Source organism: Gorilla gorilla, chromosome 1 (genome assembly GCF_029281585.2).
Source record: "Gorilla gorilla gorilla isolate KB3781 chromosome 1, NHGRI_mGorGor1-v2.1_pri, whole genome shotgun sequence".
Lineage (NCBI taxonomy): Eukaryota > Metazoa > Chordata > Mammalia > Primates > Hominidae > Gorilla > Gorilla gorilla.
In genome coordinates this window covers 116,445,341-116,517,429 of record NC_073224.2, presented here as the reverse complement: position 1 = coordinate 116,517,429, position 72,089 = coordinate 116,445,341, and the positions used below count along the sequence as shown (strand labels likewise).

The window sequence follows — 72,089 nt, the reverse complement described above, 5'->3', positions numbered from 1 at the left end:
ACTTGTCAAATGGTAGTTTGCAAATATTTTCTACCACTCTGTGGGTTACCTGTTCATTCTGTTGATGTTTCTTTGGCTGTGGATAAGCTTTTTGGCTTGGTATAATCTTATTTGTCCATTTTAGCTTTGGTTGTCTGTGTTTTTGATGACTTATTCAAGAAATGCTCAGACCAATGTCCTGAAGTGTTTCCTGAATGTTTTCTCTAGTAGTTTCATAGTTTCAGGTCTATGATTAAAGTCTTTAATCCATTTCAAGTTGATTTTGCTATATGGTAAGGGGAGTCTAGTTTCATTCTTCTATATATGGATATCCAGTCCTCCCAGCACTATTTATTGAAGAGACTTTTCTTTCCCCAATGTATGGTCTTGGTACCTGTGTTACAAATGAGTTCATTGGAAATGCACTGATTTATTTCTGGGTTCTCTATTCTCTTCCATTGGTCTGTCTGTTTTTAATTATCGTTTTTTAATTTCAATAGTTTTAGGGATACAGATGATTTTTGGTCACATGGGTGAGTTCTCTAATGGTGAATTGTGAGATATTCATGCACCCATCACTCGAGCAGTGTACACTGTACCTAATATGTATAGTATTTTATCCTTCATCCCCTTCCCAACCTTCCCCACTAAGTCCCCAAAGTTCATTACCTCACTCCATATGTCTTTGCATCCTCATTGCTTAACTCCCACTTATAAGTGAGAACATATAGTATTTGGTTTTCCATTACTAAGTTACTTCATTTAGAATAATAGCCTCTAGCTCCATTCAAGTTGTTGCAAAAGACATTATTTAATTCCTTTTTATGACTGACCAGTATTCCGTGGTGTATATATACTGCATTTTCTTTATTCACTCTTCAGTCAATGGGCACTTAGGTTGGTTCCATAGTTTTGCAATTACAAATTGTGCTGCTATAAACATGCTGTATGTGTGTCTTTTTCATATAATGACTTGTTTTCCTTTGGGTAGATATTCAGTAGTGGGATTGCTGGTTCAAATGATAGATCTACCTTTAGTTCTTTAAGGAATCTGCATACTGTTTTCCATAGTGGTTGTGCTAATTTACATTCCCACCAGCAGTGTAAAAATGTACCCTTTTCACCACATCCACAACAACATCTATTGTTTTTTAACTTTTAAATTATGACCATTCTGGCAAGAGTAGTTTTAATTTGCATTTCCTTGATGATTAGCGATGTTGAGCATTTTTTCACGTTTGTTGGCTGTTTGTATATCTTCTTTTCAAAAATTTCTATTCATGTCCTTTGTCTTCTTTTTGATGGGATTATTTGTTTTTCTTTTGCTAATTTGTTTGAGTTTCTTGTAAATTCTGGATACTAAATTTTTTGTCAGATGCATGGTTTGTAAATATTTTCTCCCATGCTTTAGGTTTTCTGTTTACTCTGCTGATTGTTTCTTTTGCTGTGCGGAAGCTTTACAGTTTAATTAGGTCCTATTTATTTATTTATTTTTACATTTGCTTTTGGGGTCTTAGTCATGAATTATTTGCCTAGGCCACTGTCTAGAAGTATTTTTCCAACGTTATCCTCGAGCATTTTTATGGTTTCAGGTCTTAGATTTAAGTCTTTTGCCGATCTTGAGTGAGATGGGCATCTAGTTTCATTCTTCTACATGGCTTGCCTGCTTTAAAGAGAACTTTTACCTCCTTGGTTAAGTATATTCCTAGGTATTTTATTATTTTTGCAACTGTTGTAAAAGTGATTGAGTTCTTGATTTCTCAGTTTGTTGTTGGTGTATCGCATTGCAATAATTTGTGTTGCTGATTTTGTAACCTGGGACTTTACTGAATTTGTTTATCAGATATAGGAGCTTTTTGGATGAGTCTTTAGGGTTTTCTAGATGTGCAAACATATCACTGGTTAATAGCAACAGTCTGACTTCCTCCTTTACAATGTGGATGCCCTTCATTTCTTTCTCTTGCCTAATTGCTCTGGCCAGGACTTTCAGTACTATGTTGAATAGCAGTGGTAGAATGGACATTTTTATCTTGCTCCAGTTCTCAGGGGGAATGTTTCAACTTTTCCCAATTTAATATCATGTTGGCTGTGGGTTTGTCATACATGGCTTTTATTATCTTGAGGTAAGTCCCTTCTATGCCTAGTTTGTTGAGTGTTTTTATCCTAAAGTGCTGCTGAATTTTATTAAATGCTTTTTCTGCATCTATTGAGATGATCATCTGGTTTTTGTTTTTAATTCTGCTTATGTGATCTATCATATTTATTGACTTGCATATGTTAAACCATCCCTGCATCATGGGATGAAACCCACTTGATCACTATATATTATCTTTTTGATGTGCTGTTGGATTCAGTTACTCAGTATTTTGTTGAGGATTTTTCTATCTAGGTTTATCAGGGATGTTGGTCTGTAGTTTTCTTTTTTCTTTTTTTTGTTATGTCCTTTCCTGGTTTTGGTGTTAGGGTGATATTCACTTCATAGAATGATTTAGGGAGAAATTCCTCTTTATCTTTTGGAATAGTTTCAGTAGGATTTGTACCAATTCTTTTTTGGATGTCTTGTAGAATTCACCTATGAATCCATCTGGTATTGAACTTTTGTGTTGGCAATTTTTTTTTTATTACTGATTTCAGTCTTGCTGCTTGTTATTGGTCTGCTTAGGGTTTTTACTGCTTCCTGATCTAATCTAGAGTGTTATATGCTTCCAGGAATTTATTATTTTATCTTTTTTCTCTAGATTTTCTAGTTTGTGCATGTAAAGATGTTCATAGAAATCTTGAATGATCATTTACATTTCTGTGGTATCAGTTGAAATATCTCCAGTTTTATTTTTGGATCTTCTCTCTTCTTTTTTTGGTTAATCTTGTTAATGGTGTATCAATTTTGTTTATCTTTTCAAAGAACCAGCTTTTTGCTTCATTCACCTTTTGTATTTTTTTGTTTCAATTTCATTTAGTTCTGCTCTGACTTTCATTATTTCCTTTCTTCTGCTGGCTTTGGGATTAGTTTGATCCTGTTTCTCTAGTTCCTTAGGTGTGACATTAGGTTGTCACTTGTGCTCTTTCAGATTTTTTATGTAGACATTTAACATTATAAGCTTTTCTCTTAACACTGCTTTTGCTGTATCCCAGAGGTTTTAATAAGTTGTGTCACTATTATCATTCACTTCAAAGAATTTTCAAATTTCCATCTTGATTTCATTGTTAACTAAAAAATCATTCAAGAGCAGATTATATAATTTCCTTGTAATTCTATAGTTTTGAGGGTTACTTTTCGAGTTGATGTCCAGTTTTATTTCACCGTTGTCTAAGAATATACTTGATATAATTTCAATTTTTTAAATTTATTGAGACTTGTTTTATGGCCATATGATAATACGGCCTATCTTGGAAAATGTTCCATGTGCAGGTGAGGAGAATGTATATTCTGCAGTTGTTGGAAATAATGTTCTGTAAATATCTGTTAAGTCCATTTGTTTTAAAGTATAGCTTAAGTCCACTGTTCCTCTGTTGAATTTCTATCTTAATGATCTATCTAGTGCTGTCAGTGGAGTATTGAAGTTCTCCCACTATTATTGTGTTGCTATCTCAGATCTTAGGTCTAGTAGTAATTGTGTTATAAATCTGGGATCTACAGTATTTGTCACCAAGTTAGTTGTTACCTACATTATATGGTTTTATAATTGTATTGTTGTTTTATAGGCCCTATGAGTTTTATGCTTCCAGAAGGATTTTTTTTTTTTTTTTTTTTTGGTGAATATCAAGCTTTTGTTTCAAGATTTAGAACTCTTTTTTAGCATTTTTTGTAGTGCTGGTTTGATAGTGACAAATTCCCTCGTCATTTGTTTGTCTGAAAAATTCTCTCTTTCATTTATAAAGCTTAGTTTTACTGAATACAAAATTCTTGGCTGACAATTATTCTGTTTAAGGAGGCTACAGATAGTTCCCCAAGTCATTCTAGCTTGTAAGGATTCTTCTGAGAAGTCTGCTGTTAGTCTGATAGGTTTTTCTTTATAGGTTACCTAATGCTTTTGTCTCACATCTTTTATAATTCTTTCTTTTGTGTCAACTTTAGATAGCCTGCTAACTATGTGCTTTGGTGGTAATTTTTTTTGTTATATATTTTTCAGATATCAGTTTTCAAACATTTAGCATTTTCTTCTCTCTCAGGAACATCAATTATTCTTAGGTTTGGACATTTTACATAATCCCATATTTCTTGTAGACTTTGTTCATTTCTTTTGATTCTTTTTTCCTTATCTTTGTCTGATTTGGTTAATTCAAAAGCCTTGTCTTTGAGCTCCAAAATTCATCTTCTACTTGTTGTAGTCTATTATTGAAACTTTCTACTGCATTTTGTATTTTCCTATGCATGTCTTTCATTTCCAGAAGTTCTGATTGGTTTTCTTTATGCTGTTCGCCTCTCTGAAAATTGTTTCATTTATATCCTGCATTGTTTTTTAAATTTCTTTATGTTTGTTTTCACCTATCTCTAGTATTTCCTTCAGTAGCTTAATAATCAGCTTTCTGAATTCATTTTCTGGTATTTCAAATATTTCATCTTAGTTTGGACCAATTGCTACGGAGGTAGTGTAACCTTCTGGGTTGTTATAGAACCCTATTTTGTCATATTACCAGAATTACTTTTCTTGTTTCTTCTCATCTGTGTAGACTTTCTTCAAATTGTTCTTGAATTGATTTTTTATTTGTCTATGGTTTTTTACATTTCTTTTTTTCCCTCTTAAGCATGTGATTTTAATGTTTATAGTTTATTATAGACTAATTTGGTTCTTGGTGCATTTAGGGGTAAAGATGCTGTATGAGCTCCTTGGTTATAAAGAGTCTTTGTGTACTGGCTTTCTGAAATGCTGCTTGTAGTAGTTATGTATTTGGAGTGTGGGAAAGATCACTGTCTCATATAGGGTAGGAATGACAAGAATCTCTTGAAGTTTATTTCATTCCCCTGTGGTGTACACTTTTGCATTTATTTAATTTTTCCCTGGTATTGTATTTACTGCATTAATGGTTCAGGCTTCGGGCCAGTGGAGGTACTCCTCGGGGGAAGCTTGTTGTAGCTAAAGCAGGTAAGTAGATGCAATACCCAATGGTGGGAAGAGGTCCCAGCCTTGATGGAAGTGGCTGGGGGAGCTCTTCTTAGATGCAATGAGGTTTTACCAGGGTGAATGTTATGGGAAGTCAGGGACTCCGAACAGAGGGACCAGCTGGAGCCACAGCAGAGGAACATAAACTGTGAAGATTTCATCTTAATATGGACATTCATCAGTTCCCAAATAATACTTTTATAATTTCTTATGCCTGTCTTTACTTTAATCTCTTAATCCTGTTATCTTCGTAAGCTGAGAATGTACATCACTTCAGGACCGCTGTGATAATTGTGTTAGCTGTACAAATTAATTGTAAAACGTGTTTGAACAATATGAAATCAGTGCACCTTGGAAAAGAACAGAATAACAGCGATTTTTATGGAACAAGGGAAGACAACCATAAGGTCTGACTCCCTGCAGGGTCAGGCAAAAAGAGCCATATTTTTCTTCTTGCAGAGAGCCTATAAATGGACTTGCAAGTAGGAAAGATATCGCTAAATTCTTTTCCTAGCAAGGAATATTAATATTAATACCCTGGGAAAGGAATGCATTCCTGGGGGGAGGTCTATAAACGGCCACTCTGGGAATGTCTGTCTTGTGCATTTGAGATAAGGACAGAGATAAGCCGTGGTCTCTGGCAGAACCCTCAGGCTTACTAGGGTTGGGAAAACCCCGCCCTGGTGAATCTGTGGTGAGACCGGTTCTCTGCTCTCAAACCCTGTTTTCTGTTGTTTAAGATGTTTATCAAGACAATATGTGCACCGCTGAACATAGACCCTTATCAGTGGTTCTGCTTTTGCCGTTTGTCCTATGATCTTTGTTGGACCCTTATCAGTGGTTCTGCTAAGTGCCAGCAGGAATCCTATGCACCTCCCATCCTCACTCCTGTTCCAGTGTTCCAGCTATTCAGATCAAACAGGCACCTATTTTTATCTGTAGAAATTTTGATGTTCCTAGTAGGGAGAAATTGTGATTCTGTCTCTTGTGCAATCCTGAACCTGGGAGTACTCCTCCTCTGGGGATGCAATCACCCTGAATTATTCCAGAACAGCTGCCTATAGTTACATCCATGCTGAGTTTCAGTGGGAGTATCCCCAGCTGTGTCTGCAGTGGTAGATAAAGGGTGAATAAGAACCCATTCTCAAAGACCCATTATGTGCATGAAGTTGGCCTGACTGTTGGAGTAGAGGTGCAGACTTTTCCTGCTGTATCCAACACTAATTGTGTCTTTGCTGAAAGAAACTTGCCACCAGCAGAAAGATCTGGGACTCAAGGCCTTCCATCTGGATTCTTTTGTCCCATGAGGGTGTTCCCTTGATATGGTGTTCTCCCACTTCCCCTAGGAGTAAGAGTTTCTGAGAGCCAGCCTACAGTGGTTGTTATTCCTCTTCTAGGTCTAGCCCTCCAATGGGGCTGCCATAGTCTGGGCTGGTGCTGGGGAATGTCTGTAAGAGATCCATTGATGTGACCTGTCTTCATGTTTCCCAGCAATGGGTACCCGCACAAGGTCTTCTGGGGGTGCTAGGGGAGTGACAGTCTCTGTGAGATTCCTTGGTGGTAGATAGGCTTAGCGTGCTGGCTTTCCCAAGTGCTGGTTATGATAGTAGCAAACTTGTCATGTGGATAGACTCAGGATCTCTGGTTAGTCAGGGTATTGCAGCTAGTGGTGATAGCCTGCCGTTTCTCCTTTCTAGGTGCCATTTTATTGTAACTAGAGATGGTGTAATAGACTGTGTTAGTTGGCCTCCAGCCAGGACATGACACTTGTAAAAGAGCACCAGGAGCAGTAGTAGTAGTGGGATTTGAGTTTGCCCCACTTTGCCCAGTGGAAGTATTCTGTTTTCTCAGATGATTACTGGGGCTATAAAGCTCCCAAAAGTTTATGCCCTTTGTGTTAAACTACCAGGGAGGGTGGAGGGGCACAACCAGGTGGGGGCAGTGTTAGTTGGGTCTGCACTCTGACTTTCCATGAGAGGGGCAAGCTGCAGCTGTTGTGAGGGTTGATGGGTGGTTCTCAGGTAACTGGGGTCATGTTCCAGAGGGATGTATAACTGCCTCTGTTGAACAGAAGAGTTCACAAAGGGAGTGGGAAGTAGTAGGTGGCAGTAAGTATTACCCAGCTGTCAGGTGGTTGGCAAGGCAGATCTCTCTCCTGCAGTGCTCCACTTACATCACTGGGTTAAGATCCAGGCAACCTGCACACAGAACTCAGACCTGCCACAGGCCATTAGCTTCCCCACAGAGATAGCAACTGCAGCTTTTAGGTCACATCCCCTCCTTGTCTGCCCACAAGGTTGGGCACCCAGCTCCTGTGCTTGTGTCTGCAGTATACTTCCTGCTCACCTCCTGGGTCCTGGTCAAGTAACATCATTCCCACTCGACATTATTTCACAAAATTCGGTTGGGAACTGTCACCTTGCAACTCCTTTCTGAGCTAGTTGACTGACTTCCCTCGTGTCCCCTTTCAGGTATAATTAGAAATAGCTTCCATCAGTCCATGCTAGAAATTTACAATGCCTAGAAGACACTTCCTGCCATTTCTTCTACTTTTATATTTCATGCCACTCCCTAAGTCAGTTCCAGCTCTGGGTAGAATTAAAGCCTTCTCTTGTGGCCTGAAGTTTTAGATTATCTGGCAGGGATGTGTATCCTGGAGGCAGTCTCTTTCTCTCTCACACTCTAGGGACTTAACAATTTATCACCTGTCTCACAGAATAGTCTGCTGCCTGTCACTTCTTTGAAAGGGTCTGGATTCTTTTGGTTCCTGTTAAGTTTCTGCATTTTTTTCTTGGAACAATGTTCACAGTGTGAATCTATATACACTATTCTGTCCTTCCAAGTGGGAGAGGCACCCTAACAGTGCCTCCCATCTGTCATGTTGGAGGAAAAAAAATCTATATGTCAGTTTTTATGCCAATAGCATACTTTTTTAGTTACTATAGCTTTATACTATAATTTGAAATCAAGCAATGTAATGTGTCTTGCTTTCTTCTTTTTTGTTCAGGATTGCTTTGGCTATTCTGGGTGTTTTTCAGTTCCATATACATTTTAGGATTTTTTTCTGTTTCTGTGAAGAATGTCATTGGCATTTTGATAGAAATCACATCAAATTTGTAGATTGCTTGTGTAGAATAGACATTTTAACAATATTAATTCTTTCAATCTATGAACATGGAATATTAATTTTCTTGAATCCTCTTCAGTTTCTTTTATTAATGTGTTATGGTTTTCATTGTAGATATCTTTTACTCCTTTGTTTAAGTTTATTCCTAAGTATTTTATTTTATTTGCAGCTGTTGTATATGAGATTGCTTTCTTGTTTTCTTTTTCAGAGTATTCACTGCTTTCTACAGAAATGCTATTGAGTTTTATAAGTTGACTGTGTGTCTTGAAACTTTACTGAATTTGTTCATTAGTTCTATAAAATTTTTTTTGGTAGAGCCTTTAGGGTTTTTAAAATAGAAGATTATATTATCTGTGTACATGAATAAGTTGACTTCTTCCCATTTGGAAGCTCTTTATTTCTTTCTCTGATGTAATTTCTCTGGCTAGGACTTCCAGTACTATGTTGAAAAAAGTGGTGAATGTCGTGATAAGATTTGACTCTGTGTCCATATGAAAATCTCGTGGTGAATGTGATACCAAGTGTTGAGGTGGGGCCTGGTAGGAAGTGATTGAATCATGGAGTTGGATACTAATGTTTAGTACCATCCTTCTACCGCTTTGTCATGATAGAGTTCTCACAAGATCTGGTTGTTTAAAAGTGTATAGCACTTCCCCCTTCATTCTCTCTTCCTCCTGCTCCTACCATGTAAGATGTTCTTGCTTCCCCTTTGCCTTCTGCCATGATTGTAAGTTTTCTGAGCCCTCCTTAGTCATGCTTCCTATACAGCCTGCAGAACCTGCGCTAATTAAATCTCTTTATAAAATACCCAGTCTCAGGTAGTTCTTTATGGAAATATGAGAATGGACTAATACAGAAAATTGGTACCAGAAAAGTGGGGCATTGCTGTAAAAATACCTGAAAATGTGTAAGTGACTTTGAAACTGGGTAACAGGCAGAGGTTGGAACAGTTTTGAGGCCTCATAAAAAGACAAAGAAAATGGAAAGTTTGAAACTTCCTGGAGACTTGTTGAATGGTAGTGACAAGTTATTATTTATATTTCTTTGTTGAATTTCTCTGGTAGAATTTCAAATTCCTTTTCCATGTTACCTTGCAATTCATTCAGTTCCCTTAAGATAGCTATTTTGAATTTCCTGTCTGAAAGGTCACATATCTCTGTCACTCCAGGATTGGTCACCAGTTCCTTATTTTGACTGATTTCATGTTTTCCTGGGTGTTCTTGGTGCTGGTAGATGTTTGTCAATGTCTAGGCATTAAAGGGTTAAGCATTTATTACAATCTTTGCAGTCTGGCCTTGTTGGTACCTGTACTTCTTGAGAGGCCTTTCCGTGAATTCAGAGGATGGAATTTCATGACCTAAGCATACCACCACTGCCACTGTTTAAGACTAGAAAAAGGAATGCTGTGAATCTTTCAGACTCCTAGATACATACCCTTGGTAGACTTGGGTAAGATAAAGGAAAATTTTCTGGGCAATCAGGCAAAGTCTCTTGCTCTCTTCCCTCTTTTTTCCAATGAAAAGGAGTTTCTCTCCATGCTAGGCTTCTTGAAGTTTGAGTACATGTTATGTGAGCACTCATGTAGCCACCACAGCTGACACTGTACAAGGTTGCTCTCGAAGTCTTACAGACCAGCATAATCCTATGGATTACCCAAGATCTGTAGCCAGTACTGCCAGGCTGCCAGTGCCATTTATTCAAGGCCCAAGAGTCCTTTAATCAGTAGGTGGCAAATTCTGCCACAACTGGATCTGTCCCATTAGGGCTACAAATTCCCATCTAGCCTAGGTTGGGTCTAGAAATGCCATCCCTAGGAGCAAAAGCCTACAAATTGGAACTTCAGGATTCTGATAGGTGCTTTTTTTTTTTTTTACTGTGGCTGAGCTGATATCCAAGTTGAAGAACAAAGTGTTCTGTACACTTCCCTCTCCTTCCCCCAAGCAGGAGTCTCTCCTGGAGTTGCACTGCTTGGAATTGGGAGAAGTGTGACATAGGCACTTTTTTGGCCACTATAGCTGATGTTGCACTGGGTTGTGTGCACCCCAAGTGCACTGCTTTTGAGTCCTGCACAATACCAGGGCTTGCCTAAGGACTGCATTTACTATGGTCTGACTGCCACTCAAATGTATTCTGGGCCTCAGGCAACTTAGCCAGTAGTGAAGCCAGCTGGGACTCAGGTTCCTCCCACTGGGGCAAGGAATTTTCCTCTGACCCAGGGCTTTATCTAAATGCTCTCTCTGTGCATATCAGTAGAATTCTTCCCTATGTTGTGTTCTGCTGTGAAAGGACAGCACTGAATTCTAATTCAGAATCCCATATTCACATTTATTTCTCTCCCCAAGGCACACAGATTCTGTCTCTATACAGTGCTACCTGGAATTAAGGGAGTGGTGGTAGCCAATGCAAGACTGTCTTTCCCACTCTCTTCAGTGCCTTCTTTCTTGATATTATGTTCAAATCAGGTACTGTGATTACTCATTGGACTTTTTGGTTCTTATGAAGGTGCTTTCTTGCACGTATGGTTGGTTAATTTGGTGTGCCTGTGGATGGGGGACAATCGCTGGAGGATTCTATTCAGCCATCTTGCTCTACTTCCCCACTAGAACTGGTAATTTTTACATTTGCCAAAAAGAAAATCCCAGCCCAGATGACTTCACTAGCATATTGTATCAAATATTTAAAGAAAAAATAATGCCAAGCTTACATAAAATATTTTAGAAAATATAGGAGTAGGAATACTTTCTAAATCATGCTATGAAACCATTCTTACTCTGTGTGATAAACCATATTCTAAAGATAGTCCCTCCCCACAAATTCACTAATTTGTTAGTTCCATTTATAATTTAGGTATTTCTACAAAGGGATTTTACAGATGTAATTTATGGTCCAAATCAGTTAACCTTAAAATACTCAGAAAACTCCCAAAAGAAATCATAGAAGAAAATCTTTGTGACATTGAATTAGGGAAATATTTTAAATCTATGATTCTAAAAGCAATATCTATTAAAAATCATAAATTTGACATCATGAAAATTTTAAATGTTTACTTGTCAAAAGACAAAAAGAAAAAAATCCAGGTAGGCTGAATCTAATCACACAAACTTTTTGAAAATAACAATATCTGCAACTCCTACCATAAGAATTCAAGAGATGGCTTCTATTGGCCTTGAGGAAGAATGTAAACCACTATGTTGTTAACTGCAGATGAAAAGAAACAGCCATTTAGATGTTCAAAGTTACCCTCAGCTAAAAGCCAGCAAGAAAATGGGGAGCCTAGTAGTATAACAGCAAGAAAGTAAAGTCTACCAATAACCTGAGAGCTGAGAAGTGGACCCAGGTTTCAAATGAGAACCTCGGCATCAGCAGACATCTCGATTTCAGCTTGTGAGATCTCAAGAGAGGATTTAGCTAACTGCACCCTTGATGCATGGAACTGGGATAATAAATTTGTGTTGTATCAAGTCACAAATTTGTAGTCACTTGTTATGGCAACAGTAGCAAACTAAAACATTGTGATAGCAGAGCTAAAGATAAATAGAGAAGAAACCAATATCCTTCATGAACATAGGCACTATAATTCTTAACTAAATATTATTAAATCAATGCAACAGCATAGAAAAAGGTTATACACTGTATTATTCAATTTTCACACTGCTGATAAAGACATACCTGAGACTGGGAAGAAAAAGAGGTTTAATAGACTTACAATTCTATATGGATGGGGAGGCTTCACAATCATGGCGGAAGGCAAAGAGGAGCAAGTCACATCTTAAGTGGATGGTGGTAGGCAAAGAGAGAGAACTTGTGCAGGGCAACTTTTTTTAATAAAACCATCAGATCCCATGAGACTTATTCACTATCACGAGAACAGCATGAGAAATACCTGCCCTCATGATTCAGTTACCTCCCACTGGGTCCCTCCCATGACACATGGGAATTGTGAGAGTTACCATTCAAGATGACATTTCGGTGGGGACACAGAACCAAACCATATCATTTTGCCCCTGGCCCCTCCCAAATCTCATATCCTTACATTTCAAAACCAATCATGCCTTCCCAACAGACCCCCAAAGTCTTCATTCATTTCAGCATTAACTCAAAAGTCCACAGTGCAAAGTCTCATCTGAGAGAAGGCAAGTCCCTTCTGCCTACGAGCTTGTAAAATCAAAAGCAAGCTAGTTACTTCCTAGATACAGGGTGGTATAGGCATTGGGTAAATACAGCAGTTCCAAATGGGAGAAATTGGCCAAACAGAGGGGCTATGGACCCATTACAAGTCCAAAATCCAGCAAGGCAGTCAAATCTTAAAGTTCCCAAATGATCTCCTTTGACTCCCTGTCTCACATCTGGGTCATGCTGATGCAAGAGGTGGGTTCCCATGGTCTTGGGCAGCTCTGATCCTGTGGCTTTGCAAGGTACAGCCTCCCCCCAGCTGCTTTCATGGACTGGCATTGAGTGTCCATGGCTTTTCCAGGTGGATGGTGCAGGCTGTTGGTGAATCTACCATTCTGGGGTCTGGAGGACTGTGGCCCTCTTCTCACAACCCACTAGGTGGTGCCCCAGTAGGGACTCTGTGTGGGGACTTCAACCCCACATCTCCCTTCTGCACTACCCTAGCAGAGGTTCTCCATGAGGGCCCTGCCCCTGCAGCAAACTGCCTGGGTATCCAGGCATTTCCATACAGCTTCTGAAATCTAGACAGAGGTTCCCAAACCTCAATTCTTGACTTCTGCACACCTGCAGGCTCAACAAAACATGGAATCTGGCAAGGTTTGGGCTTCTCCCCTCTGAAGCCACAGCCCAAGCTGTATGTTGGCTCCTTTCAGCCATGGCTGGAGCAGCTGGGACATAGGGTAGCAAGTCCATAGTCTGCACACAGCATGGGGACCCTAGGCCTGGACCATGAAACCACTTTTTCCTCCTGGGCCTCCAGGCCTGTGATGGGAGTGCCTGCTGTGAAGACCTCTGAAATCTCCTGGAGGCATTTTCCCCGTTGTTTTGGGGATTAATATTCGGCTCCTTGTAACATGCAAGTTTCTGCAGCCAGCTTTAATTTCACCTCAGAAAATGAGATTTTCTTTTCTATTGCATTGCCAGGCTGCAAAGTTTCCAAACTTTTGTGATCTGCTTCCCTTATAAAACTGAATGCCTTTAACAGCACCCAAGTTGCCTCTTAAATGCTTTGCTGCTTAGAAGTTTTATTCTCCAGATACCCTAAATCATCTCTCTCAAGTTAAAAGTTCCACAGATCTCTAGGGCAGGGGCAAAATGCTACCAGTCTCTTTGCTAAAACATAACAAGAGTCATCTTTACTCCAGTTCCCAACAAGTTCTTAATCTCTATCTGAGACATCTCAACACAGACTTTATTGTCCATATTGCTATCAGCATTTTGAGGAAAGCCATTCAACAAGTCTGTAGGGAGTTCCAAACTTTCCCACATTTTCCTGTCTTCTGAGCCCTCCAAACTGTTCAAACCTCTGCCTGTTACCCAGTTCCAAAGTCACTTCCACATTTTCAAGTATCTTTTAAGCAGTGCCTCACTCTACTGGTACCAATTTACTGTATTAGTTCATTTTCACACTGCTGATAAAGACATACCTGAGATTGGGAAGAAAAAGAGGTTTATTAGGCTTACAGTTCCACATGGATGGGGAGGCCTCACAATCATGGTGGAAGGCAAGGAGAAGCAAGTCACATCTTACATGGATGGTGGCAGGCAAAGAGAGAGGGCTTGTGCAGGGGAACTTCTCTTTATAAAACCATAAGATCTCATGCAACTTAATCACCATTGTGAGAACAGCACAAGAAAGACCTGCCCCCATGATTCAATTACCTCCCACTGGGTCCCTCCCATGACATATGGGAATTGTGGGAGTTACAATTGAAGATAAGATCTGGGTGAGGACACAGCCAAACCATATCATATACCATGATCAAGAGGGATTTATTCCTGGAATACAAAGTTGGTTTAACAATCTGAACATAAAATTAAAAGAAAATTTTTAACAGAAGGAATAACTAATTACTTAGGTATAAATGTAACAAAAGAAAAACCTATATACTGAAAAATACAAAACATTATTGAAAGTATCTACATAAATGGTGCAATGTCTTTCACTCATAAATGAGAACATGATATTGTTAAAATGGCAGTACTTCCCAAAATGGTCTACAGATTGAACACAATTTTTATAAAAATTCTATCAAGTTCTAGTTGTAAAAATTAGTGTCAATTCTTATTTTATTATTATTCTTTTAATTGACAGATAATAACTGTACATATTTATGTGGTGCAATGTGATATTTCAATACATCAATACAATGTGTAATGATCAAATCAGGGATATTAGCATATCCATCACCTCAAACATTTATCATTTCTTGGTGCTGAGAACATTCAAAATTCACTCTTCTAGCATTTAAAAATACAAAATAGGGGAGGAGGGAAAGCGGCGAGTAAGATGGAAGATGAGGAGGTCGCTGAGAGCTGGGAAGAGGCGGCAGACAGCGGGGAAATAGACAGACGGTTGGAAAAAAAACTGAAGATCACACAAAAAGAGAGCAGGAAATCCAAATCTCCTCCCAAAGTGCCCATTGTGATTCAGGACGATAGCCTTCCCGCGGGGCCCCCTCCACAGATCCGCATCCTCAAGAGGCCCACCAGCAACGGTGTGGTCAGCAGCCCCAACTCCACCAGCAGGCCCACCCTTCCAGTCAAGTCCCTAGCACAGCGAGAGGTCGAGTACGCCGAGGCCCGGAAGCGGATCCTGGGCAGCGCCAACCCCGAGGAGGAGCAGGAGAAACCCATTCTCGACAGGCCAACCAGGATCTCCCAACCCGAAGACAGCAGGCAGCCCAGTAATGTGATCAGACAGCCTTTGGGTCCTGATGGGTCTCAAGGCTTCAAACAGCGCAGATAAATGCAGGCAAGAAAAGATGCCGCCGTTGCTGCCGTCACCGCCTCCTGGGTCGTCCGCCACGGGTTGCACTGCCGTGGCAGACAGCTGGACTTGAGCAGAGGGAACGACCTGACTTACTTGCACTGTGATCCCCCTTGCTCCACCCACTGTGACCTTGAACCCCATGCACTGTGACCTCCCCCCTTCTCCCCCTTCCCACTGCGATTGGCACATCGACAAGGGCTGTCCGAAGTCAATGGAAAGGGAAAGGGTGGGGGTTAGGGGAAGGTTGGGGGGACCCAGCAAGGACTCGGAGAGTCAGACAGTGCCACTTGGCCACTTGGGGTAAAGCCAGTGCCAGCAATAACAGTTTATCATGCTCATTAATTTGGGATTTCAAAACACAAATGAAAACTCACACCCACCCACCCCCAAGTGCATGTCTCCATCACTTAAAAAGTAAGTTCCATTTGAAAATATCCTTTCTTTTTTTTTCTTCCTATTTTTGTTTGTTTATACAAATATCTGATTTGCAAGAAAAAGTGCATGGGAGAGGTTTTAGTGGTTTAATGAATTTTTAATTAAGAAAGGGTAGTTTGGTAGTCTACTTAAAAATGTTTCTGGGAAATTCACTAGAAACATTAACCAATATGATTTTGGTGAGCTTAGCTTCTGTATTCCTACTGCCGCCCGGAAAAGGGGCAGGGCTCTGCAGCCGCCAGGACAGATGAGCACCCCATGCCTATACCTCCCTCCCCGAGCTAAGTCCCAGGGCATCTGGGCCTTCCCTGGAGACTGGGCTAGCTCTGTAGGCTCGGAGAGCCTGGGGAGGGTGCCAACCCCACCTCTAGTATTTTGGGAGATAGGGAAAGTGAACCGACTTCCCCTTCCCATACCCCTCAGGGTGGTTCCCTACCAGCCAGGCTTACTACTTCTAGAAGAAAGCAGAGTGCCAGGGAGTGAGATTGCATCCCTGGGCTTAGAAGTGATGGAGAGAAGACTTGTTTAGTATTTTGCCGTCAGCACAAGGAAAACCAGGAGAAAGTCTGCCTCCAGGACTCTGAGCCTTCTGCCTCGTATGTTCAGAAGGTGGATAGGTCTTCCCACTCCGGCATGGCTTGAAGTCTTAGGGGTCTGCAGTGCTCCATCTCCATTGGTGGCCCCAGCTCAGTAACTATACCTGGTACATTTCCTGTGTGCAATCAGTACCTTGAAGGCAGAACATTCTGAATAAAGTTGGAAAAAGAAAAAAAAAATACAAAATACATCGTTGTTTATTGTATTCATGCTATAGTGCTATAGAACAATGGAATTTATTTCTCCTATGTAGCTGTGCTTTTGTTTCCATTAACCAACTTTGGCTCTTCCCCCTGCCCTTCCTAGCCTTTATTAATCACTATTTTACTCTCTACTTCTATGATATCTGTCAACATTTTTAGCTTCCACATTTGAGTGAGAAAATGTAATATTTATCTTTCTATGATTGGCTGAATAAGTCATCTCTGCAGATGATACAATCATATACATGTAGAAAAAACTCTACTAAAAAATATTTACTATTGATAAACAAATTCATTAAAGTTTCAAGATACAAAATCAACATAAAAAATCAGTAGTGCTTCTATACAACAAAGAATTAATGGATAAGAGAAATAAAAAAAGCAATCCTATTTACAAGTGCTACAAAAAAATGCCTGAGAATAAATTTAACCTAGAAGGTGAACAATGTCTATAAGGGAAACTGTAAAATACTGATAAAAATTTGAAAGGACACAAAAATGGAAATATGTATCATGTTTACGGATTAAAATAATTAATATTCTGAAAATGACTGTGTTACTGTTTCTCTCTCTGATTAGTTTCTTTGTTCTGAAATATACTATATCTGGCATTAATATAGCCAGTCTTACTTTCCTTTAGCTAATGTTTGCATGATATATCTTTTTCCATCCTTTTGATTTCAACTTGCCTGTATCATCATATTTGAAGGTAGTCTCTTTGTAGCCAGGATGTAGTTGGGTCATGTCCATTAACCTACTCTGCCAATCTCTGTCTTGTAATTGGTGTACTTAGCCCATTGATATTTAATGTGATGATTGATATGGTAGGGCTTAAGTCTGCCATTTTATTTTTCCTTTTCTGTTTGTTCTCTCTGGTTTCATTTTCTGGATATGCTTTATTTTTCTTACCTGCTGTGGTGACTTGAACATCTTTGAGAATGGTGTTTTGCCTTATCCATAGTATTTTTTAGTATATGTGTTTGTATAGCCCTCTTGGTTTTTCCAGGTATATATATATATTTATATGTCTGTGCATCTATATCTGACCACACGGTATACTGGTGTCATTGTTTCACCAGTTGAGTGAACGATAGACGAGCAACCTTTTTATAGGTCTCTTTACCCTTCCAGTTTATAATTGTTTCCAACATTTTCTGTATGTAGAGTTAGAACCACATCGAATGGTTCTATGATTTTTTTCTGAAACCGTCAAGCATAGTTTAGAAAACACAAGAGGAGAAAGAAGGCCTATTTTGCTCACTGTTTTTTAAAATTTTCTTTCTGACATCCCAAGTTTCCTTCTTTAATCATTTCCTTTCTGTCTAGAGAACTCCCTTTAGCCTTTCTTTTAAGGCAGAACTGCTGGTCAGAGATTCCCTTAGCTTTTCTTAATCTGAAACTGTTTTGATCTTCCCCTTAATTCCTGAAAGATGTTTCTGTTGGACAGAGGAGTCTGGGCTGACAATTATTTTCTTTCATGGCTTGAAAAGCACTGCACAACTTCTTTCTGCCTCCATGGTTTCTGATGAGAAATCCATCATCACCGGAATTGTTTTTCCTTTCTAGGTAAGGTGTCACCTTTCTCTGTTGTTTTCCGGACATTTTCCTTGTCTTTCTTTTCCAACATTTTATTTTTTCACGTGTCTTGCCATAGACCTCTTTGGGTTTTATCTTATTTAGGGTTCTCACAGCTTATTGAGCCTGTAGGTTTATGTCTTTTGCCAAATCTGGGAAGCTTTCAGCCATTTACTTCTTTGAGTATGTTTTCAGCCTTGTCTTCTTCCTCTTCCCCTTCCAGACACTGATAACAACATGAAAGTGAGAACTTTTGAGGTAGTTTCACAGGTCCCTGAGGTTCTGTTCACTTTCCCCCCCAGTCTATTTTTTCCCTGTTAGGATTCTGTAATTTCTGTTTTTCTCATCTGCAGTATATGGATTTGTTTGCTCCACACCATCCATTCTGCTGCTGAGCCTATCTGCTGGACTTTTTATTTTAGTTGTATTTTTCACTTCTAATACTTCCATTTGGTTCTTATTTATGTCTTGTATTTATTTGCTGAGTCTTTCTACTTGTCCATTTGTTTCAAGTGTTCTTATAAGTACTCATTAAATCATTTTCATCAGGCTTGCCTGCTTTAAACTCTTTGTCAGACAATCCCAACACCTCTCTCATCTCATTGCCAGCGTGTATTTGCTGTCTATTTTCATTCAGTATGAGATTTTCCTAGTTCTTGGTATGATGAATGATTTTCAATTGAAACTTGGACTTTTGGGGGTTATGTTATCAGAGTTTCAATTTTATTGAAACCTTCTGTTTTAACTACCTTTTTTTGAGTCTGTTTCTGCAGGGGAAGAAGAATGGTGCAATCTCATTGTAGCCAGCTGTGTGTAGAAATCCAGGTTTCTCATCTGACTGACCTCTGTTGACACCCTGAGTGGAGGAGCTGCTAAGGTAGGAGGGGGAGTTCCAGCAGCCCACTCCTCCTCCACTGCTACCTCCCTGGCTGGGTGGGTAGGAGTGCTTCATTACTGCTTTCCACATGGCCTCCAGTGACACCACAGGACAAGGGCAGCCTTATTACTGCTGGGTGGATGAAAGTCCTGACTCTCCACCAGGACTCCTCTGATACCAGCCTAGCAGACAGAGGGAGAGGTGCCTCATGACCATCTAATGAAGTCTAGGCTCCAAATGTAGTTTCTATTGACAGGGAGGTAAACATATTATCACCTGGCAGGGATGATGATGACAGCCCCAGCTTCCTCCTCTAACATCTGTCATTGAAATTGTTTTTCCCCTCTAGGTAAGATGTCGTCTTTCTCTGTTGCTTTTGAGGTATTTTCTCTGTCTTTAGTTTCCAGCATTTTAGTCATTGTGTGTCTCATGATAAATAAAATGCTGGAACCTAAAGAACCCCCGGGGCAAGGTGGGGGTTTAGCATATGTCATTATACCTGCGCAAGTGTGAAACCCGAAGCCCCTCACTGGGATTTTGCTAGCTTTTATGTTGATGCAGCCACAGCTTTTCTTCCACGGTGCTTGACCTGAGGAAACTGATGATCATATATGTGTCTTGTCTTGCTAGACTGCCCCTTTGCTGATCCTTTGCCTAGAGAGAGCAAGATTGTATTGGGGTTTGCTGGATCTGTAGCCATTGGTATTTCTGGGTTGCCATCTCCTTTGGCTCTACATCTAGGATGTATGCCGGGGCATGGAGGAATCCTGGGAACTCATCTCCTGGCTTTCTGTGGGTCTTGAGGAAGCCAGATGGCCTCCTATCTTCTCTTTGCCCTTCAGTCTTCCTATATTTGTTGTATGTACAATGCCCAAGGTTTTTAGATGTAATGAGCAGGAAGAATAGGGCAAAGTTCATCTATTCCACCTTCCCAGTGTATGCCTGTGATTTCCTTGTCTTACCTTATTCATTTGGGTAGGATAGTCATGTGAAATATCAGTGGTGAGCGTGGTCTCCTTGCTTAGTTCCCAGTCCTAGAGGGAAAGCATGTGGTCTTTCACCATGAGGTAAGATGTTAACTGTGAATTTTTTTGTAAGTTGTCTTTATCGAGCTGACAAAGTCCTGTATTCCTATGTTTCTGATAATTGTAAAACATTCTCTTTCTTCCCTTCTTTCTATTTTTTCTTATTTCTGTTTTTGTTTGTTTTGTTTTTTTGAGATGGAGCCTCGCTTTGTCACCCAGGTTGGAGTGCAGTGGCATGATTTCGGTTCACTGCAAATTCCACCTCCCAGGTCCAAGCAATTCTCTGCTTCAGCCTCCTAGTAGCTGGGATAACAGGCACCTGCCACCATGCCCAGCTAATTTTTGTATTTTTAGTAGAGATGGGGTTTTGCCATGTTGACTAGGCTGGTCTCGAACTGTTGACCTCAGGTGATCCACCCACCTTGGCCTCCCAAAGTTCTGGGATTACAGGCATGAGCCAAAGAGCCTGGCCTCCCTTTATTTCTATCATGAATAGATGTTGAATTTGTCAAATGATTTTTCTTCATTGACTGATAAACATTTTTGTGGTCTGGTTTTGGAGTTGGGGTAATCATAGCTTTACAGAAATAGTCGAGAGGTGTTCCTTCATCTTCTATTTTCTGGAAGAGATTGTACAGAATTGATGTTAATTCGGCTGGGCGCGGTGGCTCACGCCTGTAATCCCAGCACTTTGGGAGGCCAAGGCGGGTGGATCACAAAGTCAGGGGATCGAGACCATCCTGACTAACACGGTGAAAACCCGTCTCTACCAAAAATACAAAAAATCAGCCGGGCGTGGTGGTGGGCACCTGTAGTCCCAGTTACTCAGGAGGCTGAGGCAGGGGAATGGCGTGAACCCGGAGGGCGGAGCTTGCAGTGAGCCAAGGTTGCACCACTGCACTCCAGCCTGGGAGACAGAGCAAGACTCCGCCTCAAAAAAAAAAAAAATTGATGTTAATTTTTCTTCAACTGTTTGGTAGAATTCTCCAGTGAAACCATCTGGACCTGGAGCTTTTCTTTCTGGAAATTTTAAAATTAGGAATCCAATTATTTTCATAGTTACAGAGCTACTCAGATGACCTGTTTTGCTTTAGGTAAGTTGTGGTAGTTGATACTTACGACAAATTTGTCCAATTCATCTGGGTTGTCAAATATATGTGTGTACAGAATTTTAAATAGTTTTTCCCTTATTATTATCCCTTTGATATCTGCAGTCTGTAATGAGTGTAGTCCCTGTTTCATCCTGATGTTCATAAGCTGACTTCTTTTTTTCTTTGTCAAGTTTATTGATCTTTTCAAAGAGACAGCTTTATTTTCACTAGTTTCCCCTTTTGTTGTTTTCTGTTTTCAATGCCATTGATTTCTGCTATTATCTGTATTATTTCCTTCCATTTGCTTTAGGTTTTTTTTTTTTTTTTTTTTTTTTTTTTTTGTAGATTCAGTCTCATTCCCATGGCGCAGGCTGGAGTGCAGTGGTGTGATCTCAGCTCACTGCAACCTCCACCTCCCGGGTTCAAGCGATTCTCCTTCCTCAGCCTCCAGAATAGCTGGGATTACAGGAGGGTGCTGCCATGCCCAGCTAATTTTTTTGTATTTTTAGTAGAGACAGGGTTTTACCTTGTTGGCCAGGCTCGTTTCAAACTCCTCACCTCAGGTGATCCACCCACCTTGGCCTCCCAAAGTGCTTGTATTACCGGCATGAGCCACCGTGCCTGGCCTGCTTTAGGTTCCTTTTACTTGCTTTTTTCTTGTTTCTGGAGGGGGGAGCTTAAGTATATTCATTTGAGACGTCCCCTCTTTTCTTTTATCCCTTTTAAAAACTTTTGTATATAATTATTATTGTAGGAAGTTAGGCTTGGGCCCACAAACTATGGAAGAACAGAATATACTAGGCCGCTGCTTTAATAGCTGGTGCCTGCTTGTCGCCCACCCCCCACTCCCCCACCTTAGCTGCCTTGTCCAAACCAAAGAGTTTAGTCTAGAATGGACATTTACTAGCCTGCAAAATAGTTCACTACATCTATTCTTATCAGCTTGCCTGACTGCCCAGGTCATAAGTCAAATACTTGAAAAGCCCCCGAGCTGACCATGATTGCAATGCGTTATGGGCTGCAACAAAATACAGGGAGACAACCCTAAAAAAAAACAACAACAACCTAAAAGTCCCAACCCAAGATCCAATAGGTGACATCCGGGAATACTGTGATCCCATAGTACTCAGCCTGTGAGGAACTGGGGGAGGCACTTCCACACTAGGGGATAAATTGCTTGTTGTAAGCCTACTGGGTGTGCCTGCCTACCAGACACCCGATCTTGCAAGACTGTCATTAATAATAAGTCGCACTTCTGCTGTTTTCCGGGTCTTTGAGTCCATTCTTTGGGTTTGGACGGGTGAGTTTATTTCTCACGATTATTTCCAGGCAGGCCTTGCCCAGTGGGTGGCTCATGCTTGTAATCCCAGCACTTTGAGAGGGTAAGCCTGGTGGATCACCTGAGGTCACGAGTTCGAGACCAGCCTGGCTAACATGGTGAAGCCCTGTCTCTACTAAAAATACAAAAATTAGCCGAGCGTGGTGGCGAGGGCCTGTGGTCCCAGCTACTCGGGAGGCTGAGACAGGAGAATCACTTGAACCCAAGAGGCGGAGGTTGCAGTGAGCCGAGATTGCGTCACTGCATGCGACAGTGCAAGACTCCGTTTCAAATAATAATAATAATAATAATAATAATAATAATAACAACAACAATAATAATAATGGCACGACCTAAAGTTATGCAAGCATTTGCCTTAGATAAAATTTCAAGTTTTCAAAGTTGTTAGCTGGGTGGACGGCATGGCTTCACTTCCTATTTCTTGGTATTTCCTAATCTTGTTGAAAAAGTTTTTCTTTTTCTCAAAGGCTTATTTCAGTGGAAGCCCATCTCCAAAACCTGTTATTAATTTAAATTAGAAAATCACTACAAGTCCCACTGACATGTGGGTTATTGTTTTTGCGAGTGACCTAAGGCCACCTCTCGGGGGAGCTGGGGGTTGCCTTCCCACGTCTGCGCGTCTGCACCGCATGGCCGGGCCTGGAAGTCAGACTTGGGGGCGGTGCTGCAGCACCAGGCCTGCAGTCCTAAGCGCAGGGTCGCTCCGGGCCCCCGAGGGGGTGTGTCTTCTGCCCCTTTAACCTGGCAGGGGCGGTTCAAATGGCCCGGGAAATCAGCGATTTGCAGGGTCAAGGGCTGGTGCTTTGAAAGAGAGGCGGAGGGGAGAGAGGGATTTCCCGGTCTCTTTTGCACTCTGTCTATCCGCTCGGTTACTCCTTTTCCTGCCCCGCGCGAACCCGCTGTGCGGCAGAGGCGGCCGTGTACCTTTAAGGCCCCGCTGCGCCTGCGCCTTGGGCTCTCCTGACGCGCCGAGTGGGACCCTGAGGAGCCAGCTGGCGCAGGCTATGGGCTGGGCGGCGGTTGAGACAGCGGCGGTATTGGGAGGGGTAGGTGAGGGTCGCGAGGCTGCGTGAGCTTCTGAGTGAACGCGGTGCTTTTGGGAACGCCGGACGGGCGACCTGTGGCGCCAGGAGCGGGCCGAGGCGCGGCGCACGGATGCCGTCTGGATGGGAAGTTACGGTTTACAGCGAAGTCCACCCAGCGTTTCCGAGGTGAAGGCGCCGCGCCAGGCCGGGCGGGCGGTGAGTCCGGGACCCGCGGGTACACAGCTGGGTCGAGCTGCGGCTGTCGCAAGTTTTGTTGCGAGCGACGGAGGGCGAGGCGGGGTGGGGGGTTGCGGGGGGCGTGTGTTCCGGCCCCGCCAGGGCTTAAGTTCCCTGCGTTGGATTCCTGGCTTGCCGCTGCCGCCCGTAGCCCTCATCTCTTGGGCGCTGGGGAAGAAACTCGCTGGCGGGTGTTCTGTGGCATCCCAGGGGGTGGAGGGACGAGCAGCTTCGGGGGCACGTCCTCGTATATCCTGTGGAGGACACTGACCCCGCACCCCACTCTCGAGGCCAGGAATCGGTTCCCTCTGGGGACCTGAGAGGCGAGACCACTCACGCCCCTGGCTTGCAAAGTTGGGGTCTTTATTGGCCTCCGGGATTCTGCTCCTGGCGGTTTCTCCAGGCTGGTGATGGGCAAGCCAGGTGTACCAAGTCCAGGATGCACATGAGGAGCGTTTGCAGCCATCACTGAATCACCTCATGACTAGCGGGGCAGGCCTCTAATTCACCGCAGGATTTCCGGTAGGTTGGATTGTGGGGTTGGTGTTTGCACTCCAAAGAGTTGGCCTGATTTCCCTGTGTCTGTCTTTCTGGCTTGTTAGATCTTCTCATTTGGCGTCCTTTCTCCGAAGAGTTAACCAAGACGTTTGGCGTGGTTTCCTTGCTTTCCTCCTATCTTTTGCTGCTAGAGCTGCTTTCGAAAAGAAGTCTTTTCTTGCAGTGATATCTTTTCTTTGGGTTATAGTGTTGTTCATCCTTTCTTTGCCGAAAGAATGAATCCCAGTGCTTCACGAAGTTAAAGGAAAGATCTACTGGTAGTGTTTAGTCTTTGTTCTGAGCTGATATGTGTTAGTAGCTTTTCGTTTTTAAATTTTATTAGTAAAATTTCACCAGTGAACCAGAAGCTCTTTTTTTCTGTTGTGAAATGCTAGCTTTAAGATTTCTGAGAACTTTGTGTCAAAGAAATCTTTGAAAAGTTACTGAAGTATACAGAGAGGTTCACAATTTTAAATGTGCAGGTGGTCCGGGCGCGGTAGATCACACCTGTAATCCCAGCACTTTGGGACGCCAAGGTGGGCGGATCACTTGAGCCCAGGATTTCCAGACCAGCCTGGGCAACGTGCCAAAACCCTATCTCTACTAAAATTACAAAAGTTAGCTGTGTGTGGTGGTGTGTGCCTGTAGTCCCAGCTACCTGGAAGGCTGAGGTGGGAGGATCACCAGAGCCCAGGAGGTTGAGATTGCAGTGAGCCGTGATCATGGCAGTGCACTCCCGCCTGGGTGGCAGAGTGAGACCCTGTGTCCAAAAAAAAAAAAAAAAAAAAAAAAGTACAGGTAATGAATTTTTACCAAGTGAACCACCACAGATCAAGAAATAGAACATTACTAGACTGGGGTATATTTGTAGGAGTGGCGTTGTTGGTTTTAGAGGTATATGAATGATAAAACTTAGTATTACATATTGTTGAACGTTTTCCCAAAGTGGTTGTACCATTTAGCAGGGATATTCTGGTTACCCCACATCCTTGCTGATGCCTGTCAGTTAAAAATTATTTTGCCATTCTAGTAGGGGTGCAGTAATGTATCAGTGTGGTTTCATTTTGCATTTTCCTGGTATTGAGATTGAGTATCTTTTATTGTCATTTGTGTGTCCTCTTTTGTGAAGTGCCTGTTAAATGTTTTTATCCAGTTTTCATTGATATGCTTGTTTTTCTGTTGATTTGTAATACTTTTTTCTGGATATGTGTCCTTTCTACGATATATATGTATTGCATTTCCCTTTTTTCAATCTGTAGCTTGCCTTTTCGCTCTTTTAATGGTGCTTATTCATGAATGGAGATTCTCTTTTTTTTGTTCTTTTTGAGACAAGATCTCACTCTGTTGCCCAGGCTGGAGTGCAGTGGCACAATCACAGCTGACCGCAACCTTGACCTCCCAAGGCTCAGGTGATCCTCCTGCCTCAGCCCCCAAGTAGCTGGGACCTACAGGGGAGCACCACCACACTCAGCTCTTTTCTGTATTTTTAGTAGAGGTGGGGTTTTGCCACATTGCATAGGCTGGTCTGGAATTCCTAGGTTCAGGTGAGACATCTGCCTCGGCCTCCCAAAGTGTTGGGATTACAGGCATGAGCCACTGCACCCAGCCTGAGATTCTTAATTTTAATGAAATTATACTTTATCAATCTTTTCCCTTATGGTTACTGCTTTTTGTGTCCTGTTTAAGAAATCAATGCCTAACCTAGGTGTATGAACACATTTTTCTGTGTTAACCTTGTAGCAATTTTATTTTAGTTTTTGCATTTCTTTTTTTTTTTTTTCAGACAGGGCCTCACTCTATTGCCCAGGCTAGAGTGCCGTGGCAGAATCTCAGCTCACTGCAACCTCCACCTCCTGGCTCAAGCGATCCTCCCACCTCAGCCTCCTGAGTAGCTGTGACTATAGGAGTGTGCCACCATGCCTGGCTAATTTTCATAGTTTTTGGAGATGGGGATTCAACATGTTTCCCAGGTTGGTCTCAAACTCTTGGGCTCAAGTAATCTTCCCACTTAAGCCTCCCAGAGTGCTGGGATTACAGGCATGAGCCACCCCACCCGGCTATGATTCACTTTTTACTACATGGATGTGTCTGCTTGATCCAGCACCATTTATTGAAAAGACTATCCTTTTCCTTCTGCACTGTTTGGCACTTTTTTTCATAAATCGGATGACTGCATGGTCATCCAATTTATGAAATTAGTGTGGGTCTGTTTCTGTTTCTGGACCAACCTGGGCAATATAGTGAGATCCCATCTCTACAAAAAATAAAAATAATAAATAAATGAGTAAAATTTAAAAAATAAGTGCATAGAGCAGATGGAGTCATAGGTGATAATTTATAAATGATTGTCAGTTTCTGGGCTACATACGGGTGTTGGTAATTCAGATGTGTTGGGCATTTAGGGAAAATGTATTAAGGGAATTATGTGGTGTTCACAGTGATTGCTAGATGTTCATTGTGACTTGAATTAGATGTTATTTGAGCCTCACAGAGCTACAGTTTTGACTCTTTATTTATTTATCTTTTTACAATTTTTACAATCTTCCTGTCAAGGCAGTAACTCTTTTATACTTAATTGTTCTTAGGTATACTTAATTACCAGGAAAACTTTATGGATCGTACCTAAATAAGCGTTAAGCCATTTAAAGGGCTGATGTGATGTGATGTAAACAATAGTATTCTACATAATAGTTTTAGGACTACATCAAACAATTTTTTTTTTTTCTTGAGACAGTGTCTCGCTCTGTTGCCCAGGCTGGAGTGGAGTGGTATGATCATGGGTCTCTGCAGCCTTGACCTCTCAGGCTCAAGCAGTCTGCCCACCTGAGCTTCCTTAGTAGCTGGGTCTACAGACCTGCACCACTATGCCCGGCTAATTTTCTATTTTTTGTAGACAGGGTTTTCCTGTAGTGCCCAGACTGGTTTCAAACTCCTGGGCTCAAATGATCCTCCCACCTTGGCATCTCAAAGTGTTGGGATTACAGGCATAAGCCATCACCGCTGGCCATTTTAGTTTTAATAATTTTTATATTTTTCTAATTTAAAAGATTTACTAAAATCTCTTACAGCTATTATTTATGAATATAGTATTCATTGTTGTTATTATGATTATTTTGTATGTGTTCAATCTCATTGTCAACATAAACTCCTGGAAATTTGAGATTTTGTCTCTTTTATTCACCACTGTATTCTCAGTACTTGACCTTGCCTGGCATGAAACAGATATTGAATAAATATTTGTTAAATGAATGAATGAATGAACATACTAATACCATATTCAACAATCTCCAAGTGTCACAGTTTTCACCATCTAACAAATAAAATAGCCTGTATACAGCAGAGTCACAGTCAACCTGACATAAAAGGAAATGTCAATGAAAAACCTTTGTATGTGTTGCTGCTAAGATTTTGGGGCTTTTGTTACTGTAGCATAACCTAGCGAAAGCTCAGCGAGACAGCCTGTAGAATATACATGTACAGATAGACCAGATAGACCAGTAGATGAGATTCCAAAGAAGCATTAACTACACCCACACACTCTTAATTCCCTAACAGAAAGAATCGAATTCTTGTTCACTAAGATCTGCCTCAAGTATTACTTTGTGAAAACTTCCCTGGCTACTCAAGTATTTAGTCAGGACTCTTTATTTTTTTTCCCCCCAGGCTGGAGTTCAGTGGTGCCATCATAGCTCACTAACCTCTAATTCAAGGCTCAAGGAATCCTCCTGCCTCAGCCTTCCGAGTAGCTGAGACTACAAGTGTGTGCCACCATGCTGGGCCAATTTTTCATTTTTTATTTTCAGAGATGGGATCTTACTATGTTGCCGAGGCTGGTGAGGACTGTTGATTACATATGACAGGAACCCAAACAATTCTAGTTCCCCACCACCTTTCAACCTGCTCCTCCCTGGGTCTTCCCAGTCTCCGTAAACGGCAGCTCCATCCTTCAAGTTGCCGAAGCCCCAGATCTCAATATTAACCATGATTTCTCTCTTTTATCTCATAGGCAATCTGAAAGCAAATCCTGTTTAGATGCAGGCGAAGGTTCCTGGTGACCCAGGCTCTCACCTTACCGTCCCTTACCATCCTCCTGAGGGTGTCTGGAGCTTCAGTGCTGTGTGTTCTTGGCCTCCACGCTGGGGGTGCCACCAACTCCCACTGTCCAGGGCTTCCAGTGGACTCTCCGAGGTACTGATGTAGAAACTTCCCCATTTGGTGCACCAAGAGCAGCCTCACACGGTGTGGGCCAAATGAAGAGCTGCCAGATCCCACAGGTAAAAACCCTGAGGCATTGCCAGCTCGATGCAGTCAGAGAGTCCTTTTTCTATTATGACTCAGATGTGAAGGGAAGATGCCAAGGGCCCTAAACATCGCAGGGCCTTGCCTGGCATGAAACAGATACTGAATTAATATTTGTTAAGTGAATGAACAAATATTTACAGCGTGTGCCACCCTCGACCTGCAGTGCCGTGGTCAGGTGGAAGTGATTTTACTTCAGGAGAAGACAGTGTTCTCTCCAGGACTTTTCCTTAGTAGCTAGATCTGCATCCCACTCCTTGCTCTTCCCCTCTTACCCCCCATTCTCTGCCCCCACTTCCGTCTCTTGTTTCCACCCTGCCGTCCCCTTTCACCTGCTTTCTCCTCTTCAGCTTTCATGGCTCACCCCCTCCCTGTCCATCCGCATCCCCCAGGCTAAGGCCCTGCACTGTCCTGGGTGGGGAGATGTGTGTGGTTTTAGGCAGTGCCCTCTAGATGTGTCCAGGATGGGGAAACGTGGCTCAGTTGCCAGTATAATGGGTTAAAAGAGAGGCCACTTTTGAAGGCCGTTCCCATCTCCCATTCCAGAATCCAGTAGGAGTTAGAATTTATGGGCCACAGTGGAATTCTTGGTTCCCCAGGACCTTGTGGTGGACGCCTTCTTTCACTGAGCATTCATGGGGTGACTATTAGGTACCATGCCCTGCTCTGGGCTAGAGACCCCATAATGAGTAAATCTCAGGTCACTACCCCATGGAACCCACCACTGCAGGCATTGAGATGGGGAGAAAGAAAGGGGCATGGCCTGTTTGTATCCTTCTCACGTGGCCGTCCACCAGGTCCTGGGGGAGTGGGAGCCAGTGCAAGGAGGCAAGTCCAGTGAGAATGACAAATGGACCATGTCAGACCCAGGGGCTGAGGCCCCCACCTGCAGCCGGGCAGATCTGGAGTGGACAAGGAGCAGCAGGGAAGGTTGCGGCCTGGTGTTCTGGGATCCACTGTCTCATCTCATTCTTTTGGGCACCAGAACTTATCCAAAGACAAGACTCAGTGTCTCTGGCAACAGTGGGCCAGAGGAATAATGTGTTTCAGGAGGAAGAAGGGGTTGTACCCCATGGAAACAGTATATAGTTTTACAGTAGTGCGTCTCCAATAACTGGTTAGCGTGTTCCTGTTAATGGAAAATACTGGTGGTGTAAGTTCCCCTGGATGTTCTCATATTCATGTAAATTTGTTCATTTCCTTCCTTCCTTCCTTCCTTCCTTCCTTCCTTCCTTCCTTCCCTACTTCTCTCCCACTCTTTTTCTCTCTCTCTTTATTCTTTCCCTCCCTCCTTCCCTTCTGCCTTCCCTCCCTTCCTTTCTTCCTCCCTTCCTCCCTCCCTCCCTGCCTTCCTCCCTCCCTCCCTGCCTTCCTCCCTCCCTCCCTTTTTTTCTTCCTCTCTCCCTTCCTCCCTCCCTCCCTGCCTTCCTCCCTCCCTCCTTCCTTCCTTCCTTCCTTCCTCCCTTCCTCCCTCCCTCCCTCCTTCCTTCCCTCCCTCCATTCTTTCCTTTCTTCTTTTCTTTTTCTTTCTCTCTCATGCTCTCTTTCTTTCCTTTTTGTTCTACTTTTTTAAATAGACCACACTGCACTGAAATCTACATTACTTATCAAAACCTCTGGAGCTGCTTCTGTCTTGTAGGCAGGGAGCTCATCCTGTAGCCCTTAGGTCCTCCCAGCCTCCTCCTCCTCTGATTTGTGGGTGCCACTGGGGCAGCTGCTGAGTCTCAGTGGTTCCTAGTCATCACCAAGTTCTGCCCCCCTAGATGGTTTGCACCTGTCCTTACCAGAACCCTGCACTGTCTAGATGACTGAGGCTGCTTCTGCCTAACTGATCTGCTAGCTGTGTTCCAGGGGCACCCCAGGGTTAGAGGTAAATGGCACAGGCATTGAAATCTCCAACTGCTCTGACTCCAGGTTGGTGCACTTCAATGCCAAGTACTAACCACACAATAACAGGATGCCACCAAAACCTTGGTATGGGGCTGCTGCATCCTAATTAAAAAAAAGTAATAGATGTTATTTTTTAGAACAGTTCTAGGTTTACAGAAAAATGGAGTGGATAGTACAGAGAGTTCTCCTAGTCTCCCCTGTCCTCCAGCACACAGTTTCCCCTATTAGTATGTTGTATTAGTGTGGTCCATTCGTTACAATTGATGAACCTCTATTGATACATCATTATCAACTAAAGTCCATAGTTTACATTAGAGTTCATTCTTTGAGTTTCACAGATTATGGGTTTTGGCAATTATGTAATGTCCTAAATCCCCAATGCAGCATCATGCAAAATAGTTTCACTGCTGAAAATTCCCTGTACTTCACCATTTCATGCCTCCTCCTCTCCTCCACCCCTGACAACCACTCATTTTACTACTTCTACCTTTTTGACTTTCCAAGAATGTCCTAGAGTTGGAATTACAGTATGTTGGTTTCCAGACTGGCTTCTTTCTAGCATTATGTACTTTAAGTTCCCCCACATCTTTTCATGACTTGATAGCTTGTTTTGTAAAATCACTGAATCAGATTTCATTGTATGGCTACAACACAGTTTGTTTATTCATTCACTTGGTGAAAGACATCTTGGGTACTTCCAAGTTTTGACAATTATGATAAAATTGCTGCAAGTACTTATGTGCAGGATTTTGAATGAACTTAAGTTTTCCAAAGTGACTGTACACTTTTGATTTCCACTAGCTATGGAGAGTTCCGGTTGTTCCTCATCTTTGACAGCATTTGGTGTGTTCACCGTTTTGTGTTTTAGCCATTCTGATAGGTTTACAGTGATATCTCGTTGTTTTAATGTGCAATTCCCTGACAACAAATGATTTTGAGCATCTTTCTCATATGCTTATTTGCCATCTGTATATCTTATTAATGAGGTGTTCAGATCTTTCACCTTTTTTTTTTTTTTTTTTTTTGCTTTGTGTTGTTTAGTTCTCAGAATTCTTCATATATTTTGGACAGCAGTTTTTCCATCAGATTATTTTGTAAATATTTTCTGCCAGTCTGTGACTTGCTTTTTCCATTCTCTTAACAGTGTCTTTCACAGAACAGAAGTTTTTAATTTTAATGAGGCTCAACTTAATTTTTTTTCATTAGTAGATTGTGCTTTTGGTTTTGTATCTAAGAAGCCATCATTGAACCCAGGATCCCTCAGATTTTCTCCTATGTTGTCTCCTAGGATTCTTATGGTTTTGCACCTTACATTTACGTGTAAGATTTATTTTATAAAGGGTATAACATGCATACCTGGATTTATTTATTTTTTTGAATGTGGTTGTCCAGCTGTTCTAGCACCACTAGTTGGAAAGGCTATCTTTGCTGTTTTAAATTGTCTCTAAACCTCCATGGAAGATCAGTGGACTGTATGTAGGCCTGCTTCTGGGCTCCGTATTATTTTCCATGCATCTATATGTGTGTGTTTTCTCATTTCACCAACTTCACACTATTTGGGTTACTGTAGCTTAATGTAAGTCCTGAAGTTGGTAGTGCCAAACCTCAGGGAGTTTTTCTGAACTTCATCATGAGAACCTGGTTGAGATCATTGTAGTAAAACTTGGAAATGTGTGAGATTCCCCCTTAGTCTGGTCTTCAAGGAGTTTTTAATGTTCTAGCCAGGCTACCCTCAGCTTCTAGTAATCTGTCAATATCATTTAAGTGCTCCTCCCACTTGCTGTCCCCAGTAGCTTCTCTTCCCTGTGAGCTGTGACTCCTTGTGTGTTAGCTTGTGTTTCTCATTTTTAAGGTGGCAGTTTTCCCTGTGACCTCAATTCTCTGATCCACCCTAGAAGGGTTGACTTTCAGTTTGTTCAGCTTTTTTCTAGCTGTGAGGACAAGTGATGACTGCCTAGCTCTTTCCATGTTGAAATAGAAACCCAAAAGTTTGTTTAAAGAATTACTTGTTATAAAAGTCCCCCATTGTTAATGTACAACTCAATGATGTAAGTTGATTTATCGAATTGTGCAGCCATCAGCAGAGTTCTACTTCAGCATATTTTGTCACTTCCCAAATTCCCTTGAACCTGTTTGTAGTCATTTCCTAATCCCTGGTCCCCATGACTGGGTCTGAATAGAATAAATATTTGGAAAGCAGACTTCATTATATTTACATTTTCCTGTGTTTGGGACTTTATATAGTGGACTATTGTGTTCGTTTTGTGACAAGTAGAGAAGAGATTGCATTCTAGGGATGGTTTTTGGGGGAACATAATAGTAGTCCTGTTTATGGCTCTCCTTGAATTGGTTCATCTGTGCTGGTGACTGGTATTTGTTACCAAACCTTGTCTGGTGAGCACAAGAAAAGGAATTTTTTAAAATCTGCTATTAAAATTGAGATGATACATTTTCACATAATAATATTTGGAGTTAAGTAGTGAACCATCTTTATTTTATTTTATCTTTTTTTTTTGGAGATGGAGTTGTTTCTCTTTTCCTTGGGCTCGAATGCAATGGCGCCATCTCAGCTCACTGCAACCTCCACCTCCTGAGTTCAAGTGATTCTCCTGCCTCAGCCTCCTGAATAGCTGGGATTACAGGCGCCTGCCACCACACCTAGCTAATTTTTGTATTTTTGGCAGAGACAGGGTTTCTTCATGTTGGCCAGGTTGGTCTCTAACTCTTGACCTGAAGTGATCCACCTGCCTTGGCCTCTCAAAGTGCTAGGATTACAGACATGAGCCATGGCCTGACCTGAACTGTGGGGAAAAGAAAGATCAGATTGTTACTGTGTCTGTGTAGGAAAAAGTAGACATAAGAGACTCCATTTTGTTCTGTACTAAGAAAAATTCTTTTGCCTTCAGACGCTGTTAATCTGTAACCCTACCCCCAACCCTGTGCTCCCTAAGACATGGGCTGTGTCAACTCAGGGTTAAATGGATTAAGGGCTGTTCAGGGTGTGCTTTGTTAAACAAATGCTTGAAGGCAGCATGCTTGTTAAGAGTCATCACCACTCCCTAATCTCAAGTACCCAGAGACACACTACGCTGCGGAAGACTGCAGGGACCTCTGCCTAGGAAAGCCAGGTATTGTCCAAGGTTTCTCCCCATGTGATAGTCTGAAATACAGCCTCGTGGGAAGGGAAAGACCTGACTGTCCCCCAGCCCGACACCCATAAAGGGTCTGTGCTGAGGAGGATTAGTAAAAGAGGAAGGAAGGCCTCTTTGCAGTTGAGATAAGAGGAAGGCATCTGTCTCCTGCTTGTCCCTGGGCAATGGAATGTCTCAGTGTAAAGCCAGATTGTATATTCCATCTACTGAGATAGGAGAAAACCGCCTTAGGACTGGAGGTGGGACATGCTGGCAGCAATACTGCTCTTTAAGGCATTGAGATGTTTATGTATATGCACATCAAAAGCACAGCACTTTTTTCTTTAGCTTGTTTATGATGCAGAGACATTTGTTCACGTGTTTACCTGCTGATCTACTCTCCACTGTTATCCTATTGTCTTGCCACATCCCCCTCTCTGGAAACGCCCGATAATGATCAATAAATACTAAGGGAACTCAGAGGCCAGTGCCGGCATGGGTCCTCCGTATGCTGAACGCCGGTCCCCTGGGCCCATTTTTCTTTCTCTATACTTTGTCTCTGTGTCTCTTTCTTTTCCAAGTCTCTCCTTCCACCTAACGAGAAACGCCCACAGGTGTGGAGGGGCAACCCATCCCTTCACTGAACCATTTTTATTCTTTCAGAAATGTGATTGATAACAGTAAAGCCACACTCCTCAAGTGCCTGAAATAGCCCTCATTGTCTTCTTCAGGTGGCAAGGGCTCTGGAACAGCCACATAAAGGTGAGGGCAATATTTTTACTGTAGTTCTTTCATTGATTGGTTGATTGATTTTTTTTCTCTTAGAGGGTTAGCATACATTTATGTGAAATTGAAATTCAAGAGGAGAGACAGGCACCTGTACTAGTTTTCTCTTACTGCCTATTATCACATTACCACAAACCAGTGGTTTGAAACCACAGAAGTCTGGAATGAAGTGGCCGGGTTCTCTGATAGAGTCATGTGAGGCTAAAATCCGGGAATGGGCTGGCTGTGTTTTTTTCCTAGAGCTCAAGCTATTTTTCCAGGTTCACTACAGATAATGAAAGAGTTCCTATTCTTGTTTGTGGGGGACGGAGGGCCCTTTTTCTGTGCTGGCTGTCAGCGGGGAGACACTCTACTCTGACTCCAGAGGCCACGTGCTTTCCTCCTTACCTGTCTGTTTCATCTTTCAACCAATAACAACTCATGGAGTCCTTCTCAAGCTCCCACCTTCTCTGACTTCATCTTCTCCAACCAGCCACACAAAGCTCTGTCATGTATGGAGTGATGTGATTAGATCCAGTTCATGCGGTAACCTCACCATCTTAAAGTCATATAACTGGCATATAACAACATAATCACAGGAATGGTGTCTCATCACCTTAAGAGGCTTTAGAAACAAGGGTGTGGCATGTTTGGGGACCATTTCAGAAATTCCATCTACCACAGTAGGACACTCACATTCCCCCATCTGCAAAGTGCATTTACCCTCTCCCCTGAGGTTTCCAGATTTCATGTCATTAAAGCATTAGTTCAACATGAAAAATGTCATGTAGACCACATCAGATCAAAAGTTTAAAATCCCATCTAAAACATCCACACCAGGTGTGAATGAGGCTTCCGAGAGTGTCCATTAAGTGCAGATCCTTGACATAATTCCCTTACCTCTGTCAACCTGTGAAACTGAACAAACAGCTTATCTGCCCCTAATGTGAAATAATGGGACAGACATAGAATAACAACTACAGTGATTGTAGTTCAAAATGAGGGAACATGGAGGGGATAAAGAAGTCACTAACCCAAAATAGTTTGGAAATGGAGCTGGACAAAATCCAGCAGGAGTTTCTTAGTTAGGATCCACAGCCTGGGACTGACCCTCTGTCCTGTGGGTCTTTGCCTCTGGGCTCTCTGCTCTGCATTTCTTGAAACCATTATTATTTATCATTTTTCTCACACTCTTTTGTGTATGGCTCCTATTGCACTCAAAATGTTTTTGAGGTTCATCCATGTTGTTTTGTGTGTCAAAAATTTGTTCCTTTAGCCATTCCATGGAATGAACATATCACAGTTTATTGATCCATTCTTGTATTGATAGATATTTGAATGTTTCCAGTTTTTCCTATTATGAATAAAACTGCTATGAACATTCTTGTATAAATCATTTTCTGGACATATGTTTTAATTTCTCTTGGATAAATGCTTAGGAATTACTGAGTCATAGAATAGGTAGTTGTTTAGTTCTGTAAGAACATGCCAGACATTTTTTCCCAAAGTGTTTATACTATTGTACATTCCAACCATTAATGTATGAAGGTGAGAAAGCTTTTGCTACTTCCAAAGAGGCCTCTCTATATACATGTAATTTTTTCTAACTGGAGACAGGCTGATGACTTCAGGGACATGAGCATGGGATACCTGTCATCACCACCACCATAAAGTTGGGATTCAGGAAGGAGGTTAATCATATAAAGAATCCTGTGACCAGTATGAGCTTCTCTCAGGCCACACAGGGCACTCAAGTGAACAGGGCATGGGGGCCCTGGGGTCATGGTAAGAAAGTGTCTCATTGGTAAAACCTTTTCCTCTGGGGAGGTAAATAAATTATTTGTTTCTTCTTGGTAGCCCTTGAAGATAAGGATGGTCAAACAAAATAATACCATACCTGGAGAAACTCAGATCTTGCTAAGATTTACTGGTTGGGAATCCAAAGTTAATGCCAAGAAGCAGCCGCCAGTTGAGATCAAATGTGAGCCTACGGATCAAGGTGCGTACTCAAACACAGAGAGCTTTCTGAAAGATGCTACCAGTAGTTTTTCCAAGGCAGAGATGGGTCCTTTATTTTTCTCTCTAATCTAGCCCATATGCTTAGCTGAGTTTTCTTCATATCACTTTAAATGATGATGTCCCTTGTTCAACAATTTTCTAAACATTCTTTAGATAATAATTTTATGGGCATTCTTTATTGCATTAGGCTTAAATTTAATGCATCTTAAGGTTTTATTGCAAAATATTGCCTTGTTTCCTTTTTAAGATGATACAATTTATAATATGCAAATTTGCTGTCTGTCCCCTCCGTTTATGTACATAGAAAATGAGCAAACAGGTGGCCATGAAACAGATGGTCATAGAATTGGTTCAGTGCTTGTGAGTGCAGCAACCCAAGAGTGTCTTATCTGAAATACCACCAGGAATGTCTGCACACAGTAGACAAAGGTTTTTCAACTGGACACCTTAGGATACATGCTTCCAAAAACAAAGTAGCCAAAAAGAAACCAGAGTCACAGAATATCAGAGCCAGAGGAACATTTGGAGGTAATTCAGTACCTCCTCCTTTTCAACCTACAGGGGAGATAGTGGAAGAGAAGCAGGGATGGGTCTGCCTTCTGTGCCCACAATTCATTGGAGATTGTTGTGGTGAAGAATTTCTTTTATGATGAAGGAGAAATAAACTCCCATCAGCTTTAATTCAGGCAGGTTTATTGAAAAGGTGAAGAAGCATCTTGCAGAAGCAAAGCATGGCTGAGGCTTGTGGGCTCTGTCTGGACAAATGAGCAGCCGACAGTGGCTGATGCTGCCCCTGACTCTGGGGCCGTGTGGTCTGTGGTTCTCTGTGAGCATCTCTTCTATTCTCTTGCACCTTCCCTCAGCCTGGCAGTCTCTGTGTACTCTTCAACCCATAATTGAGCGAGGCTGTACCAGCCCCAATGCCATGTAGAACTTTATGTCAAATTAGAAAGGCATGAAATAAACTAGCCCTTTATAATACAACTGTTGGAACAACAGTTGAAAATAACAATATCTTGACTCCTGGTTGAGTGCTTTACGCTGAGCTTTCTTTTTTGAATATGAGCACAGACTTGGGGATATTAGTGTCACCTGGCGTTATTAGCTAGTATTCTCCTTTTGTTTCCCCATAACATCCCCTCCTCCTTCCCACAGATCCACTCTCCACTCATTTCCATCCTGTCTTATGCCACTTTCGGCTTGTCCCTTCTAGAATGCATCCCTGGCTCCCCTGTGTGCACACTTCTAGTTAGGTTTAGCAATGGGGGCACCCGATGGAGCCTGGAAGTGAGAGGAAGGTGAGGTCCATATTTCTTCCCTCTCCCTCCCTGCTCTGGCACTGAGTATCTGGCAATAGCTGCATCTGTCTATTACTTCAGTGGCCACTCTTCCACAGCCCCAATTCTCAGTGGGTCCCATAGCATTATTTACCTTTGTTCCTTTAGCTCCCACCAAGGAAGACCCAGAGGCATTCTCCTCACCAAGGCATTAAGAAATGCATGGGTGAGGGGAACAGCGGTGTGCATGTAAAGGTCCTGTGGCACCTCTCCTCTGCAGGCTGGAGGTCATGGCGGGAGATGCTGCATGGAATTGCCCTCCCTGCTGTCAGAACAACAGGGTTCTGGAAGAGTAGAGGACAGGCCGTGGGACTTGGCTGTCTAGAGACAAGGTGGGAGGGATTTCCTTGAGAGGCAGGGACATGTGGTGGTTACTAATCATTGTGAGGTGTCTGGGATGTAATGGATGGGAAATCTACTAAGAAGTCAACTTATGTAATAATTAGAAAAGCTCTAGTTCTGAGGACAGAGACCTGTTGGAGTCACCATAGTGGGAATTTATGACCTGGCATCCAGTTCAGATACCTGGAGCTTCTTGACTGAGGGGAGATTGGATCCCTTGGGGAAGAGTGAAGCCTTCAATGCTGCCACAAGTGTGCTCCGCCCACCTCAGCCTCCCAAAGTGCTGGGATTACAGGCGTGAGCCACCATGCCTGGCCTCTTTTTTATATTTAAACGATTTTGATATATAAAACGATTTTGAGTGAAATAATATTTGTTGTTTTAAAAAGTTAATATTAACCACTCTCCATCATATATTGAAATTAACTTAAGATGTGAAAGTTAAAATTAGAAACCTTGTAAAGGAAAAATAGGAAATAGTTTCATGAACTTGACACAGGAAAATATTTCTTAGACTAGATACTGTAGCACTCACCCACAATAAGAAATCAAGCGAATTGCACTTCATTTTTAAAAAGCTTCTCCTTATTATGTTGTTGTTTAACAACTTAAACGCTATCTCTAGACCAGGAATAATTATTTGCTATATAATACAGCAAAAAATATGTATGTATACATGGACTCATTCAAAATATATAAATAACTCCTATTACAAAGAAATTGACAAACAGCCCAGTATATCAATGAATATAAAAATTTGAGAAGATATTTTCCATAAGAAGATATCTAAATGAACATTAGGCATGAGAAAACCAAATTTTAGGATATCACTACACACCTGGCATAGTTTAAAAGACTGAAAATATTAAGTGTGTGGGAATGTAGAGCAACTGGAAATGGCCTACATCTTTCATAGAAATGTAAAACAATACAAATACTTTGCAAAACTCTGTCCAACATTTTCTACCCATTCACCAAGCAACTCCATCCCTAGCTATAGATACGCAGGAAAATAAGTATGTATCTTCACAGAAATAATTGTATGAGAATATTCATAGTTACTTATGCACAGTAGTTATCAAGTAAACCTGTCTCCCATCAGAAAAATGGATATCAAATTGTGTGATAATCATACAATCAATAGGATATTACTTGGCCAAAACAAAATGAAACAAGGGAAAAACACAATCAGACAAATTACTGGCATATATACCACCTGAGTAAAGAGAAGTTGGCTGGGCGCGGTGGCTCACACCTGTAATCCCAGCACTTTGGGAGGCCGAGGCGGCAGATCACGAGGTCAGGAGATCGAGACCATCCTGGCTAACACAGTGAAACCCCATCTCTACTAAAAATAACAAAAAAAAAAAAAAAAAAAGAAAAAAGAAAAATTAGCTGGGCGTGGTGGCGGGCGCCTGTATTCCCAGCTACTTGGGAGTCTGAGGCAGGAGAATAGCGTGAACCTGGGAGGCAGAGCTTGCAGTGAGCCTAGATCGCATCACTGCACTCCAGCCTGGGCGACAGAGCGAGACTCTGTCTCAAAAAAAAAAAAAAAAAGTCAAAACAAGAGAACATACTAAATGATTCCATTTTTTTATTTTTTTGAGACGGACTCTCACTCTGTCCCCCAGGCTGGAGTGCAGTGGCACGATCTTGGCTCTGCCTCCCAGGTTCAAGAAATTTTCCCTGCCTCAGCCTCCCAAGTAGCTGGGATTACAGGCACCTGCCACCATGCCTGACTAATTTTTGTATTTTCAGTAGAGACAGGGTTTTGCCATGTTGGCCAGGCTGGTCTTGAACTCCTGACCTCATGTGATCTGCCCGTCTCAGCCTCGCAAAGTCTTGGGATTACAGGCGTGAGCCACCGGGCCCGGCCAAAATGATTCCATTTTTATGAAGCACACGAATAGGCAAAATTAATCTATGGTGGCTGCTATAGTTTAAATATTGGTCCCCTCCAAATCACATGTTTAAATGTGGTCCCCAGTATTTGAGGTGGGATTAATGGGAGGTGTTTGGGTCATGGGAGTGGGTCCCTCATGAATAGATTAATCCCCACCCTGGGAGAAGGTAGTGGATTCTCACTCTCTTACTTCCTGTAGGAGCTAGTTATTAAAAAGTGCCTCTCATCTTTACTCTCTTTTGCTTCCTCTCTCACCATATGATCTCTGCACACACTGGTTCCTTTTCACCTTCTGCTGCAAGTGGAAGCAGCCTCAGGCCCTCTTCAGGAGCAGATGCAGGTGCCATGCTTCTTGTGCAGCCTGCAGAACTCTAAGCAAAATGCACCTCTTTTCTTTATAAATTACCCAGCCTCTGGTATTCCTTTCCAGCAACACAAAGGGACTAAGGCAGTGACAACATTCAGAATATACTCTTCATTTGAGGGATGAGTATTGACTGGCAAGGACCACATCAGAACTTTGTGGCATGGGGGAAAATGTCCTCCATCTTTAACTGGGTGTTATTGTACAATGTAGAGTTATATTAAAATTTCTCAAGCTGTACCTTTAGGTTTTTGCAGTATACACTATGTAAATTATACCTCAGTGAAGAACTGTTAGCATACAACAAAGAGAGAGAAAACAAACACTCAAAAATGTGAAAATTGACAGAAAATAGGCAGCAAATATTTAGCATATAAATAAGAGGGATCCGTTGAGAAGAAACCAAAAGTAACGGAATAGAACAAAGACAAAAAAGTATAATAAAGTTTTAAATTTCAAAGTTTGAAATGATATTAAAGTGGCACACAGTTTCCTTGGGAAAATCAAGTGAGAACCACAAACTCTGAGACTAATTCCAGCAAAAGTATGTAAATCAGTTTGATCTAATGGTGCACAGTTAGGTTTGAAGGCCAAAAGGAACGGATATCTAATTCTTACTCCTCTCCTCACTAGTTTTGTGACCTAGGGAAATTTTGCAATCTTTCTGAGTTTGTTTTCTCATCAGGAGCAGGATAATACCTAAGTAACAGGATAGTTGGTAGTTTTTTTTTTTTTTTTTTTTTCTGAGATGGGAGTCTCACTCTGTCACCCAGGCTGGAGTGCAGTGGCTCGATCTCGGCTCACTGCAAGCTCTGCCTCCTGGGTTCACCCCATTCTCCTGCCTCAGCCTCTGAAGTAGCTGGGACTACAGGTGCCCGCCACCACACCCAGCTAATTTTTTGTATTTTTAGTAGAGATGAGGTTTCACCCTGTTAGCCAGGATGGTCTCAATCTCCTGACCTCATGATCCGCCCGCCTCGGCCTCCCAAAGTGCTGGGATTACAGGCGTGAGCCACCGTGTCCGGCCAGTACATTGATTTAAATATAATTGCATGGCAGTTTACATGAACCATAATTGTTAAGAATATATTTACATTGAACTCTCCTTTATCAACATTAAAATTGTAGACAAACAACAATTGACAAAGAATAGACAAAATGTTCTAACATAAATATTCTTCCTTTGTTTCTGGAAAGAAGTCACACATACAGTAAAAATAGAGAGAACCTAGTTCATTTTGAACAATCTTCCCCAAACCCTGAAACAGGTCTGCTTTCTAACACCAGAGATGTCTTGAATGAGTCCCACCCCTTCAGTCCGCTCTCTCTGGAATAGACTGAGGAAGTTTGCTCCAGCCTTAGAACAGCATGGGCTGGCAAGCGTGCTCAGAGAGGCTCTCAACTTCAACTCTAAAGTCCCTGAGGAATATGTGCAACTGGGTCGAGTTAAGGCCAAGCTGAACTACATGACCAGGGCTCTCACCGGCGCCAAAGTCAGTGGAAGGATATCAGTCCCCAGAGCTCTGTCACAAGCCATGGGATGCTCCATGGAGGGGTGGTGAGCATATGAATAACAATCAGGAGAAACGTCGGTAATGGACAGAAGGCACAAATAAACAATGTCTGCCCTCCAGTGAAACCCAGGAAAGTTCTCATTCAAAAAACTATGTCTTGAAGAAAACATAGGTACAAATCTTTGTGACTTTGGATTAGACATTTTTTAAGTAGGCACAAACAACCCAAAAATAGATAGATAAATGGACTTCACTAAAATAAAAAACTTATATGCTTCAAAGGATAATGTCAAGGAAGTGAAAAGATAATCCACATAATGGGAGAACTATTTCCAAATTGTGTATTTGACATGGGTCTAGTACCTAGAGTATATAAGGAATTCACATAACTGAGCAATAAATGACAAACAACCAAATTTAACAATGGGAAAAAATCTGTGAGTAGAGGTTTCTCTAAAGCAAACACACAAATGGCCAAGAAGCACATGCAAAGATGTTCGATGTTTTTCATCATTAGGAAAATGTAAATTTAAATCAAAATGAGATACCACTTCACACCCACTAGTATGACTTAAGAAAAAATAAAAACACATGTTTGGAAAGTTATGGAGAATATGGAATTCTCATATATTACTAGTGGGAATGTAAAATGGCATAGCCATTGAAGTTGGTAAACAGTGTGTAAGTTCCTCAAAAAGTTAAACATAAAAGAAAGTTAAACATAAAGTGACATGATGCAGCAATTGCACTCCTAGGTTTATAACCAGGAAAATGAAAAACAGATGTTCATTCAAAAAAGATGTACAAAGCTGTTCATAGCAGCATTATTCATAATGGTTAAAAAGTGGAAACATCTTAAACCACCATCAGTTGATGAATAAACAAAATGTGGTATAATCATATGGTGGAATAGTATTTGGCCATAAAAAAGTTGAAGTATTGATGCAGGCTAAAAAGGATGAAACTTGAGAACAAAATGCTGAGAAGCAGATGCAAAATGCCACACTTTGTTATCCCATATAGAGGAAGTGCCCAGAACAAGTACATCTATATATAGAGAAAGTAGATTAGTGGTTGTCAGAGACTGCAAGAAGGGAGGAATTGGAGAGTGACTGCCCATAGGTACAGGCATGCTTTTTGACATTATGAAAATATTCTGGAATTAGGTAGTGGTGATGGTTGCAGAACTTTTGGAATATGGTAAAAGACACTGAAATATATGCTTAAAAATGGTGATTTTTGTGATATATGAATTATACTATAGAAATAATAATAACAGTAATAAAGCAAGGTGTCTTTCCACATCTCCATGCCTTGTATTTTCATTAAAAAAAAAAAAAAAAAAGCATTTCAGGGCCAGGCTCAGTGGTTTACTCCTGTAATCCCAGCACTTTTGGAGGCCTAGGTGGGAGGATCGCTTGAGGCCAGAAGTTCAAAACCAGCCTGAGCAACATAGCAAGACCTTGTCTCCATGAAAAATAAAAAATTAGCCAGAAATGGTGATGTGTGCCTAGAGTTCCAATTACTTGGAAAGCTGAGGCAGGAGGATCGCTTGAGCCTAGTTCAAGGTTGCAGTGATCTATAATCACCACTGCACTCCAGCCTGGGTGACAGAACAAGACCCTGTCTCAAAAAAAAAAAAAAAAAAAGGCATCTCACTTTAATAGTAAGAGGCCAGAATATGATGCTGGCAGCATGTTGTGAGGAAATGTATGAGATGAAAGAAGTTAAATTCCAGTTCTCCTTTTTTCAGAAATGAGGTATAGGGGAGAGAAACACGTACTTGGAAAGAATTGACCCAGCTGAATTGGAAAATGTGGGAAGGGGATGGGGAAGAGGCTGCTCCACCTGAGATCTGGCTCCAGGACTTACAGCAAGGGGAACTTGGGCAAGTTACAGACTCTCTATGCCTCAGTTTCTTCATCAGCAAAACAGAATCATCCCATAAACTATAAGGTCGATGGTATCAGTGGGTCCCCAAACTGACTGCACATCTGAGTCATGTTAACAAACACATTCCAGGCCCCACCTGAGCCCTCTGAATCAGAATCCCTGCAAGGAGGACGATGAACTTGAATTTGCACTGACTTTCCCAGCTGTTTCTTACTCTGATCAACTTGGGGGTAGGACCCATTGAGCTGCATCACATCATTCCAAAGCCAAAACACAACAGCAGGACAAGAATATTTTCAAGGCAGTCTCTAAAGCAGAGGAGAAACTGTTGAGGGAACCTAGAAGTAAAGGAGATCTGGCTTGCTGGGCTCCATTTGAACTTTGAGTACAACAGAGACATGAGCCCTTTGGGACACATGCCTGAGGTAGTGACAGTCCAACTTTGGAAGAGTGGAAGCCCTAGTTTCAAATTCAAGCAGCTTTGAGTAGAAATTAAGTTTACCTCTTTTTTCACAGCAACATGGCCAATCTTTCCTAAGCTGCTCAGCTTACAAGAAAAGGAATCATACTGCTAAGAATTCAAACTTCAGCAGTCATAGGTAAGTAAGGAAGTCTTATAAACCTATTCTAGCCACCTGACCAGAAACCTGAAATTTAGCAGGTTCTTTCAGTTTCAGGACAGTTGTGTTCACTAGATCAGAGGCATTGAGACATGAAGAACAGACCCTTAAAAAGGGAAAGTGTTCCCTTCAGTTTGAGGACATCACTGGAACATTAGGGAAGTGGGAACACAGCTGCTCACTCTACAGTGTGGGTTGCCTTTGTGTCTGGAATGTGTCTGACGTCCTGATCCCTGTGCACATTTCAGGGAGCCTTGGGAGGACCCTGAATCACTGATGGAATTGGGCAGTGCATGGAGATGGCTCAGCAGGACGAGGGTAAATGCAGGGGCAAGTCCAGGTCATACTGAGAGACAATGAGTGGCGCTGATGGGGACAAAGATAAAATCAAAAGTTTGTGCTTCATCTTCAAAAACTCAAGCTGATAACAAACTTGGCCTGATGAGAAATAATATTTTTCTATTTACATGAGAATTTAATCTCAAAACAGAAATCAGAAAAATATGAAGTCCAGGGCATAAAACCTAAACTGTTGCTTATAGTTATTCTTTCTAAATAGAGCAAAGTGTAAAATCTTCTCCATAAGACATACATTGTGGTTATAAAAAGGCAAAAGTCTTAGTGAGAATCATTGGTATTCCATAGAAGAGTGAATTAAACACAGCCAAGGGAAGACCCACGTCTCATACTTCTCTTGTATATTCCAAAGTTCCAGGGAAATTCCAGGTGATAGAGGTTATTTCCCATACTGTTAAAGCAAGGTTTCAGACACTTCTGAATTTTGGTCCCAGTACTCTAGAAGGGCACACCTCTGTCCTGGAAAATAAAACAGGAATGAATACTCTTCCCATGATCCATTCTGGTCATTCTTCCAGCATCACAAAAACCAAAAAATGGAAATATGGCCAAATACGTGATTAGCTGTCCCCCATCTTCAGGTTTCTTATCTGTTACTTATAGATAATAGCATTACCTTAAGGATTAGGATGAAGATACAATGTCCAAATATAAACACAGTTTTGAGCAAAATGTCTTGTACGAATTGGTCAATGAATAATTACTAAATATGTGAATATTTACTGGATTGTATGGATCCTATGAATAATTACTGAATAATTATTGTGATTGCTTTTATTGGCAGTGCTGAAAACTCATCCCTTTGTGACCTCAAGTAACCCATGACACTTTGTGAACCTGCAGTTTTTTCATTTAGAAACTTGACAGATTTTCATTCTGACACAGAATGTCAGGTCTCCCAGACCCTAGAAAATACATTGACTTAAAGCCTTTGATACATCTCAAAGCAGTATCCTTACAGTGTCACCGGAAGATGGTGCGGGCTGCAGAGAGGGATGCTTTCAAATGGGATTAACCAGTCCTCCTTCTTTCACTTCCACATGAATGCTGGGCTGCCCAGGGTCAACCCACTGCACCCTCAACTCAGGCAAGTCCAGCAGCCAATCTTAGGAGACCTGGGCTACAGAACAGTCTCTCAAGTTCCAGGCTCACAAAACCTAGGTGGGGATGAAAGCTGAGAAAGCGAAGAGGTGGTTCAGGGGATCACTCTTTCCTACTTGTTCCTCTCACCTCAAACTCACCTTCTACTGCACAGCAACACTGAGGATCGCCAACCAACCCTGACCATAACCTTGATCTTGCCATGTTCTGTTAGTGGAATGCAACCCAAAATCAATCGTGTTAGGTCATCTCAACAAAATACATATCAAACCATATTCCATAAGAACTGCTCGTGGCCCAGTTCTTTTCAGTATATGGGGAAACAAAATGGAAACAACAAAATAGCATCAGGTTTACAAAACTTTCCAAGATAGATGGTCACACATTTTTTCAGGAGACCTCTATATAAATGGCTTTGATCACTTGATACCTTGAAAAGAGGTCTTGTGGCACTAGAATGACATCTATAAGTGACAAGTATAAAATGTAGTGCTCAGTGACATTAAAAAACAAATCAACCCACATAGAGGAAGAGCTTTGGACGTAGGGATGTCAAACTGGTCTAGAATGTAATGAAAACCCAAGAAGGTGCCCCAGTAAGAAAGAAGAAATCAACCTAACAATGGGATGCAGTAGCAAGAATACTGAGACAGGAAAGAAAACATTTTTAAAAAATGAATTATTCATTCACTTTCTAGTGGATACAGAAAAAACTGCAGAAGACCCGGAGGATATTAGGGCAGGCTAAAAGTTTGATATCTTACAGCTGTGGAAAAGCCTTAAGCTCTGTTTTAACTGAGAGCAGGTGGGGTGACTTCATGACTACCATTAAGAAAATATAACCTGTTGGGAAACTGTTTCTGCCTTGATGATGTTGTACAGACAAGAGATAAACAGTGAGGAATATGCTTAGATGTACTGGGAAAGACACGGGTCTGTGGCATTGTCACAAGGGTACCCGAATACTGAGAGTGAATGCTGAAGGAATGATCCTCATTGGTGGTGACCCTCAGGTGCGACTAGGGTGCCTGTGTTTCAGCAAAGCCTGGGCAATTGGAATGCAGGGCTCCTAAGATTCCATGACACCCCCACCTTCTAATTCTGTTATTGCAACTGCAGACGGTTAACTGGCACGCTGGCCACAATCTACCTCACTCTTATCAGAGTCTGAGCTACAGGCAGTGCTTTCAGCTCTGAGTTCAGGCACCTCGAACCTTGTTTTTGTGGTGAAGGATCCTAAAGTGCTGTGGGGAGTGATCACATTTTTCACAACAGTAAGTTAAGAATTTCAGTTACTGACATCCCTCAGTCCTGATTAAACCTATTTGATTTCACCAGTTTTTAACCCATCATATGTTTGGGTTTCTTCTCCCCAGTCCCTGACTCCACCTCTTCTGCCACAAACGTCAGCATGGTGGTATCAGCCGGCCCTTGGTCCAGCGAGAAGGCAGAGATGAACATTCTAGAAATCAACGAGAAATTGCGCCCCCACCTGGCAGAGAACAAACAGCAGTTCAGAAACCTCAAAGAGAAATGTTTTGTAACTCAAGTGGCCGGCTTCCTGGCCAACCAACAGAAGAAATACGGTAAGATCTATAGGCTCACCATCATGAAAGTGATGAATAATGTCCTGTCTTCTCTCTGAGATACTAAATGCTCTCTCCATCAAAAATAATTTCATCCTTCCTGTACTTCTAGGAAAACAGAAATGGGTATTTTAACATTTTGTTAAAGTTGGAAGACAGAGGTACCAAACTATTTAGCAACTTTCCATGTTTGCAATCAGATGGGGGTGGGACTACAGTTAAACTCACAGTTATTGATTTCTAACACAGGCACAGAATGACCTGTTTTCTCCAAGAGGCTGAATCATGTTTTCAAGAATCCTCTCTGTACCGTAAAAGATCCTGCAGACAAATAACGTCTAGTCTGTTGTTCTAAATGTCTAGGACTAGTGAACTTTTATTCAGTTCAAGTTTCTGTTGAGGCCCAACAGGCAAAGCTCTGTTCTAGTGACTCTGAGGGAAACTTGGTGATAGTACCCAGTACCTGCTCTGAGGGTCTTCAAGAGGAGTCTGCTCCTAATAGAACCTGTGCTATCTATAAGTGACAGCATCAAGAGCAGGGAGTAGGGGTCGTGCATGGTGGCTCACTCCTGTAATCTCAGCACTTTGGGAGGCTGAGGCGGGCAGAGCACGAGGTCAGCAGTTCGAGACTAGCCTGGTCAACATGGAGAAACCCCATCTCCACTAAAAATACAAAAAGTAGATGGGCGTCATGGCGGGCAACTGTAATCACCACTAATCGGGAGGCTGAGGCAGAAGAATCCTTTGAACCCAGCAGGCAGATGTTGCGGTGAGCCAAGATTGCACTATTGCACTGCAGCATGGGTGACAGGGCAAGACTCGTCAAAAAACAAACAAACAAAAAGATAAATAAAACAAAAATAAAAATAAAAAGCAGAGAGTACCTTGGTGAGAGTGAAGTCCTGCTTCCTGGTGCACAGGCTCTTGTTCCTAAAGAGGAAGAAAGATCACACCCGAGAATGTGTGGAAGCAGCAGTGCAGTGTGCAAAGCAGGGACCCTCAGCCTGTCTCCTGGGCTCCATCCAAGTTGCTTGTCTTGTCTGTCCGTCAGTTTCCTCATCTGTTCAGAGGGTACTACAATAATACCTACCTCTGTAAATTGCTGCAATGAGTTACATGAGGTATTTCCTGTCAATCTCCTTGAACATTAATTGGCACAGTGTAAACACTATCTATTAGTTCTTCATTCTGATGTTTCTAAATTAACACAAACTAATCTTATGCTGTTTCTAAATTAACACAACTAATCTAAATCTTAATGCTGCCTGTCATACTAATAAAGTATTTGGGCATATTTCCTTCATGGCCTTATGGTCTTATGTCTCACACTTTACGCTTCAGATACGATTCTTAAAACCATATCTGAATATTGATTTAAAAATGAAATATTTTTAAAGTCCTTGACATATTTGTCCTTGAAATACCCAGTAAAAGGGAAACCATCAGTCCCATAGTCCTAGGGGCCTTCCCGACTGTACAAGAAATCACTACTCATGCCCCAGTGCAGTGTTTTAGAGGAGAGGCTGCAAAGCTTGGGAAAGTGGCCCCGCATTCAGAGTCAGACCTCAGGGGCTGTGAGTTCTGACTCCACTTCGTTGTGGTTGAATCATCTTGTCAACTTCCTTGATGCGCCCTTGAGTTTCTCTTTCTTCGTCTTTAAATTTTGGAGGATCAGATGCCAGAAAGTCAGGAGACTGAAGAGTAAAGATGTGGAAATCCCTGCCTAGAGCCTGGTACTGGGGACAGTTTTGTCCTTGGGATGGACCTGGCTCCTGCCCTGTAGGCAGTGACCACAGAAGCATGTCCAGCCTTCCACTGAGGCAGGCGTGTCTGTCTTTTCTTAGAGTATGAAGAGTGTAAAGACCTCATAAAATTTATGCTGAGGAATGAGCGACAGTTCAAGGAGGAGAAGCTTGCAGAGCAGCTCAAGCAAGCTGAGGAGCTCAGGTGAGGGCACCCCGTCGGGGGAGGCAGGCGGGTAGGTGTGTAGATCTCTGAAGTACAGCAGCTCGGCGGGGAGAAGTAAGAACGAAGCTGGGCCAGGGGAAGGGCAGAAATTGCCATGGCAGGCTCATGACACACAAATATTTATCAGAGAACAAGGATAATAATAAGTTATGTGTTGCAGTTGTTTCTTAGAGCCTTGTTTTCTCTTTTTCAAACAAGTAATTGTTGAGGTGAAATTTACATAACACAAAATTCACCAAAGGAGTGTGAACCACCCAGCAGCATTCAGTATACTCAAAATGGTGTGCTATCACCACCCCACTTACCCTTAGTGAGAATCACCTCCTGACTGACTGCGGCTTCTCATTCTTTCACTCAATCAGTGTTGCCTTCTTGACCCTGTCATTCTTTTTTCTTTCATCTTTTCAATTCGCCCCATCTGCACCTGGCCTCATTTCTGTACATTGCTTTGTATCTAGTGGCCGCAAGATGAACTATGTGTATTTTCACATGGAAATGTCCATGGCCAGAGTGAGGAACTGAAAGGATGTCTTTTTGAAACGGAATTAGGAAGACACCTACTTTTGTTTACAGAAGGGAAAGATGAATGGAACATCATCGAGGATCTTGCAGGAGCCCTCTCTGATACAGGGAAAGCCTGTAGACCATTTTCTGTTCTTTCTCTTGGCCACAGACATTCCTTTCAACATGTGCTGACCTTCTGCTTGGAGGTCTCCTAGAGAACATTGTCTCAGAAATCTCTGTTGCAATATTTGAATGGATCACTCAACGCTTTTCACTGTTAAATTTTCTCTACCGTCTCACCTTAGGCAATATAAAGTCCTGGTTCACTCTCAGGAACGAGAGCTGACCCAGTTAAGGGAGAAGTTATGGGAAGGGAGAGATGCCTCCCGCTCATTGAATCAGCATCTCCAGGCCCTCCTCACTCCGGATGAGCCGGACAAGTCCCAGGGGCAGGACCTCCAAGAACAGCTGGCTGAGGGGTGTAGACTGGCACAGCACCTTGTCCAAAAGCTCAGCCCAGGTAAGGTGGCCATAGGCCCTGATGACCCAAAACCCCAGGCTTATGAGAGACTCCAGACCTCCATACTTTCACAATGACAGTTGTATCAGTGGGGTTTTTTTCTACTACACATATGTGGCCATGACATGACCAGGACTTCCTGGGTAAGAACAGAAATGGGAAACCTGTGGGTTTGGAGGTCACAGTATTGCAAGTGTCCCTCCTTCCTTGATGGAAGGTGGTCTTTGGAGCAAGAGGCAGCATCTATCTAGTTTTAAAGGACAGGAAGGAGGCTGTGATGGGAGGGCGCTTGTTGGAGTGAAAAGAGCTCTGGGCTAAGAATGAAGGTTCCCAGGCTGTCTTTTTGGCAATGTTCTTAGTAACTGTCGGTGAGTGAATGATTTATCTTTCCAGAGTTTATCTCTCTCCATCTGCAAAGGCAGACAAATTGTCTCTTGCAAGGGTCTGAAGCATCCAAATATGGGAACACTTACAAATGCTTTTCAAAATGAGATGAAGCCCCTCTCCGTGTGGTGTTGGAGAAGGCACTTGATGTGGGGGCATTTGGTGGTAGGAAGTGCTTCAGACTGGAGCACTCCCCATGGATAGAATGCCCCTGAATAACACAGCAGAAGCCACATGGAGGGCCTGTGCAGTCTCATGACACATAGAGGACTGTGGGACAAGTTTGTCCTCTCCTAAGAGAAAGAATGAGGTTTGAAATGCGAACTGTGACAGGACACCAAGCCTGTTCCTGGGAATCAGATCTGTGGCAGGATGGGGGAGACAGCTGCCAAAGTCCAGAGAGAGGCTGCACAAGCCTCCAGTGATATGGGAAGCAAAAGGTCTTTTCAGTATTTGGCCACATCTTGATGGTGGCCCTCCAGATCAGAAATGCATTGCCCAATGGACCAGGAAACCATGCCAGGGCATTTTGTGAAAGATAAAACATGAGAGTTTTCAGTACAATGCTGAACCATACATAGATGTTCATGTCTCTGTGCACATTGGGCTGACTGTGCTTGCAGAATGTGAAGTGGGAAATATCTGAACGAACATTTTGTATCTACAGAAAATGACGAAGATGAGGATGAAGATGTTCAAGTTGAGGAGGCTGAGAAAGTGCTGGAATCATCTGCCCCCAGGTGACACTGAATACTCAGGAGCAAGTAATGGGTGGTAACATATGAAAATGTCTAGGAGGCACACCCTCTCTGGCATCTATGATGGGCCAAATGCCCGCATTCCCTTGGCCACAGTATGTGAAATTCAACCCAGCTTAGACACAGGGTGTGGCAGCTATCATGTTTCTCTATGTGTGCCAAGTGTCATGTCTGCACCGTACAGGGATAGCTGAGTCTTCATCCTCCTTAGCTCCTGTCTGTCCAGTGCAATGAACACCAGCTGCTCTCTTCCTCTCTGGTTCCCATGGCAGCCATGCTCTGTTGCAGAGAGAAGAGGATTGCCTGTTCCATCTTTAAGGGAACCTCCATTTTGCTTTCTGGGATCACTCTCTTAATGCCGCCTGTCAAAACCAGCTAGGACTCCCTGGGGTCCAATCCCTCTGTGTTTAATCTTCTGTCATCTCTGTCCCACCTGGCTCATCAGGGAGGTGCAGAAGGCTGAAGAAAGCAAAGTCCCTGAGGACTCACTGGAGGAATGTGCCATCACTTGTTCAAATAGCCACGGCCCTTGTGACTCCAACCAGCCTCACAAGAACATCAAAATCACATTTGAGGAAGACAAAGTCAACTCAACTCTGGTTGTAGACAGAGAATCCTCTCATGATGAATGTCAGGATGCTCTAAACATTCTCCCAGGTAGCCTCTATTTTCCTTGTGTCTCATACCTCTGTCTAGGCTATGGAAGATCAATTCTGAGGACAGGCTGTATATACACATATTGTTATTGTTTTAGTCAGAAACTAGGATGGAGCTAGGTGCTGTGACTCACACATATAATCACAGCACTTTGGAAGGCCCAAGTGGGAGGATGACTTGAGTTCAGGAGTTGAAGACCAGCCTGGACAATATGGTGAAACCCATCTTTACAAAGAATACAAAAAATTAGGCAGGCATGGTGCTGCATGCCTATAGTCCCAACTGCTCAGGAGACTTAGGTGGGAGGATGGGCTGAGACGATCCTCCCACCCTCGTTCACTCCTCTCAGGCTAGACTCTCTCTCCTTTTCATTGGCTTGTCTTAGCTATTAATAAGAAGTCTCGGCCGGGCGCGGTGGCTGACACATGTAATCCCAGCACTTTGGGAGGCCGGGGTGGGTGGATCACGAGGTCAGGAGATCGAGACCATCCTGGCTAACATGGTGAAACCCCGTCTTTACTAAAAATACAAAAAAAAAAAAAAAATTAGCTGGGCGCGGTGGTGGGCGCCCGTAGTCCCAGCTACTTGGGAGGCTGAGGCAGGAGAATGGCATGAACCCAGGAACCGGAGCTTGCAGTCAGCCTAGATTGTGCCACTGCACTCCAGCCTCAGAGACAGAGCGAGACTCCATCTCAAAAAAAAAAAAAAAGTAAGTCTCTGACCAGGGGCGCTGGCTCACATCTTAATCCCAGCACTTTGGGAGGCCAAGGTCGGCGGAACACCTGAGGTCAGGAGTTCGAAACCAGCCTGTCCAAGATGGCGAAACCCCATCTCTACTAAAAATACAAAAATTAGCTGGCATGTTACTTGGCGCTTGTAATCCCAGATGCTTGGCAGGCTGAGGGATGAGAATCGCTTGAACCCGGGAGGCAGAGGTGGCAGTGAGCTGAGATTGTGCCTCTGCACTGCAGCCTGTGTGAGAGAGTGAGACTCCGTCTCAAACAAAAAACAAAAAACCAAAAAAGAAAAAAATTAAAAAAGCAAAATGAAATCTTTTGTGCTACACAGAAACATTGGCCACTCATGGGGTAAAAATCTCAGGGCGAAGCCTTGCTTTATAGAAACTTATAAGCAAGAAAAGTGTAGAAGTGTTTATGTCCTGGTTTCAAGGTGACTGCATAGCTAAGACAAGTTGACTTAAAGGAGATCAAGACTGGAGATGAGAAGAGTGAAACCAGGGAAACATCATCTTCGCATAAGTAGACAAGGCTGCCAGTGACATCCCTCAGTCCTGATTAAGCCTATTTGATTTCACCAGTTTTTAACCCATCATGTGTTTGCCTTTCTTCTCCTCAGTCCCTGGCCCCACCTCTTCTGCCACAAACGTCAGCATGGTGGTATCAGCTGGCCCTTTGTCCAGCGAGAAGGCAGAGATGAACATTCTAGAAATCAATGAGAAATTGCGCCCCCAGCTGGCAGAGAAGAAACAGCAGTTCAGAAACCTCAAAGAGAAATGTTTTGTAACTCAAGTGGCCTGCTTCCTGGCCAACCAGCAGAACAAATACAGTAAGATCTATATGCTCACCATCACGAAAGTGATGAGCGACGTCCTGTCTTCTCTCTGAGAAACTAAGTGCTCTCTCCATCAAAAATAATGTCATCCTCCCCATACTTCTAGGAAAACAGAAATGGGTATTTTAACATTTTGTCAAAGTTGGAAGACAGAGGTACCAAAATATTTAGCAACTTTCCATGTTTGCAATCAGCTGGGGGTGGGACTAGAGTTAAACTGCCATTTATTGATTTCTGACACAGGCACAGAATGACCTGTTTTCTCCAAGAGGCTCAATCATGTTTTCAAGAATCCTCTCTGTACCATATAAGATCCTGCAGACAAATAACATCTAGTCTGTTGTTCTAAATGTCTGAGACTAGTGAACTTTTATTCAGTTCAAGTTTCTGTTGAGGCCCAATACCCAAAGCTCTGTTCTAGTGACTCTGAGGGAAACTTGGTGATAGTAGCCAGTACCCGCTCTGAGGGGCTTCAAGAGGAGTCTGCTCCTAAGAGAACCTGTGCTATCTATAAGTGACAGTATCAAGAGCAGGGAGTAGGGGCAGTGCACGGAGGCTCACTCCTGTAATCCCAGCCCTTTGGGAGGCTGAGGCGGGTAGAGCACGAGGTCAGGAGTTTGAGACCAGCCTGGGCAACATGGAGAAACCCCATCTCCACTAAAAATACAAAAAGTAGATGGGCGTGGTGGCAGGTGACTGTAATCTCCCCTGCTCAGGAGGCTGAGGCAGGAGAATCCTTTGAACCCAGGAGGCTGAGGTTGCAGTGAGCCAAGATTTTGCCCTGGGCAACAGGGCAAGACAGTTAAAAATAATAATAATAATAATGATAATAAAAATAAGAATAAAAATCAGAGTGTAGCTTGGTGAGAGTGAAGTCCTGCTTCCTGGGGCACAGAGTCTTGTTCCTAAAGAGGAAGAAAGATCGCACCCGAGAATGTGTGGAGGTAGCAGTGCAGTGTACAGAGCAGGGACCGTGGGCCTGTCTCCTGGGCTCCATCCAAGTTGCTTGTCTTGTCTGTCCCTCAGTTTCCTCACCTGTTCAGAGGGTACTACAATAATACCTACCTCTGTAAATTGCTGCAGTGAATTACATGAGCTATTTCTTGTCAATCTCCTAGAACATTTATTGGCACACAGTAAACACTATTTATTAGTTCTTCATTCTGCTGTTTCTAAATTAACACAAACTTTATTAACATTTGGGCATATTTCCTTCATGGCCTTATGGTGTTATGTGTCACACTTTATGCTTCAGATATGATTCTTAAAATCATAACTGAAGATATGATTTAAAAATCAAAGATTTTAAAAATCTTTCGCATACTTGTCCTTGAAATTCCCAGTAAAAGGGAAACCATCAGTCCCATAGTCCTAGGGGCCTTCCCAACTGTACAAGAAATCACTCCTTCATGCCCCAGTGCAGTGTTTTAGAGAAGAGGCTGCAAGGCTTGGGAAAGTGGCCCCGCATTCAGAGTCAGACCTCAGGGACTGTGAATTCTGACTCCACTTCGTTGTGGTTGAATCATCTTGTCAACTTCCTTGATGTGCCCTTGAGGTTCTCTTCATCTCTAAATTTTGGAGGATCAGATGCCAGAAAGTCAGGAGACTGAAGAGTAAAGATGTGGAAATCCCTGTCTAGACCCTGGTACTTGGGAGAGTTTTGTCCTTGGGATGGACCTGGCTCCTGTCCTGTAGGCAATGACCACAGCAGCATGTCCAGCCTTCCACTGAGGCAGGCGTGTCTGTCTTTTCTCAGAATATGAAGAGTGCAAAGATCTCATAAAATCTATGCTGAGGAATGAGGAACAGTTCAAGGAGGAGAAGCTTGCAGAGCAGCTCAAGCAAGCTGAAGAGCTCAGGTGAGGGGACCCCATGGGGGCAGGCAGGGGGGCAGTTGTGTAAATCTCTGAACTACAGTAGCTCGGTGAGGAGACGTAAGAGCTAAGCTGGGCCAGGGGAAGGGCAGGAATTGCCATGGCAGGCTTGCTACACACAAATATTTATCAAACAGAGAAGAAGGATAATAAAAATTTATGGGTTGCAGTTGTTTCTCAGAGCCTTGTTTTCTCTTTTTCAAACAAGTAATTGTTGAGGTGAAATTTACATAACACAAAATTAACCAAAGGAGTGTGAACCACACAGCAGCATTCAGTATACTCAAAATGGTGTGCCGTCACCACCCCACTTACCCTTAGTGAGAATCACCTCCTGACTGACTGCGGCTTCTCATTCTTTCACTCAATCAATGTTGCCTTCTCGACCCTGTCATTCTTTTCTTCTTTCGTCTTTTCAATTCGCCCCATCTGCACCTGGCCTCATTTCTGTACATGGCTTTGTATCTAGTGGCCGCAAGATGCACCATGTGTATTTTCACATGGAAATGTCCATGGCCAGAGTGAGGAACTGAAAGGATGTCTTTTTGAAACGGAATTAGGAAGACACCTACTTTTGTTTACAGAAGGGAAAGATGAATGGAACATCATCGAGGATCTTGCAGGAGCCCTCTCTGATACAGAGGAAGCCTGTAAACCATTTTCTATTCTTTCTCTTGGCCACAGACATTCCTTTCAACATGTGCTGACCTTCTGCTTGGAGGTCTCCTTGAGGACATTGTCTCAGAAATCTCTGTTGCAATATTTGAACGGATCACTCAACCCTTTCCACTATTAAATTTTCTCTACCGTCTCACCTTAGGCAATATAAAGTCCTGGTTCACTCTCAGGAATGAGAGCTGACCCAGTTAAGAGAGAAGTTACGGGAAGGGAGAGATGCCTCCCGCTCATTGAATGAGCATCTCCAGGCCCTCCTGACTCCAGATGAGCCGGACAAGTCCCACGGGCAGGACCTCCAAGAACAGCTGGCTGAGGAGTGTAGACTGGCACAGCAACTTGTCCAAAAGCTCAGCCCAGGTAAGGTGGCCATAGGCCCTGATGACCCAAAACCCCAGGCTTATGAGAGACTCCAGACCTCCATACTTTCACAATGACAGTTGTATCAGTGGTGTTTTTTTCCACTAAGCTTATGTGGCCATGACATGACCAGGACTTCCTGGGTAAGAACGGAGATGGGAAACCCATGGGTTTGGAGGTCACAGTATTGCAAGTGTCCCTCCTCCCTTGATGGAAGGTGGTCTTTGGAGTAAGAGGCAGCATCTGTCTAGTTTTAAAGGACAGGAAGGAGGCTGCGATGGGAACAGGCTTGTTAGAGTGAAAAGAGCTCTGGACTAAGAATGAAGGTTCCCAGGCTGTCTTTTCGGCAATGTTCTTAGTAACTGTCAGAGAGTGAATGACTTGTCCTTCCTGAGTTTCTCTCTCTCCGTGGCAGACAAATTGTCTCTTGCAAGGGTCTGAAGCATTCAAATGTGGGAACACTTACAACTGCTTTCCAAAATGAGATGAAGCGCCTCGCCGTGTGATGTTGGAGAAGGCACTTTATGTGGGGGCATTTTGTGGTAGGAAGTGCTTCAGACTGGAGCACTCCCCATGGGTAGAATGTTCCTGAATAACACAGCAGAAGCCACTTGGAGGCTTGAAATCTTCTGATGCATAGAGGACTGTGGGACACGTTTGTCTGCTTCTAAGAGAAAGAATTAGGTTTGAAATGCAAACTGTGACAGGACACCAAGCCTGTGCCTGGGAATCAGATCTGTGGCAGAATTGGGGAGACAGCTGCCAAAGTCCAGAGAGAGGCTGCACAAGCCTCCAGTGATATGGGAAGCAAAAGGTCTTTTCAATATTTGGCCACATCTTGATGGTGGCCCTCCAGATCAGAAATGCATTGCCTGATGGATCAGGAAACCATGCCAGGGCATTCTGTTAAAGATAAAACATGAGAGTTTTCAGTTGTACGGCGACCCATGCCTAGATGTTCATGTCTCTGTTGCACACTGGGCTGACTGTGCTTGCAGACTGTGAAGTGGGAAATATCTGAACGAACACTTCTGTATTTACAGAAAATGACAACAATGACGATGAAGATGTTCAAGTTGAGGTGGCTGAGAAAGTGCAGAAATCGTCTGCCCCCAGGTAACACTGAATACTCAGGAACAATTAATGGATGGTAACATATGAGGAATATCTAGGAGGCACACCCTCTCTGGCATCTATGATGGGCCAAAAACCCGCATTCGCTTCGCCACAGTATGTGAAATATAACCCAGCTTAGACACAGGGTGCGGCAGCTGTCATGTTTCTCTATGTGTGCCGAGTGTCATGTCTGCGCCGTACAGGCATAGCTGAGTCTTCATCCTCCTCAGCTCCTATCTGTCCAGTGCAATGAACAGTGGCTGCTCTCTTCCTCTCTGGTTCCCCTGGCAGCCATGCTCTGTTGCAGAGAGAACAGGATTGCATGTTCCCTCTTAATGGGAACCTCCATTTTGCTTTCTGGGATCACTCTCTTAATGCCGCCTGTCAAAACCACCTAGGACTCCCTGGGGTCCAATCCCTCTGTGTTTAATCTTCTGTCATCTCTGTCCCACCTGGCTCATCAGGGAGATGCAGAAGGCTGAAGAAAAGGAAGTCCCTGAGGACTCACTGGAGGAATGTGCCATCACTTGTTCAAATAGCCATGGCCCTTATGACTCCAACCAGCCACATAGGAAAACCAAAATCACATTTGAGGAAGACAAAGTCGACTCAACTCTCATTGGCTCATCTTCTCATGTTGAATGGGAGGATGCTGTACACATTATCCCAGGTAGCCTCTGTTTTCCTTGTGTCTCATACCTCTCTCTAGGCTGAGGAAGATAAACTCTGAAGACAGGCTCTATAAACACAAATTCATTTGAATAAAAAACTATGATGGATTTCTAAACAGATATCAGGGAGTTTTTTTGTCCTTCTCAGCTAATGTCATGCCTTTGTCTGCCAGTCCCCAGTATCAAGTTACTCGACCCCAGGCAAGTGTGACAATCTCATAGTTACCTGAGTGCAGGAGTTACACAGGCAGTATCTGTCAGGTCTCCTAGCTTCGATTCAGTATCTCTTGTCATCTGTGATTAAGTCATCTGTCCCTGAACAATGTCCATGGAGTTTCTATGCCTGTTTAAGGAAGCTGGCAGCCTTGCCTTTGTATTTGGAAATATTGTTCCCCAGGCTTCACTGCTCTCAGCTTTCATCTGGATCTCCTTTAAGTCAGCTTGCTTAGCTGCACAGTCACCCTGAAATCAGGACGGAAACTTTTCTTCTTTACTTTGCTGGTATATTTCCATAAAGCAAGGCTGGACCCTGGTTCTCCACCCTGTCAATGCAATGGCTGATGCAATGTTTCTTTGTAGCATCGTAGATTTTTTTTTGTTTGTTTGTTTTTTGCGATGGAGTCCTGCTCTGTCACCTAGGCTGGAGTGTAGTGGCACCATCTTGGCTTGGTGCAACCTCTGCCTCCCAGATTCAAGTGATTCTCCTGCCTCAGCCTCCTGAGTTGCTGGGACCACAGGTGCACAACATCACATCTGGCTAATTTTTGTATTTTTAGAGACAGGGTTTCCCCATATTGGCCAGGGTAGTCCTGAACTCATGACCTCAAATGATTCACCTGTCTTGGCCTCCCAAATCACAGATTCTTTTTAAAGCAAGAGTTGTTCAAATTTATCTATCAGTCTTGTTTCATGTATAGATGCCTCTAAACATTTAATGTCCATGTTACCTGGTGATATAAGTCCGTATTGCAGCAACACTTAGAAAATTGTTTGACCAATTTTTGGAGATTTTTTTGGGGAAAAAATTTAGTTTAACTTTGACTCAGGCAGGGAATATGGCATTATGGTCTACACGTAGAGGGAGATTTTGGCCTGTGGGTCTGGAAAGCAGGGTCGTCTAATTCTCACCAAAGTTAATCTAGGGCACCCTAGAATATTCCTGTCAGAATCCTTTTTCTTGCACTGAGAATAGTTATGTCCTTGTGCTATGACTGGACAGTGATTCGGTCATATGTGAAGTATGAATTGCTTAATGTGACCTGCTTCTCTGAATTTATTTACAGAAAATGAAAGTGATGATGAGGAAGAGGAAGAAAGAGGGCCAGTGTCTTCCAGGTAATGTTGTGGAATTGTTGGCTGTTAATTCAGTAGTGACATCTGGAGATTGTAGATTTAGGGAAAATGAGGAAGTGATGAATAGAACTATTTCTTCCATTCACCCAGCTACAAATTGTGCTGATTTACAATGTTGTATGTTATTTGTGGCACTTGTATTGGTTTTAATTTCATAGTCTTCTCAAGATAGGAACTTGCCATCAGATGAGCCAGGTGAACTAGCCAAACAGGGTTTTCTTGTTGATCTTTTCAAAAAACCAGCCCTGGATTCATTGATTTTTTGAAGGGTTTTTTGTGTCTCTATCTCCTTTAGTTCTGCTCTGATCTTAGTTACTTCTTGTCTTCTGCTAGCTTTTGAATTTGTTTGCTTTGCTTCTCTAGTTATTTTAATTGTGATGTTAGGGTGTCAATTTTGGATCTTTTCTGCTTTCTCTTGTGGGCATTTAGTGCTATAATTTTCCCTCTACACATTACTTTAAATGTGTCCCAGAGATTCTGGTATGTTGTGTCTTTGTTCTCATTGGTTTCAAAGAACATCTTTATGTCTGCCTTCATTTTGTTATTTTCCCAGTAGTCATTCAGGAGCAGGTTGTTCAGTTTCCATGTAGTTGTGCGGTTTTGAGTGAGTTTCTTAATCCTGAGTTCTAATTTGATTGCACTGTGGTCTGACAGTTTGTTGTGATTTCCATTCTTTTACATTTGCTGACGAGTGCTTTACCTCCAACTATGTGGTCAATTTTGGAATAAGTGTGATGTGGTGCTGAGAAGAATGTATATTCTGTTGATTTGGGGTGGAGAGTTCTGTAGATGTCTTTTAGGTCTGCTTGGTGGAGAGCTGAGTTCAAGTCCTGGATATCTTTGTTAAGCTTCTGTCTCATTGATCTGTCTAATATTGACAGTGGGGTGTTAAAGTCTCCCATGATGATTGTGTGGAGTCTAAATCTCTTTGTAGGTCTCTCAGGACTTGCTTTATGAATCTGGGTGCTCCTGTATAGGGTGCATATATATTTAGGATAGTTAACTCTTCTTGTTGAATTGATCCCTTTACCATTATGTAGTGGCCTTCTTTGTCTCTTTTGATCTTTGTTGGTTTAAAGTCTGTTTTATCAGAGACTAGAATTGCAACCGCTGCCTTTTTTTGCTTTCCATTTGCTTGGTAGATCTTCCTCCATCCCTTTATTTTGAGCCTATGTGTGTCTCTGCATGTGAGATGGGTTTCCTGAGTACAGCACACTGATGAGTCTTGACTCTTTATCCAATTTGCCATTCTGTGTTTTTTAACTGGGGTATTTAGCCCCTTTACATTTAAGGTTAATATTGTTATGTGTGAATTTGATCCTGTCGTTATGATGTTAGCTGGTTATTTCGCCCGTTAGTTGATGCAGTTTCTTCCTAGCGTCAATGGTCTTTACAGTTTGGCATGTTTTTGCAGTGGCTGGTACCGGTTGTTCCTTTCCATGTTTAGTGCTTCCTTTAGGAGCTCTTGTAAGGCAGGCCTGGTGGTGACAAAATCTCTCAGCATTTGCTTCTCTGTAAAGGATTTATTTCTCCTTCACTTATGAAGCTTTGTTTGGCTGGATATGAAATTCTGGGTTGAAAATTCTTTTCTTTAAGAATTTTGAAGATGCTGGAGAGGATGTGGAGAAATAGGAACACTTTTACACTGTTGGTGGGAGTGTAAACTAGTTCAACGATTGTGGAAGGCAGTGTGGCAATTCCTCAGGGATCTAGAACTAGAAATACCATTTGACCCAGCCATCCCATTAGTGGGTGTATACCCAAAGGATTATAAATCATGCTGCTGTAAAGACACATGCACACATATGTTTATTGAGGCACTATTCACAATAGCAAAGACTTGGAACCAAGCCAAATATCCAGCAATGATAGACTGGATTAAGAAAATATGGCACATATACACCATGGAATACTATGCAGCCATAAAAAAGGACGAGTTCATGTCCTTTGTAGGGGTATGGATGAAGCTGGAAACCATCATTCTCAGCAAACTATTGCAAGGACAAAAAACCAAATACCGCATGTTCTTACTCACAGGTGGGAATTGAACAATGAGAACACATGGACACAGAAAGGGGAACATCACACACTGGGGCCTGTTGTAGGGTGGGGGGAGGGAGGAGGGGTAGCATTAGGAGATATACCTAATGTTAAATGATGAGTTAATGGGTGAAGCACACCAATGTGGACATGTATACATATGTAACTAACCTGCACATTGTGCACATGTACCCTAAGACTTAAAGTATTAAATATATATATATAAATACACACAAAAAATAATAAAGGAAAACTATACATATGGAAAAAAAAAAGAACGTTGAATATTGCTCCCACTCTCTTCTGGCTTGTAGGGTTTGTGCCAAGAGATCTGCTGCTAGTCTGATGGGCTTGCCTTTGTGGGTAATCCGACCTTTCTCTCTGGCTGCCCTTAGCATTTTTTCCTTCCTTTCAGCCTTGGTGAATCTGACAATTACGTGTTCTGGGGTTGCTCTTCTCAAGGAGTATCTTTGTGGTGTTCTCTGTGTTTCCTGAATTTGAATGTTGGCCTTCCTTGCTAGGTTGGGGAAGTCCTCCTGGATAATATCCTGAAGAATGTTTCCCAGCTTGGTTCCATTCTCCCCGTCACTTTCAGTACACCAATCAAACATAGATTTGGTCTTTCCACATAGTCCCATATTTATTGGAGGCTTGTTCATTTCTTTTTACTCTTTTTTCTCTAAACTTCTCTTCTTGCTTCATTTCACTAATTTGATCTTGAATCACTGATACCGTTTCTTGCACTTGATCAAATTGGCTACTGAAGCTTGTGCATGCATCACGTAGTTCTCGTGCCATGGTTTTCAGCTCCATCAGGTCATTTAAGGTCTTCTCTACACTGTTCATTCTGGTTAGCCATTCGTCTAATCTTTTTTCAAGGTTTTTAGCTTCCTTGCGATGAGTTCGTACATCCTCCTTTAGCTCAGAGAAGTTTGTTATTACCGACTTTCTGAAGCCTACTTCTGTCAGCTCGTCAAAGTCATTCTCCATCCTGCTTTGTTCCATTGCTGGCGAGGAGCTGCGATCCTTTGGAGGAGAAGGGATGTCAGGTTTTTGGAATTTTCAGCTTTTGTGCTCTGGTTTCTCCCCACCTTTGTGGTTTTATCTACCCTTGGTCTTTGATGATGGCGACCTACAGATGGGGTTTTGGGGTGGATGTCTTTTTTGTTGATGTTGATGCTATTCCTTTCTGTGTGTTAGTTTTCCTTCTAACAGTCAGGTCCCTCAGCTTCAGGTCTGTTGGAGTTTGCTGGAAGTCCACTCCAGACCCTCAAACAGGGATTTCTTGGTGTCGCCTATTCTCTCCCATGTGTTTAAATCCAGGGAGAGATGTATATATGCTTTCTTCCTATTTGTTGGTAGTATGTTGGCTAGTATTTTTGCAAGAAAAGAAATTGAAAAAGTAAATATATTATATCAAAATATTGGGAAAATGGGGCCCTTAATACACAAGATCTGTGTCTGCACTGCGTCAAGAACTCTCTTCACTTGAATGCTGCGTGTAAAGTTCAACCCAATTTATGCAAAGTAGTTGAAGCCCTGTGTCAGTTCTCTGTGCTGCAAGTCATGATGGTAGTTTACAGGGAGAGTCTGGGTGCCCTGAGTTGGCTCAACTGTGGCAAATGTACTGAGTACATGCTGCCCATTTTTGCTCTGTCCCCAGAGCAGTCACCCTCCACCCTGTATTTAGAAGGATAGTTTTATTTCTCTTGAAGGAAAAATGCCTTTGGTTTCTGTGACCACTCCATTCTGTCTCGCATCAGATCATCTGAGAGGTTTTGTTGTCTAATGTCTGTTGGTTAAATCTTCTATCATCCCTGTCCTGCCTGGCTCATCAGGAATCTGCAGGAGTCTGAAGAGGAGGAAGTCCCCCTGGAGTCCTGGGATGAAGGTTATTCGACTCTCTCAATTCCTCCTGAAATGTTGGCCTCGTACCAGTCTTACAGCAGCACATCTCACTCATTAGAGGAACAGCAAGTCTGCATGGCTGTTGACATATGCAGTGAGTACTCCATTGTGAAGGTGATAAAGCTCTAGTTCATGACCCAGGTAGACCCCATAATCTCTGGGCCTTGTGCCCCTTGTTGGGCTGAGATTTGCCATCACTGTGGGCTGAACCTATATATCAATGTAGATTTCAATCACTCTGGAGTCGAGTCTGAAGCACAGGCATGGGGTGGGTCAGTGAACTTTGCTCTCTTCCTAGTCTCAGGCCATGCCCGTGCCAACCTGGACTGACTGTCACGACATTGAACTCAAGGCAGGTGTGGCAAACTCACACCAAACTATGCAGCACATGCCCAGGAGTTGTCTGTCAGATCAGCTCATCTGAATTAAATGTCTCTTGCCAGCTACAAAATTCCTTATGAGTTTTGTTCCCAAAGCATGTCTGTGTGGTTCTTTACCTGCCCAAGGCCAGTGTCACCCTTGTCTACCTCTCAGTGAAAGATGTGACCCAGGTTTCACTGAATTTATTCCCATTTTCTGTGTCTCCTAAGTTCGCTTGTTTTAGCTCATCTGTCCGTCATGTTCCTGGTATGTTTTCTAGATAAATGGCTGACTTTTCACCCACAAAAGCCATAATAGCTGATGCTTCTGTGTAGAACCAAGTTTCATTTTGACTCAAGAGCTGGTACATTGCACCCCTTCATCAAATCTCTGTGTCCACAATCTCATAAACTATCAAATTCTGGGTATTTGATGAGAGAAAGCTTAATATTGAAGTATCTCTCCTATGAGGTGTTAAAACTATTTGCCTACAATTTATTGGGGAAAAAATTGCTCATTTGTGTACACAAACCTAGGACAGAGCACATAGGGAAGATAACATTCCAAAACAGGGTAATTTTGCCCAAGGCTCATGAAAGAACCCAAGCCAGTTTTCTCAAGACTTGACCTCAGGCCTACTGGAATATTTCTCTCAAAGTCTCCTGTTCTCACACTGACAAGACTGATGTCCCTCTGTTAGGATTGGACAGAAGAATGTTTCTGTGTGCAAGGAAGAACTGCTTAATGTAAGAGGCCCCATCTGAATTTATTTGCAGGACATCGGTGGGATCAAGTGAAAAAGGAGGACCAAGAGGCAACAGGTCCCAGGTGAGTCTGAGAAATTGTGGACAGTTAATTTGATGTTGACACCTGGAGATGCCAAGTCCAGGGAAAACAGTGCATGCTGAAAATAATGATTTTGTCTTGGCAGACAAGTCTGAATTATGCCTACTACATTGCTTTTTGGTTCTCATTAGAGTAAATGTTTAGGTTTCCATTTCTTCCTACCCTTATCATTTACTAACCTAGTGAAGGTTGACCATACCTCAAAAGCTGTATTCTCATGGTAACTGCAGGGAAACTTGAGCACATTTTATGCAAAATTATTGAGGCCATGCTTTTCATGATCACTGTTCACTGTGTGTCCTGAGAGCACAAATACAGAGTGTCCTTTGACTCCCTCATCAGTGTGTCACCTGGCCAATTCACTGAGCTCACTCTGTGTGTGTGTGTGTGTGTGTGTGTGTCTTTCTCTTTCATCCTTTTCTACCTGGCCCTAGTCTATCCCAACATAAAGGCAATAATTTGTTACCTCATTAATGGATCTGTCCTTTTTCTTTTCAAACTCTTCCTTATGTTAGCTATGAAATCTAGCTGGGGCTGTGTGGTTTCTGATTCCCCCTGGCTTATTCTTTACTTTTTCCCACTTTTCCAGGCTCAGCAGAGAGCTGCTGGATGAGAAAGAGCCTGAAGTCTTGCAGGACTTGCTGGATAGATGTTATTCAACTCCTTCAGGTTATCTTGGACTGACTGACTCATGCCAGCCCTACAGAAGTGCCTTTTACGTATTGGAGCAACAGCGTGTTGGCTTCGCTCTTGACATGGATGGTGAGTACCTTTCTATGAAGGTGATAAGGATCCACTGAGTCTTCTGGTTAGGGTCATATTCCTACTGCAAGTGGCCCTTACTGAACTGAGAGATGTCATTGCCACAGGGAGGACCTATAGGCACATGTAGGTTGAATGAAACTCTAGTTCCACTTGGAAGCCCAGACAAGGGATGGGTCAGTGAGCAAGGCTCTCTTCCTAGTCTCAGGCCATGCCTGTGGCACCCTAATCCTCCTCTGAAGATGTTGGATCTGGGCAGATGTGACAAATTCACACAACTCTGATTTTGTCTTAATTTTGTAGATCTTGTAGATTTCATCCTTCACTCTAATTTCAGTGTCTAAAATCCCCGCTACCGTGAACAATCTGAGTATTTGATGAGACAGGGCTGAGTAGTGCAGTTTTTCTCCTAGCAACCATTTGGGGGCATTTGCTTTAAATCGATTGTTAAAATATGGCATAACCATTTGCACAAACTTGGGACAAATGATATTGGAATAACGACCTACCAGAATAGGGAATTTTACCCACAGTTTCTGGGACAAAAACCAAGGAATCTCTATCATAATCAGCCTTCAGGCCTCCTGAAGAATATCTCTCAGTGTCCTATTCTCATGCTGAGGAGCCTGAAGTCCCTGTGTGAGGATTAGACAGTGGATTGTTATGTGTGTAGGAGAACCAGCTTGTTATGTCTGTCCATGTCTGAACTTATTGCAGAAATTGAAAAGTACCAAGAAGTGGAAGAAGAGCAAGACCCATCATGCCCCAGGTAACTTTGAGCAATTATGGATGCTTAATTCTGTGTTGACACCTGGAGATGCCAGGTCGAGGGAAAACAAGAGTGTGTTCAATTTCATGTTTTCAACGAAGGTTGAATTACTCCTACTGACATTGCTGTTGGTTTTCATTGCATTAGATGTTTAGGTTTCCATTTCTTCCTCCCTTTATCATTTACTAACTTACTATAGGTTGACCATACCTCAAAGGCTGTATGGCAACTGCATGGAATCTTGAGCAAGTTTATGGAAAATTATTGAGCCCACTCTTTTCATGATCACTGTTCGCTGTGTGTCCCGAGGGCACTAACTCAGAGTGTCCTTTGACCCCTTCATCAGTGTGTCACCCAGCCAATTCGCTGAGCTCACTGTCTCCTCTCTCTCTCTCTCCCTCTCCCTGTCTTTCTCTTTCATTCTTTTCTACCTGGCCCTGGTCTATCCCAACATAAAGGCAATAATTCATTACCTCATTAATGGATCTGTCCTTTTTCTTTTTAAACAGTTCCTTATGTTAGCCATGAAATCTAGCTGGGGCTGTGTGGTTTCTGATTCCCCCTGGCTTATTCTTTACTTTTTCCTACTTTTCCAGGCTCAGCAGGGAGCTGCTGGATGAGAAAGAGCCTGAAGTCTTGCAGGACTCACTGGATAGATGTTATTCGACTCCTTCAGGTTATCTTGAACTGCCTGACTTAGGCCAGCCCTACAGCAGTGCTGTTTACTCATTGGAGGAACAGTACCTTGGCTTGGCTCTTGACGTGGACAGTGAGTACCTTACTATGAAGGTGATAAGCCTCCACCTGGTCTTCCAGATAGGGGTGACATTCCTGTTCCAAGTGGCCCTTACTGACCCTAGAGATGTCATTGCCGCAGGCAGGACCTATGGGCGCATATAGGTTGTAATGAAACTGTAGTCTCAGCTGGAAGCCTAGACATGAAATGGGTCAGTGAGCAAGGCTCTATTTCTAGTCTCCAGCCATGCCTGTGGCAACCTGAGCCCACTCTCAGCACATTGGACCCAGGCAGATGTAGAAAATTCACAGAACTATGATTTGGACTCAAGGGTTTGTAGATTTCCTCCTTCATTCTAATTTCAGTGTCTAAAATTCTTGCATCCATGAACGAGCTGGGCATTTGATGAGACAGGGCTGAATACTGCAGTTTTCCTCCTAGAAATCATCTGGGGCAGTTTCTTTGAACTGATGGGAACAATAAGGCATAACTGTTTGCACAAACTTGGGATAAATGATTTTGGGATAACGATCTACCAGAATAGGGATATTTCACCCTTGGTTCTGAGATGCAAACCAAAGAATATAATGACCAGCTTTCAGGCCTCCTGAAGTATATCTCTCACATTGTCCTGTTCTCATGCTGAGGAGCCTGAGATCCCTGTGTGGGGATTAGACAGTGGACTGTTATGGGTGTAGGTGAATTGGCTTATTTTGTCTGTCCCTGTCTGAATGTATTGCAGGAATTAAAAAGGACCAAGAAGAGGAAGAAGACCAAGGCCCACCATGCCCCAGGTAACTGAGCAATTGTGAACAGCTACTTCTGTGTTGACATCTGGAGACTCCTGGTTCAGGGAAAACAGAGCGGGCTGACATTATCGATTATATCTTTTCAACCAAGCCTGAATTATTCCTACTAACATTGCTGTTGGTTTTCATTGCAGTAGATATTTAGGTTTCCATTTCTTCCTCCCCTTATCATTTACTAACCTACTGTAGGTGGACCAGACTTCAAAAACTGTATTCTCATGGCGACTGCATGGAAACTTGAGCACATTTTATGGAAAATTATTGAGCACAGTCTTTTCATGATCACTGTATGCTGTGTGTCCTGAGGGCACTAACTCAGAGTGTCCTGTTACTCCCTCATCAGTGTGTCACCTGGACAATTCACTGAGCTCGTTCTCTCTCTCTCTCTCTCTCTCTCTCTCTCTGTGTGTGTGTGTGTGTGTGTGTGTGTGTGTGTGTGTGTCTATCTGTCTTTCTCTTTCATTCTTTTCCATTTGGCCCTGTTCTGTCCCAACATGAAGGCAATAATTTGTTACCTCATTAATGGATCTATCCTTTTACTTTTTTAACCACTTCCTTATGCTACCCATGAAACCTAGTTGGGGCTCTGTTGTGTCTGATTTCCCCTGGCTTATTCTTTACTTTTTCCTCCTTTTCCAGGCTCAGCAGGGAGCTGCTGGAGGTAGTAGAGCCTGAAGTCTTGCAGGACTCACTGGATAGATGTTATTCAACTCCTTCCAGTTGTGTTGAACAGCCTGACTCCTGCCAGCCCTATGGAAGTTCCTTTTATGCATTGGAGGAAAAACATGTTGGCTTTTCTCTTGACGTGGGAGGTGAGTACCTTTCTATGAAGGTGATAAGGATCCACTGAGTCTTCCATATAAAGATCATATTCGTGCTCCAAGTGGCCATTACTGAGCTGAGAGATGTCATTGCTGCAGTGAGGACCTATAGGCACACGTAGGTTGAATGAAACTCTAGTTCTACCTGGAAGCCCAGACATGGGATGGGTCAGTCAGCATGGCTCTCTTCCTAGTCTCAGGCCATGCCTGTGACACTCTGATTCTACTCTCATGACATTGGACCTGGGCAGATGTGACAAATTCAGAGAACTATGATTTTGACTCAAGGGTTTGTAGATTTCCTTTTTCACTCTAATTTCAGTGTCTGAAGTCCTCAGAACCATGAACAATCTGAGTATTTGATGAGACAGGGCTAAATATTGCGGTTTTTCTCCTAGAAATCATTTGAGGGTATTTGCTTTAAATTGATTGGAAAAATATGGCATAACTGTTTGCACAAACTTGGGACAAATGATATTGGGATAACGATCTACTAGAATAGGGACATTTTACCCACAGTTTCTGGGAGAAAAACCAAGGAATTTCTATCACGACCAGCCTTCAGGCATCCTGAAATATATCTCTCACAGTGTCCTATTCTTATGCTGAGGAGCCTGAGGTCCCTGTGTGAGGATTAGACAGTGGATTGTTATGTGTGTAGGGGAATCCGCTTCATGTGTCTGTCCATGTCTGAATTTATTGCAGAAATTGAAAAGAAGGGGAAGGGGAAGAAAAGAAGGAGAAGAAGATCAAAGAAGAAAAGAAGAAGGGGAAGAAAAGAAGGGGAAGAAGATCAAAACCCACCATGCCCCAGGTAACTTTCAGCAATTGTGGATGCTTAATTCTGTGTTAACACCTGGAGGCAACAGATTCAGGGAAACCAGAGTGTGTTTGATGTCATGTTTTCAACGAAGGCTGAATTACTCCTACTGTCATTGCTGTTGGTTTTCATTGCAGTAGATGTTTAGGTTTCCATTTCTTCCTCCCCTTATCATTTACTAATGTACCATAGGTCGAGCATACTTCAAAAGCTGTACTCTCATGGCCACTGCATCAAATTTTGAGCATATTTTATGGAAAACTATTGAGCTCACTCTTTTCATGATCACAGTTTGCTGTGTGTCATGAGGGCACGAACTCAGAGTGTCCTTTTACTCCCTTACCAGTATGTCACCTGGCCAATTCACTAGCTCACTTTCTCTCTGTCTCTGTCTCTGTCTCTGTCTCTCTCTCTCTCTCTCTGTCTTTCATTGTTTTCTACCTGGCCCTGTTCTATCCCAACATAAAGGCAATAAATTTGTTTTTTTTACCTCATTAATGGATCTGTCCTTTTTCTTTTCTAACCACTTCCTTATGTTACTTCTGAAATCTAGTGGGGCTCTGTCATGTCTGATTTTCCCTGGCTGCTTCTTTAGTTTTGTCTCCTTTTCCAGGCTCAACGGCGTGCTGATGGAAGTGGAAGAGCCTGAAGTCTTACAGGACTCACTGGATAGATGTTATTTGACTCCGTCAATGTACTTTGAACTACCTGACTCATTCCAGCACTACAGCAGTGTGTTTTACTCATTTGAGGAACAGCACATCAGCTTCGCCCTTGACGTGGACAATAGGTTTTTTACTTTGATGGTGACAGGTCTCCACCTGGTCTTCCAGATGGGAGTCATATTCCCACAATAAGCAGCCCTTACTAAGCCGAGAGATGTCATTCCTGCAGGCAGGACCTATAGGCATGTGAAGATTTGAATGAAAGTATAGTTCCATTTGGAAGCCCAGACATAGGATGGGTCAGTGGGCATGGCTCTATGCCTATTCTCAGACCATGCCAGTGGCAACCTGTACTCAGTCTGAAGACAATGGACCCACGTTAGGTGTGACACATTCACATAACTGTGCAGCACATGCCGGAAGTGATCAGTCAGACATTTTAATTTGAACCACGTATCTCTGGGTAGCTACAAAGTTCCTCAGGGATTTCATTTTGCAGGCATGTCTCTGAGCTTCTATACCTGCTCAAGGTCCGTGTCATCTTTGTGTTTAGCTCATCCAAAGGTGTTACCCTGGTTTCAATGAACCTAACCTCATTCTTTGTGTCTTCAGTGTTGGCTTGTTTTAGCTGATCCATCTGTAACACAGGAGGGATCCTTGGCTGAGGATTGTATTTCAGAACCACCAACTGCTCTTGACAATTGTTAACCTGCTAGGCTCCTTTGGTTAGAGAAGCCACAGTCCTTCAGCCTCCAATTGGTGTCAGTACTTAGGAAGACCACAGCTAGATGGACAAACAGCATTGGGAGGCCTTAGCCCTGCTCCTCTCAATTCCATCCTGTAGAGAACAGGAGTCAGGAGCTGCTGGCAGGAGACAGCATGTCACCCAGGACTCTGCCGGTGCAGAATATGAACAATGCCATGTTCTTGCAGAAAACGCTTAGCCTGAGTTTCATAGGAGGTAATCACCAGACAACTGCAGAATGTAGAACACTGAGCAGGACAACTGACCTGTCTCCTTCACATAGTCCATATCACCACAAATCACACAACAAAAAGGAGAAGAGATATTTTGGGTTCAAAAAAAGTAAAAAGATAATGTAGCTGCATTTCTTTAGTTATTTTGAACCCCAAATATTTCCTCAACTTTTTGTTGTTGTCATGGATGGTGGTGACATGGACTTGTTTATAGAGGACAGGTCAGCTGTCTGGCTCAATGATCTACATTCTGAAGTTGTCTGAAAATGTCTTCATGATTAAATTCAGCCTAAACGTTTTGCCGGGAACACGGCAGAGACAATGCTGTGAGTTTCCAACCTCAGCCCATCTGCGGGCAGAGAAGGTCTAGTTTGTCCATCACCATTATGATATCAGGACTGGTTACTTGGTTAAGGAGGGGTCTAGGAGATCTGTCCCTTTTAGAGACACCTTACTTATAATGAAGTACTTGGGAAAGCGGTTTTCAAGAGTATAAATATCCTGTATTCTAATGATCATCCTCTAAACATTTTATCATTTATTAATCATCCCTGCCTGTGTCTATTATTATATTCATATCTCTACACTGGAAATTTTGGGTCTCAATTTTTACTGTGCCTTTGTTTTTACTAGTGTCTGCTCTTGCAAAAAGAAGAAAACATTCTCTGCCTGAGTTTTAATTTTTGTCCGAAGTTAATTTTAATCTATACAATTAAAACCTTTTGCCTATCACTCTGGACTTTTGGATTGTTTTTTACATTCAGTGTTATAATATTTGATTATGCTGATTGGTTTTGGTGGGTACTGATGCGAATTAATAAAAACCTTTCGTTTCCCTGTTTATTTTCTAGTCTCTTCCACATTGTAGGCTATGTTGACCATACATAGCAGAATGTATTTACATTTCTTGGTTCTAGCCATTTGTATTCTTCGTGTGTGTGTGTGTG

The 72,089-nt window shown here is 42.6% G+C and overlaps 1 protein-coding gene and 1 pseudogene across 1 annotated transcript; both read left to right on the top strand.

Moving 5' to 3' along the window:
* The first annotated feature begins 14,651 nt into the window (after positions 1 to 14,651).
* Positions 14,652 to 16,372, top strand: LOC115934006 (SUZ domain-containing protein 1-like). Its single transcript, XM_031009371.3, has one exon. The coding sequence runs from the start codon at positions 14,672 to 14,674 to the stop codon at positions 15,128 to 15,130; it is 459 nt and encodes a 152-aa protein (XP_030865231.1). The 5' UTR covers positions 14,652 to 14,671; the 3' UTR covers positions 15,131 to 16,372.
* A 7,091-nt stretch (positions 16,373 to 23,463) lies between these two features.
* On the top strand, positions 23,464 to 71,874 carry LOC129523528 (neuroblastoma breakpoint family member 15-like; annotated as a pseudogene).
* The last annotated feature ends 215 nt before the right edge of the window (positions 71,875 to 72,089 follow it).

Coding starts and splice junctions, on each gene's coding strand:
- LOC115934006 (XM_031009371.3), top strand. CDS start 14,672: ATGGAAGATGAGGAGGTCGCTGAGAGCTGGGAAGAGGCGGCAGACAGC.